We start from the raw sequence: 70684 nt of genomic DNA, 5'->3' as shown, positions 1-70684 counted from the left end.
GTCCCGGTTTTATCCTGTTCCTGTCAACTCACCTCCCACCCCTTGGGTAATCCGTTTAAAAAAATTCTTGTGGATCCTTCCATTGATTCTTAAACAAAATATAGCAAATAATAATAATTATTCTTTTTTCTCTCTCTTCTGAAAAAATAAAGTAAGAATATCTACTCTTCTAGACCTTGCTTATTTAGCAATATAGTCTCAGTACTTTCTAGAAAGTACTCTGTGATCTTATACTTTCTTTCTTACTAGTGCATAGTATTCCATTGTATGGATGCATTTTTATAAACAAGGCCACAATGAATGGGCTTTGCATATATCATTTCATAGGAGTACAAAAGTATCCATAAGCTTAATTAAAAAAAAAAAAAGACTACCCAATTGAAAAGCTGGACAAATATTTGAACAGACATTTCTCTGAAGAAGATAAACAAATGGCTGATAAGCAAATGAAAAGATTCTCACTATCACTAGTTGTTATGGAAATGCAAATCAACCACAATGAGATACCACTTCAAACCCACTTGGAGAAATATGATCAAAAAGACAGTGTCAATGTCTTCGCCTCCTCAGGCTGCTATAACGAAATACCACAGACTGGGTTGCTTAAACAATAGACATTTATTGCTCACAGTTCTCTAGGCTATGAGTCCTAGTTCAAGGTGCTGACTGATATGCTTTCTGGTGAGGGCTCTCTTCCTGGCTTGTAGACATGCGCATTTCATGAAGAACTCAGATGACCTCTTCTTTATTTGCTGGAGAGAGAGAACTTATGTTTATTTCTTTCTCCTTTTCTTCTTCTTTTTAAAATCATTCTAATTTAATTATATGAAAAATTTTAGGAATATGGAAAAGTAAAGACAAATATAATTGACCTCCATATAACCCATTCATTTGATTTAACAAAGGTGTAAATTTTGCCAACTTTATTTCATTGTAGGAAATAAAATACTAAAAGCACAGCTGAAGCCTAGTACCCTCATCCCTTCCCACTTCCTCTCCTTGGGTTAACCACTAACCTGAAATTGCATGTTTTTATAATTTTATTACACATATGAATGTGAGTATAAAAATTGTTTTCCAATTTTTTATTATTTTTTCCAAATATTTTATTGTGGTAAATACAACATAAAATTTACCATCAAAACCACTTTAAGCATATAGTTCAGTGGAATTAAATACAGTCATAATGTTGTGTAACCATCATTGATATCCATCTCCATAATTCTTTTATCTTGTAAAATGGAAACTCTGTACCTATTAAACAATAACTCCTCATTCCCTTCTTTCCCCAAGTCCTGACAACCACCATCTATGTTTTGTCTTTATAATTTTGACTACTCTAAGAACTTCACATGAGTAGAGTCATACATTGTCTTTCGCGACTATCTTATTTCACTTAGCACAGTGTCCTCAAGATTCATGCATATTACAACATGTGACAAGATTTCCTTTCTTTTTAAGGTTGAATAATGTCCTATCATAAGTATATATACCACAGTTTTATCTATTCATCTGTCAATTGACATTGGAATGCATGTTTTAGCTATCATGAATAAGGACCTTTATCACTTTTTCTCAAGCCCAGTCTCTAAACATAGTTACATAGAGCTTCAATGTATGAATTTTGAAGGGACAAAAACATTTAGCAAATAACAATTCAGTGAGAATGTGGAGAGATTAGAACTCTAATATATCGCTAGTGGGAATGTAAAATGGTGGTGGCAGCCAATTTGGAAAATATTTGGAAATTCTTCAAAATGTTAAATGTGAATTTTCATTTGGTCCAGAAATTCTGCTCATAGGTGTATATGTAAAAGAAACAAAAATAGATCCACATAAAAATGTATATCTGAATGTACAGAGCAACATTATTCATAATAGCCAAGAAATAGAAATAATCCAAATGTTATCAACTGATGAAAGGGAAATATGTAGCACTGTCATAAAAAAGACTGTTATTCAGCCCTCCAAAGTGATGAAGTACTGACACATGGTACAATATAGATGAACTTAGAAAGCATCTTGCTAGATAAAAGGCATATGGTGCAATTTCATTTATATGAAATGTCCAGAATAAGCAAATCTATACAGAGAGTAGATCAGTGCTTGTCTAGTGCTGAGGAAATTGATAGAAAATGATAGTGATTCTAATGAATATGGAATCGGGGGGGGGGGGAATAAAAATATTTAAAAATAGATTACGATAAAAGTTGCACAACTCTGAGAATAAATTAAAAGTTGTTAAGTTGTACACTTTAACTAGTGAATTGTGTGGCATGAGAACAACTATGCCTCCAAATAGTTGTTAAAGAACAAAGGGCATGTTGTAGGTAGGATAAAATTTCAGAACTGGAACTGTTGGATCAAAGGGGAAATGCATTTAAAATTTTGACAAAATGGACAAATTGGGGGTCCATAGAGTTTTTAGCATTTTTGCCCCTATCAGAAATGTATGAAAGTACAAGGCAGATTTTTTTAATCTCTATTTTATGTGTAAGAAAACTGAGGCATAGAAAATACAAGATCACACAGTTGATAACATCCAAGCTGTAAGTGAAACCAGGACCAGTGGTTTTGTAAAACCTGTACTCCAAATTAGACAAATGAAAGAAATTAAAGGGATATGGATAGGAAAAGAAGAACTCAAATTAACACTATTTGCCCATGATATGATTTTATACATAGAAGACTCAAAAAATTCCACCATGGGCTGGGGATGTGGCTCAAGCGGTAGCGTGCTCGCCTGGCATGCATGCAGCCCAGGTTCGATCCTCAACACCACATACAAACAAAGATGTTGTGCCCACCAAAAACTAAAAAATAAATATTAAAATTCTCTCTCTCTCTCTCTCTATTAAAAAAAAATTTCCACCAGAAAACTTCTAGAACTAGTGAATGAATTTGGCAAGGGAGCAGGATATAAAATCAACACCCATAAATCAAAGGCATTTCTATGTATCAGTGACAAATCCTCTGAAAGGGAAACAAGAAAAACTATCCCATTTACAATAGCCTCAAAAAACAAAAACAACAACAACAACAAAAAAAAAACTTGGGAATCAACTTAACGAAAGAAGTGAAATACCTGTACAGTGAAAACTACAGAATGCTAAAGAAAGAAATTAAAGAAGACCTTAGAAGATGGAAAGATCTCCCTTGTTCTTGGATAGGCAGAATTAATGTTATCAAAAAGACCATGCTACCAAAAGCACCATAGCGGGGAGGAAGAGGAAAAGGCAGATTTAATGCAATTCCAATCAAAATCCCAATGACATTCCTCATAGAAATAGAAAAAGAAGTCATGAAGTTTATCTGGAAAAATAAGAGACCTAGAATAGCTAAAGCAATCCTTAGTAAGAAGAATGAAGCAGGTGGCATCATTATACAAGACCTTAAACTATACTACAGAGCTATAGTAACAAAAACAGCCTGGTATTGGTACCAAAATAGACTTGTAGACCAGAATAGAGGACACAGAGACAAATCCACGTAAGTACAGTTAACTTACATTAGACAAAGATGCCAAAAACATATATTGGAGAAAAGATAGCCTCTTCAACAGATGATGCTGGGGAAACTGGAAATCCATATACAACAAAATGAAATTAAACCCCTATCTCTCACCATGTACAAAACTTAACTCAAAGTGGATCAAGGACCTAGGAATTAAACTAGAGACACTGCACCTAATAAAAGAAAAAGTAGGCCCAAATCTCCATCATGTTGGATTAGGCCCTGACTTCCTTAATAAGACTCCTATAGCACAAGAATTAAAATCAAGAATCAATAAATGGGATGGATTCAAACTAAATAGCTTCTTCTCAGCAAAAGAAACAATCAGTGAGGTTAATAGAGAGCCTACAGAATGGGAGTAAATTTTTACCACATGCACATCAGATAGAACATTAATCTCTAGGATACATAAAGAATTCAAAAATCTTAACACACACACACACACACACACACAAAAAAAAAAAACCCAAACAAACAAATAATCCAAACAATAAATGGGCCAAGGAACTGAACAGATACTTCTCAGAAGATGATATACAATCAATCAACAAATATATGAAAAAATGTTCAACATTTCTAGCAATTAGAGAAATGCAAATCAAAACTACTCTAAAATTTCATCTCACTCCAGTCAGAATGGCAGCTATCAAGAACACAAACAACAATGAATGTTGACGAAGATGTGGGGAAAAGGGCACACTCTTACATTGCTGGTGGGACTGCAAATTGATGCAACGTATTTGGAAAGCAGTATGGAGATTCCTTGGAAAACTGGGACTGGAACCACCATTTGACCCAGCTATCCCACTCCTCCTTATAACCCAAAGGACTTAAAAACAGTATACTACGGGGACACAACCACATCGATATTTATAGCAGCACAATTCACAATAGCTAAATTGTGGATCCAACCTAGATACCCTTCAGTAGACGAATGGATAAAGAAAATGTGGTATATATACACCATGGAATATTACTCAGCATTAAAAGAGAATAAAATCATGGCATTTGCAGGTAAATGGATGTAGTTGGAGAATACCATGCTAAGTGAAGTTAGCCAATCCCAAAAACCAAATGCCAAATGTCTTCTCTAATATAAGGATGTTCATTGATAATGGGGATGCGGCAGGGTGGTCATGTTGATGAATGGATGAACTTTAGATGGGGCAAAGGGGGAATGGGGAAGGAAGGGGGAATGGGGATAGGAAAGATGATGGAATGCAGACAGACATCATTACTCTAAGTACATGTATAAAAACAAGAATGGTGTGACTCTACTTTGTGTTCAACCAGAGACATGAAAAATTGTGCTCTATTTGAGTAATATGAATTGAATTGCATTCTGCTGTCATATATAACTAATTAGAATAAGCAAAATTTAAAAAATTTTAAAAACCTGTTCTCCACTGATTTAGTGTGTTTCTTACGGTCACTTTGATCTTTAAAAAAGCACATAGAGTTTGGTTGCATTGACTTATTTTCCTGTTTCTCTTTCATGTGTTCCTGCCCTGATCTATATTGTTTCTTTTTTCTGCTCATTTGGGTTTTATTTACTCTCCTTTTTCTCTTTCTTAGGGTAAAATCTGAGAACACTATCTGAAACCTTTCTTCTTTTCTAACATAGTGTTTAGTCCTTTTAAATTCCCCCTAAGCTCTGCTTTAGGGGCATCCAACAAATTTCAATGTATGGCACTTTCACTTCACGTCAGTTCAAAATAATTTCTCATGTCCCTTTTCTTTTCTTTTTTGACCCTTGAGTATTTCAAAGTGTCTTATTAGTTTCCACATATTTTGGGGATTTTCCAGATATCTTTTTGTTACTGATTTATAATTTAATTCCATGTGGTCAGAGCAAATACTTTGACTAATTTTAAATATATTAAAATTTGTTTTATACTTGGACTATAACCTTAGTAAATTCTTATGCACATATAAAATATGTCTATTCTACTGTTATCTGGTTGAGTGTTTTATAAATGTCAGTTAAGTCAAGGAGTTGATAGTGGTGCTCAAGATTGTTATATATCCTTGCTGATTTTGTGCCTTCTTGTTCTATTGATTATGAGGAGGAATATTGAAATATCTCCAATTATATTTGAGAATTTGTCCTATTATCCTTTCAGTTCTATCAGTTATCCATATATATATTCCACATATATATATTGTTTTTGTTTTTTCACAGATTGAACCCAAGGATACTTCGCCACTGAGCTACATTCCCTGCCCTTTTAGTTTTTATTTTGAGACAAAGTTGCCAAGGCTGGCCTTGAACTTTCGATTCTCCTGCCCCAGACTTCCCAATCTCAAGGATTACAGGTTATATGCCACTAACTATGTTTGTTTAATGTATTTTTAAAGAACTACTATTAAGTATATAAATGTTTGGAATTATTATGACTTTTTGATAAATTGACCCCTTTATCATGAAATCGCACTTTTTATCACTGGTAATATTCTTTACTTGAAATATATTTTATCTTATGCAAACATGGTCCTCTCAGCTTTCTGTTGATTGCTGTTAGTATGATATACTTTTATTCGTCATTTTAATTTTAACCTATCTTTTTTGTTATGTTTAAAGTGAGTTTATTACAGGCAATACAGTTGGATCTTGCTCTGTATAAACAATCCAACTATCTTGATCTTTTAGCTGTGGTATTTAGACCATTTACATTTAATGTGCTTATGACTGGGTTTAAATCTATCTTTGTGCTATTTATTTTCTATTTATTCCATGTATTATCTGCTCCTTTTTCCTTCTTTTTCTGCCTTTTAAAAATTGGGTATTTTTATGACTTTATTTTATTTCTTTTCTGGACTTAAATAGGTGTAAAACAATTTTTTTTTAGTGAACACTTTTGGATTAATACTGTATCTTTTTAATTCATTCAATTCTATCTTCAAATAATTTTATACTAATTCACATATAGAATAAAAAACTTTTCAACAGAGTGCTTCCATTTCCTCCTTCCCAACCTTTGATGTTGTTGATGTTTTACTTCTGTAAGATGAATACTCATCATTATTTTTACTTTAACCAATAAATTATATTTTAGACATATTTTAAAGATAATGAAAAATTTTGTTATTTTCCCACATCGTTATGTGGATCCACGTTTCCATCTGATGTCATTTTTCCTTCTTTCTCACGGATTTCCTTTAATCTTTCTTTTAGAGCAGGTCTGCCAGTGATCGATTCTTTCAGCTTTTTTATTTTGCAAAAAGTCTTTATTTTACCTCTGATTTGAAATGTATTTATATTGGGAATAGTAGTCTAGCTTGGTGGATATTTTGTTTTTTTCATTTTATACTTTAAAAATGTAATTTCAACTGTCTTCTGCCTTGAAATATTTCCAACAAGAAGTCTGCTATCATTCTTTTATTTCTTGGTATATTATGTATGCCTTTTTCTCTACAGCTTTTTTGATTTTTTGTCTTTATTACTTGTTTTAAGCAGTTTTATTATTATGTGCCTTAGTGAAATCTTATTCATACTTATTGTGCTTGATTTTCACTGCGTTTTTTAAATATCTATTTATTTTTTAGTTGTGGTTGCATACAATACCTCTATTTATACGTGGTGCTGAGGATCGAACCCAGGGCCTTGCACAGGCTAGGCAAGCACTCTACCACTGAGCCACACCCTAGCCCCCCCCACCCTCCTTTTTTTTTTTTTTTTTTTTTTAATTCATGCTTTCTAGTTTTTCCAAACTTGGGAGATTTTTGGTTATTTCTTTGAATATTTACATGTTCTCCTTCTCTGTTAGGGATGGTAATTGCACATACGTTAAACTACTTCAAAGTTTACCATAGCTTTTTAATGACCTGTTTATTTTTTAAAAATATTTTCCCTATACTTCATTTTGGATAGTTTCTAACGCCATGTCTTCAAATCTACTAACCTTTTCTTCTGTGTTGTCAAACCCAGCTAGCATGTCTGTGTCCATACAAGACATTATATTTTTTCATATCTAAAAGTTTGATTTGGGTCTTTTATTTTTCCTTTCTCTATGCTTAGCATGATCAATCATTACTCTGTCTTTCTGAGCATATAGAATATCATCATTATAATTGTTTTAATGACTTGTATACTAATTCTACCTTCTGTGCTATTTTGGGGTCAATTTCTTTTGAATAGTTGATCTTCTCATATGGGTTATATTTTCCTATTTCTTTGCATGCCTGATAGTTTCTGGTTGAATGTGAGACATGGTGAATTTTACCTTGGTGTGTGCTGATCATTTTAGTATTCTTATAAATCTTCTCGAGCTTTGATCTGGGATGCAGCTAAGGTTACTTGAAAAGAGGTTTCTTCCTTTAGGTCTGTTTTGCAGTTTTGTTAGGTAGAACCACTACTCCTCACCCCCCACTATCAAAGAAATAGCCTTCTAAGGAATCTACTTAATGTACCATGATCTGTGAGGTTTCCCACTCTGACATGTACACAAAGTTTTCCAGGTCTGTGTAAACTTCGGAAGTTGTTTTTTGCTCAATTTTGGGAAAATCTTTCTTTAGACCTGGGTGGTTTCCTCACCCCCCAGTCCTGCTTGACATTCAACTTAAATCCTGAGGGGACCCCTGAAGATCTTTGAAGCTCCTTCTCTCTCTAGGAAGCTTTCTTCTCTCCAGTTCTCTGATCATGAACTCTAGTTACACTAGGCTCTCAGACTCCCTGTTCTGTCTCCTCAATTTAGGGAGGTAGCTGGGATCTGCTCCTTGAGCTGCAACCTAGAAACTGTCCCCAGGTGGAAGCTGGCATCTGCAGGGCTCACCTCATTAGTTTCTCCTCTCTCAGGGATTGCTGCTTTGTGCTGCCTGGGGTTCAGGGTCTGAAAACTGTTGCTTCATGTATTTTATTCAAGGTTTTCAGTTGCTTTAGGGCAGAGGGTAAATTGACTCCATATTTCATCTTTCCAAAAACCTTATAACTCCAATCGTACACTTACTTATACAATAATCTTGAATATTAAGTATGATCATCCCCATTTTACAGATAAACAAAATTGTGAGATTAAGTGGTAGTAGAGTAGGTAAAAAGGTGGGTTGTGCAACCAAAAAAATCTGGGTTTGATTCTCTGATCCCCCATTTATTAACTCTGTGACCCTGGGAACATTTCTTGACCTCTGTACCTCAGTTTGCCCTCTTATAAGAATTGGAATGATAACAATAGAAATGAACTTATAGGATTGTTGGGAGGAATTGAATAAGTTAACATATAACTGGCATGTAGTTACCACCTAACTATTATCAGAGTAGAGTAGTTGAAAATCTAGAGTTGGGTGACAGGCATCCCCATGTTGAATTCCAGCTCCGACACTAACTCACTGTGCAAACTTTGCCATTTCTATTAATCAAGGTTCAATTAGAGAAGCAGAACCACTAGGAGATTCTAATGTGAGCATACAGGAAAGGGGATCCCGAGAGCTATAGTTCAGCTGAGCCTGGTTGACACATTACAGTGCCACCACCCCACACTACTCACTGCTCTGAGAGTCTATTTCCTCATCTCTGAGATGGGATAATAATGCCCCTCATTGGATTAAGTGGCATCATGCACATGAAGCTTTGCACATTGTCTGGCACGGGGTAAAGTTCCATAAGTGGTTTTTACCATAGCTTCCCAGGATCCCACAGATAATAGCTGCCAGAGGAGTGATCTGAACCCACCGCTGCTGTCCCCAAATCCTGTTGCTCTTTCCATTGCACCATGCTGCCCGCCTGTGCTGGGCCTGGGAGCCTGGAAATGAGTAAAATAGTCCCTGCCCACAGGATCCCACTGTTTCCCAGTGGGTTAGCCAGGGACACAAATAAATATAATATAGGTTAGGAAAACGAAGGCAGTCTCCATTACCCGGAGCCTTCTGGAGACTGGCTCTTGCTGCAGACATACTCTGTGCCTGGCACAGGGTGGGCAGCTTTTGTGGTGACCACAGTTAGTCCTCCCGATTAAAGAATGAGCTACGTATTAATCCCATCCCTGCAATCCAGATAAGGGACCCCAGAGAGATTAAGTCACTTGACCTAGGTCACAGAGTGCGCAAATGACAGACCACCCAGGTCCCAGGACATGGCTAAAATGGCAGTGGACACTGCACTTGGGATCTGTCCAAGGGTCGCTTCTGAACAGGAGGACACCCTGAGCATGGAAGCCAGGGCCGACTCAGGAGCTCCTCCCAGGTCCCCCTGCACCTGAGTCTGCCTGGGGGCGGCGGGCGCAGCGGTGGCTGCAGTGCCTTGGTGGTGGTGGCAGCAGCGGCAGCAGGGAGACAGTCACACCTCGCTGTTTTGTAAACTGTTTCTCACAGCTTGTTTGTTCCGGGTTAGGGCTGGAGCGGCACCGTATGGAAGTGTGACTCATTGTTTAATGTGGCAGCTCATTAGCAGAGCTTGTTGCTGCCTCTCATTTCTCTGCTCTTGCTAATTGGAGAGCCCAGTGGGGCCCTGGCTTCCCGGGAAGAACCAGCCCAACCCCCCCCCCCCCCAGGGCTCCAGCTGGCCCTTGCCCCTCCTGGCTCCCTAGGGAGACCACTCCAAGCCTGTGGACACTGGTGTCTGTCAGACTGTGTTCAAATCCCAGCTCATCCTGGCTGTGTAACCTCAGACAAGGCATCCCTCCCCTCTGAGCCTCAGTTTCTTTATCCACTTAATGGGGAAATGGTATCCACCTTATCAAGGTAGGTGAGAGGCACAGAATTCATGTGTGACGTCCCCTGGTATGTAGTAGATACTCAATAAGCAGTGTTTCCTAGTGTTGCTATCATTAGGCTGAAGCCGCAGAGAGCCCCCTCAGTCCTGACCTACCTGTGCTAGTCACCCAGCCCCAAGGTGCTCCAGAAGGTCAAGGGACAAGGACAGTTTCCATTTTGTTAACCTAACAACCTTTCTTCCTTTCATGCTTAATCCCTCCTGAGGCAGATACACTCAGAAGAGACTCCATTGCTCTCTGTGTCCCCAGGAGAAGCAGCGCAGCCCAGCTTTGGACCTCCCTGCCCCCCTAGAATCCCTGTTCCCTCTGAGGCCACACAGAAGGGCCTGCTTGGTTGCCCCATGACTGGCCTTTTCTATTTGAAGGCAGTGATCACATCCTCTCTCCAAGTCTTCTGTCCAGGTGGGTCTTGTCCAATTCCATCAACTGTCCCTTATGTGACCTTCTTCCCGGGGTCACTGAATACAGCTCCCTGGACGGCGACACATTAGTGCTGTTAGTGCTGTGGCTTCATTCTGCATGTCTGACCCCACGTGGGACCTAGAATTCCATGCAGTCTCCTACAGAGTGGCAGAAAGTGGGGGGTAGACAGCCCCAGCTCCTCCTACCAGAGACCTGCACTTTCCAACTGTATGGGAACCACATGGGCAATTTAAAAATATTATTAGTCACCTTGATACGATTAAACAGAAATGGAGAGCATTGACTTAAAAATATTTCTATTTAAACTAAGATATCACTTCAGCATGTAGAAATCATTAATGAATTGAACACGGTGGCCGTGCCTGTAATCTCAGCTCCTCGAGAGGCTGAGGCAGGAGGATTATAAGTTTGAGGCCAGCCTTGGCAATTGAGTGAGACCCCAAAAGGGGCTGGGGGTGTAGCTCAGGGGCAGAGTGCTTGCCATGTGTGCATGTGACCCTGGGTTCAGTCCCCGGTACTGATACAACCAAAAAGTGTTAATCAGATCCTGCACAGTTTTTTGTCCATACAAAATTTTTCAGTTGCATGTTTTCTTCTTCTAGAACACCCCATTATGGACCAGCCATGTTTCAAGTACTTATAACCACTCAAGACTAGCAGCTGTGGAGTGGGATAGTGAAGCTCTAGACGGTGACTCTGGCCTTGACTTTGGGGCTGACACATCACTCTGACTCAGGAGGGAAGGATAGTCGCAAGCTTGAGGGTTGTTGGGGGCCTGTTTGGAGGTCTGGATCTCAAGGTTGGTTCTGTCACTAGTTCATGACATATAGGGCAGGCTTAGTTTCCTCATCTGACAAATACCAGGTGACAGGAAAAGAGCAGCCCCTGCTCCATGCCAAGGACTCTGTGGCACAGAGTGCTTATTGTGCTGATGTGGATCGGGAAAGCCCGTGTTGTAGGCTGAACCCCAAGAGTCACTCCAGGGCTTGGGGCTTCACATAGCTGGTGGAAGGGTGGCTTCTGTCTTCCTGGCCACCACAGGTACCAGTAGGGTTTGGTTTCAAGCACTTAGTCCCACCCCTGTCCTCTATCCTGTTGTGAATCCTCCCTAGTATCAGACAAAGCACAGGTGTTAGCAGCATTTGAGGGTTGGCAGGTGGTGATCTGCTAGGTGGAGACACCTCCCTCTGCCCAGGCATCCATCTGTCACTCTGGAGCTGTCTGGCCATGGTGGCAGAGGCCAGGTCTTGGTCCCTCCTTGTGCCATTCCTGCTGTGCTAGAGCCCAATAGAGAAAACCTGAGATATCCACTGCCCAAGGCTCCCTCCCGTCATGTGCGCCCTCCCCAACTCCTCTGGGGATGTCTCCTCCCTGACCACAGACTTCCTTCCTTTCCAAGGGCCACCTGCGTAGCTTTGAGCAAAACCTGTCACTTGACAGAATCTTAGTTTCCATGTCTGAGATAGGGAAGAATCCCACCTGTTCCCAAGGCTGGTGGGAGTGGGCGTGGTGGTATGTGAAGGCCCAGGCTCAGTATTTTGAGTCAAAATTAATTTTGATTAAATCTTTATGAATCATTTAAGAACAATTTAGCCTTGTTCTCTCACACCGGGACCTTGCTGGGCTCCTCTGCATGCTCCACGCGTCTCATTCCTAGTCCCCTACCATCCGGGTCCTCTTAACCTGGGTGGGTCTGGCCCCCCATGGACCCTGTTTGGGGAATTCATCCACAGATAACCATTTTCTCTAGGAAGAGCCACAGAATGGTGGGGCCAGAGGGGAGCTTGGGTACCACCTGGGGTACCCCATCACCAAGACCAGCCATGTTTGAAACAAGACAGAGTGACTAGCATCATGAATCTAAAGTATATTACACCCTTCCCTGTGTTTCCCAAGAGAGGCTAAGCCACCTGATTTTAACTTTTCCTGGAAGATTCGGGACCATTGTTCAGGACAGACATTTCCATGTGACAGTGGAGTGGAAAGAGCTGACCTTTGAATGCCCACTCAGTGCCGGGTGTCCAGTGAGGTTGTCCCAGCTTTACGCAACCCCGACATAAAGTCTGAATAGCATCTTCTTCACAGAGGAGGAAACTGAGACTCGGAGCTATTTAGACTTGCAGCGCTCTCATGCAGAAGGGCTCGGCCCTCCCCACCTCCACATTGCCCCCTCCAGGGTCTCCGGCTCCTACTTGAGTGTCCCTGGCCAACAAGATTTCTTAAATGACCTCCATGGGCTGGCCTCATCCTTGCCGGAGCTGGGAGGTCACACTGTGGGCAGCCGCTGCCTCACTCTGGTCTGCTGGGCTCTGAGGAAGCAGTTACTGCAACACATGCTTTGACTCCGTGCTTTCTTGACCTGTCCATGACATTTGCACTGGTCCTTGTGATTTCTTCTGTCACCACTCTGTCCTCTTGGCTTTCTTGGTGGCCCCTTTCCTAGCTCACCGCTGCTCCTCCCAGATAGCCTTTCCGGTCTACCCTGGCTCTGCTCCCCCGAACATTCTGGTGCCCTTCCACAGCCCCCTCTGGCTTTCTCTGCTTTTTCCCATCTTGCTCCAATATCAGTCTCAGGGTCTTCACTGCCCCCCCGCCCCCCCGCGCTGTGATTTCACCATCTCTGCACCAAGGACTCCCCAGTCTCATCTCCTGGGTAGTTTTCTTCCAGAGCCTCAGACTGTCTGCCCACGGCCTGCTGCATGGACCTCACCTCTGGCTGTCACACCAGCATCACAAATTCAGCTCCCCCGACAGACTCCATCCTCTTCCTCTGAAGCGTCTGCCTCTTCTCATGCTCTGCCCCAGGGGACGTCTCTCCCGCCACACCCACAGCTGATGAAGTAAAGCCTCTGTGCCAAGCGAGTCCAGGGCTCACTGGTTCCTCAGTCAACAGAGAGAGCTAGGGGTGACTTGTCATTCTCATTTCACAGATGAAGATAGGGGGACACCGTGCACAAGTTCCTGGTGCATGGTGAGCGCTTGGCAAGGGCTGCTTCTGTCTCTGGCTTTTGGTTTTTCAACAGTCTAAATTCATAAATTCAATCAGCTATGTTCAAGCTGAGCCAGAGCGGACAGCAGCTGTTCCCACCTGAGAACACCTACAGGTGTCCGGCCCACTCCGAGCCTCCAGCTTGGCAAACACATCACGCTGGCTGGTTTCTAGTTCCGAGATATCTCACTCTCAGCTCTCCCCCTCCCGAATTCCAGACTGCCTCAGCAGCCTGTCTAGTAGGAGGCTGTGCAGAGAGTTTTACCGGAGCCAAAGTGAGACCTGCAGCCCCCACACCTGCCTGTTTCCTGGAGTAACAGCCTAAGGACAGGCCATGGCAGTGTTTTGTGGTATCTAAGCAGGTGGCAGTGTGCTGGGCCTCCACCTCCAGATATGTGGCCTGTCACTCCAGAACTATCCCAACCTGGTTGCTAATTGTGAGTCCAGAAACTCGCCCCTCCTCTGTTATGTTTACCATCATTGTCATTATCACCCTTGCAACAACCGTGAAAAGTAGGTATTATCAATGCCGCCTTGCAGCTAAGAAAATTGGGGCTCAGAGAGGCAAAGCAACCTGCCCAAGGTCACAGAGCTCAAGCCAGTTTCTTTCCATGTCAAATTTCAGGGTGACCAGTTGGTTTGAAAGAGTAAAATTAAGTCATTCTTCAAATGACTTGTAAAGTGTAGGCATCAAAATAAAATAAAAGACTTGCAGAACGAGTCCCAGCAAACACCACCCAAAGACTTGCCTTCTGCCGACACCGGACCAGGTACCTTCGGCCCACTGTCTCCATTGTCTTCCCGCTGCTGTTTTAGTCAGCTATGTCACTGCTGTGACTAAAAGATCTGACAAGAACCACTGTAAATGGGGAAAGGTTTATTTGAGGGCTCATGGTTTCAGAAGTCTTCGTCCATAGAAGGCCGGCTCCATTCCCCTGGCTCAGGATCAGGCTGAACATTATGGAGTGGGGGGTGGCAGAGGGAAGCAGCTCACATCATGGTGATCAGGACAGGGAGAGAGAGGGAGAGAGAGAGAGAGGGAGGGGAGAGGGAGGGAGAGGGAGAGGGAGAGGGAGAGGGGAGAGGGAGGGAGAGGGAGAGGGAGAGAGGGAGGGGAGAGGGAGGGAGAGGGAGAGGGAGAGGGAGAGGGAGAGGGAGAGAGAGGGAGAGAGAGGGAGAGCAAGAGAGATCCAGTCTCCAGATACAAATATACCCCAAAGCCATGCCCCAATTCCCACCTCCTCCAGCTGCACCCTATCACTCTAGTCACCACTCTGTTAATCCCTACCAGGGGGTTAGATCCCTGATTGGATGGAATACTCTCCCAACCCAATCTCTCTCCTTCTTGCTCTGTCTCACACGTGAGTTTTTGGGGGAAATTCTCATATCCAAACCATAATACCCGCCAACCTTGCGTGTGAAGGGGATTTCCCCCTATCCCAGACATGACAATGGGGATTCTGTCAAGCACAGTCATTGCTTAAAGTCCCACAGGTGACAGGTGATGCCGTGGGATTGGAAGATGACTTTGAGACTTCAAACCCCGTGCTCAGTCCTCCTGTGAGACTGTGGTCAAGAATGAGGCCCTGGGTGGGATTCGGGGAGAGAAGCTTGGGCAATGTGACATCTGGAGTTTCACTCTACTGTGTTCTGGAAGAACAGGGACAGGCACAAAATCCATCTTACGGGGGGGTCAGAGCGGATAAGGACACTGAAGCTTTGAGAAGTAAAGTACCATGTCTGAACTTCCACAGTTGGAAAGTGGTGATGTGGTATTCCACTAGCATCTGTCTGATTCAGGCCTTTGTCCTCTGCACCAGTCCACACTGTGGTTGCCAAAGCCACACTCCCCCTCTTTCTGACAGTTTCTTCTCCAAGCCAGAGCCTGAGGTCCATTGAGAAATCTGGATCCTTTTCTCTCAGATGGAAAGTACTTGACCCCTCTGCTTTATACCCCCGCACAGTGTCAGGTACTGTCACTGTGATTTGCATGCAATACTCGCTTAATCCTCATAACAACCCTGGGAGGAAGGAGCAACTATTATCCCCATTTTTATGGCAAAAAATCTGAGGCCTCAAGAGGTCGCACAATTAGAACTGAGGGAACTGGGAACTGAAATTTGCATCAGAGACAGACTCCAGATGTAGATTCTTTTAAGTTGGTTTTTCTTTTTTTTTTTATTTTGGCCGTGCTGGGAATGGAACCCAGGGCCTTGCACAAGCTAGGCCTGTGCTCTTCCACTGAGCTAAGTGTGCAGCTTTGCCTGTGGATACTTTTTTTTTTGGTACTAGGGATTGAACCCAGGGGCTCTTAACCACTGAGTCACGTCCCCAGCCCTTTTTATATTTCTTATTTAGAGACAGGTTGCATTGAGTTCTTTGCTCACTAAGTTGCTGAGGCTGGCTTTGAATTCATGATCCTCCTGCCTCAGCCTCTGGAGCCACTGGGCATGCGCCACTGCACCCGGCAGGCTGTGGGTTCTTAACTGCTGCCCTCTTCCACTTTTTCTTGTCTGGATTTGATGTAGGTTTCTCCTCTGAGGTATATCATGCCATGAGCCCTAAAGATCAGTGTCTAAGTCTCTAGCTACCCTGTCCCTGTCCCTAAGTTCCCACTGTTTTTAAAGATACCACTTACATTCATCTAACACTATGGATTACGTCTTTCTGTCAGTTGGGGACTTCTTTGACCATTTTTGCACCTCACCTCCAATTGTCACAATTACCTTCATGGTAGGCATTATAAAGTCTCTATTTTCCTGAGGTGTCCATTGAGTCTCTAGGGTCTCAAAGGATGAGTATCAAGCTCCAAAACCAGCTCTGACTATCTCCAAGACCCATGGCCTCTCTCCCCACTGCACTCCTAACAGAAGGCCCTGATCCTGGAAAAGCTGCCATTTGAAAACTGATGTCCGTTCTCTGGCCAGCCTTGCCCACCTTGCCCAGGTGCTCACACCAGCTGAGACTCAGCTCTTGCTCACACAAGGGACAGAAAGGGAAGGTCTCAGTGATGCCTGAGGCTCTCTGGTGATCTGAGAACACAGGGAAGGCCACCCAGAGGGCAGGGCCCAGCTCCAGCAGAGGACCAGACACCTGAGCTTGGGGCTGATATGCATGCATCTCTGGCCACTGGTCACATGCTCCTCAGTGGAGACCTTACTGGCTACCTTCCCTAAGACCCTCCTGAGCACTTCCCAACCCCTGTGAACTCACCAGACTGAGCAGGGAGCATTCATATCACCAAGACACTGAGCTCTTCAGCTGGACTCCATCAGCACCCTTTCACTCATTCACCGAGAACTTTCTCGAGGACAGGCGTTCTAGCAGCTCTCTTTATTTGTCTTTCATTATTTTTAATTTGTTGTAAAAATATTCAACCATACAAAACTTACAAAGTAAAAGGGGAGCTTCCCATGACCCCTAATATCATTCTTGATTAGAACTAATTACTCTTCACAGTTTGGGGGAATTCTGGAAATTCTTATATATGTGTGTGTATAAATATTCTGCATGTGAATTTACGGAACCATACGACACACAGTGCCTGGCAGGTAGCAGCACTACTATTTTTCTGGCACCTCTTTTTTACTTGGTGTCGTCTGACTTCTTTGGGTTAGCACTTGGAAGTCTACCTGGTTTACTTTAAGAGTTGCTTGGTTTTCCTGGGTGTAATTATGCCATAACATGATCTCCTTCAATGAACTTCCCTCACTTCTTGAGGGCCTGTCATGTGCCTGTCACTGGAGCAGACTCTTTGCATACATATTTTTATGCATATGTCATTCTTATACTTACCTATCTCATGCTTGGCATGCTATAAGTGCTCAGAGAATTATTGGAAGATCCAACACGAATTCTTTACCTTTGCAAAGTCTCATATGTTCCATTCCTTACCTCTTGCCATTCTCCATTCAGGTCCTGAGCTGGGAAGAAATGAGTAAGACAAAGATTCTGTGCTTCAACAGGTAGGGAAACAAAATCACAGCAGAGAATGTGGAAAAGAAAAAACACACAAGGACCAGAGGAGGAATGACTGACAGGTCCTGATAGTTAATTTTTTTTTTAATATTTATTTTTCAGTTGTAGTTGGACATAATACCTTTATTTACTTATTTATTTTTTATGTGGTGCAGAGCCCAGGGTCCTGCACGTGGAAGGCAAGCGCTCTACCGCTGAGCCACAACCTCAGCCCCATGACAGTTAATTTAATGGGTTGACTTGACTGGGCCAGTGGGTGCCCAGATTAAATGTTATTTCTGTGTGTTTTTGTGAAGATGTGTCCAGATGAAGTCAGCATTTGAATCAGTGGATTCAGGGAAGGAGATTGTACTCCCAATATGGACAGGCACCATTCAAGTTGCTGAAGGTCTGAATGGAACAAAAAGTGGAGGAAGGGAGGATTTATCCTTTTCCTACCTGCCCACTGGGGATGGGACCTCCCTGCCCCTGGACAAGGATTTATACACCATGGGTTCCCCTGGTTCCTAGGTCACTGGGCTTGAACTGGAAGTACTGGATCTCCTGGGTTTCCAGCTTATAGCTGTGATGTGGAACTTGTCAATCTCCATAATTGCAGGAGCCAATTCCACATTATCTATCTATCTATCTATCTATCTATCTATCTATCTATCATCTATCTACCCATCTTCTATTGCTTCTCCTTCTCTGGAGAATTCTGACTAGTACAATACCCAGAGGGGTCCAGACGGCTCAGCTGAGTTTCAAAGGGTACGAAGAGTTCATCAGGCATACGGGGGACTGCGCTGGAGCTGTCTTCACCCTACATGTGATATACTTTCTGCATCTGGGATTTTCTCCCTCATTCATCATTCCCACCACACGTACTCCCTTAAAAGAGGATTTGGGTTAGATTATAATTTTTATAAAATGACACATACAATAACAATAAGAGCATTAAGTGAGGAAAAGGAGTAAGAGTTTTGTAATAAAACAGAAAAAGAGGATGAGCCATAAACCTAAACTGAGGATAGTTACTGCAGTTGAATACACGATTTAGCTCTATGCTTCCCAGTAGGCAGAAAGCGCCGTGGTTGTACCTACTGCAATTTATGGACGAAGGGGCCACCAGTAGAGCCCGGGCCCACTTACCCCTCTCTATTGGCCCTTGGTTTATTCACTTGTTCATGGCCCCTTTGTGTATTTGACTGGTTGTATAGTTTGGATTTTGAATGTCCCACAAAATCCCATGTGTTGAAAGCTTGGTCCCTAACCCACAGCACTGTTGGAGGTTGTGCCCTTTTAAGAGGTGGAGCCCAGTAGAAGGAAGTTAGATCATTTGGGGTGTGCACTGAAAAGAGACAGTAGGACCCTGGCCCCTCTTCTTCCTCTCTTTCACTGCCAGCATGAGGTAAGAAGCCTTCTCTGACACACACCCCCTGCCCTTCTGTGCTGCCTTACCACAGGCCAAAAGCCATGTAGGCCAAATGACCACTGATTGAAACCATGATACAAAATTAACCTTTCCTTCTTATAAGTTGACTTATCTCAGGTACTTTGTCACAGCAACAAAAAGCCTTCCAACACAACTGGTCAGCATTTTGGATTGATCTTGGATTGTTACTAAATTGGATGGTGAGGTCATGGAGACCACAGTTTGGAGCACCTACTGTGTGTCATCCCTTCACAACTGCCCCACTCTGTGACATGAACAGAGGATAAAATGAGCCTCAGAAGAGTAAAGCGAAACACTAGCCAGGTTGGCCTAGGGGCCCACATCTTCAGATCCCAGCACAGTCTCCTCTCCAGTTTGGTGGGGACAGAGCTTAGGGTCAGAGATCTCAGATCCAGGAACCAGCCTGTGTGATCAGTTTACCAAGCTGGAGCGAGCAGGACCCCTGCAGGTATCTCAGGTGAGAATAGCTGTTACCTTGGCTCAGCTGGAATGTAGCGGATTCATTTATTAATTCAGACTGTTGAAAAACCAAGTCATAGAGAAGCAGCCATTGTCAAGGGCCCTCTGTGTGCCAGGAACTTATATCATGTCTTCACCTGAAATGGGAATGACAATGAAGTTGTCCCCAGCTCTCCAGGTTGACTAGGTGTCCAACAAGCCATGGACTCACTTGGCATGGAGAGCATACTCTCTCAGCCCTTGAGAAATGTCACTGTTATCACCTTTATCGTTATCATTTTCATCTTCCTCACAACAGTCTCATGAGGTACGAATGGCCAGTGCTTCTCTATTGCTCAGGAGGGTGGCTCAGGGCCCTGAGTTACAGCCAGGTTTCTTATCAGGCTGGCTCAGTCCAATCCCGTGCTCTCTCCACTCTCAGTGGCAGAGGTCAGGACATAAAATGAAGGTTGAGGACAAGCAGGCAGAAGACAGCCAGGCTTGGGGTGAAGTGCATATGGTGTGAGGGTTCTTTACTGGGTGAAGGGCCTTTGAACGGCAATTGCAGAGGGAACTTGGACACACACGGTGGCTGCAGCTGAGGGTGTGGTCCTTGTGCTGGGGCCAGGCTCAGGTCACGCCCAGCACCTAGAGGAACAGAAGTGGCCACAGAGCAGGGAGGCTGGACCCAGTGCTCAGGACTCCAGGCAGGGTCGGCCCTCTGAGGGACCATCTCTCTGCACTTGGGTGTTGGGAACCCAGAAAGGGTAAGACAGCGTTGATGGACCACATTCATGACTCATCTTCATTCCGTTTAACTCCAGAGTTAAATTGCAATGAATCAAGGGTAGAAGTTGAGGGTGCCATCTGAGCACGTCTCATAAAGTGCTCAGAGGAGAAGACAGAGTGTCCCATCCCTGCTACCCTTTCAGCCACACCTGGCCTGGGCTGTCTATGCCGCCCTTCCCTGACATCACCATGTGTGTAGGCAGCAACCAGACGAGAGAGGCAGTTGCAATGGTGGAAGCACAGGTTCTGCGGTTGGAGCACCCTGCCTTAGAGCCTGGCTCCGTGACCTGCAGAAAGTGTGTTTACATCCCTGAGCCCCTGCTACCCCTTCTAAAACAATGCCAAGCTCTCAAGGTTAATTAAGGATCAAGTGAGAACGGTGGAACCATTTAGCGCACAGGCTGCACTTATAAGCATTTGATGAATATCATTGTCTTTGTCATTGTCTTACTTCATTTGGGCTGATATAATAAAAGCTCATAGACTCTGACTTTCAAAATCAAGGCGTTGGCAGATCCGGTGTCTGGTGAGGACCTACTTTCTGGTTCATAGACTTTGACTTCTCACTGTAACCTCACATGGCAAAAAGAAAAAAGAGGTCTCTGAGTCCTCTTTTTTAAATTTAACTTCTCTTTGTGTTAGAGCATTATGGTTACACATAGTAGTCGGGTTCATCTCGATAAAATCGTACCTGCATGGAATTCAAACATTTCAATTCACGTGCCCCCACTTTTCCTTTCCCTCCTTCCTCCCTTCATTCTCCTTCCCCTACTCTGCTAATCTTACTCAGCCATAAAGAAGAATGGATTATGGCATTTTCTGGTAAACAAATGGAAATGGAGAATATCATGCTAAGTGAAATGAGCCATTCTCAGAAATCAAGGATTGAATATTTTCCTCTCATTTATGGAAGTTAGAGCAAAATAGGGGAAAGAAGGAGGGGAAGATTGAATATCATAAAGGCACAGAAAGAAACAGTAGAGTAGAAGAAAAGGATCAAAAAAGAAGGAGAGGAGATGGGAAAGGGGATGAAATGTGGAACCAATTTTTAAAAATCATGCTATGTGCATATATAGATATACCACAGGGAATTTCACCTTTATGTATAAGTAGAACCAATCAAAAATAAATATTTGAGTAAAAGGGAAACTCCATTGTGTATATATACCACAATTTACTAAACCATTCATCTGTTGACAGGCATCTGAGTTGCTTCCATAATTTGACTGTTGTGAATTGTGCTACTATAAACGTTGAGGTGGCTATATCGCTGTAACATGGTAATTTTAGTTGTTTTGGATAAATACCGAGGAATGGGATAGCTGGGTCATAGGGTGGTTCCATTCCTAGTTTTTTGAGGAGTTTCTATACTGCTTTCCAGAGTGGCTGTACCAGTCTGCAATCCCAACAATGTCAGAGTGAGTGTACCTTTTCCCCCCACAACCTTGCTGGTATTTATTATCATTCATCTTCTTGGTGACCGCCATTCTGTCAGTCCTCTTTTGTAAGGGCCCTAATCCTATTCATGAGGGCTTCATTCCAGTGACTTAATCATCTCCCACAGGCCTCATCTTTTAATATCAATCATTGCGGGGGTGAGCGTTTCAACCTAGGGATTCTAGGGAGACTTAAACATTCAGGCCATAGCTGTCATTATCATCATCATCATCTCATCCTTACCACAGCACTGTGAGCTTTCCTCATGAGACGTCCTTAGTTTCCCCATCTGCAAAATGGGAATGGTGCCAACTACTGCAGAGTGTGGCTTTCAGGATTCAGTGAGAGGACCCAGTAGTGCCGTGCTTGGCACAGAACAGGCTTTCCCTCCTCCTCCTCCTGTCAGCCACCTGCATTGGGCTGGTTGTTCCAATGACCTAATTCACTGGAGCCCACAGCCTTTCTGGAGGATTCCCCAGACCAGAAGGTCCTGAGACCCAGAGTCAGGCTGAGGAGGCGTTGATACTTTCCATGCACCTCGGGAAGGAGTGTAAGGTCAAGTTGTCAGCCAGAGAGAGAAATAACAGGTCACACAGCTCTCTGTGCCACAGGATCTCCCTCTCACTCTGTACCCACTCTGAAGGCACAGATGGTTTGATTTCCACTTTGCAGATGGGGAAAGTGACGTAAGTGACCAGTCTAGGTCACACAGCACGTCTCTCATGGGCTTGGTACTTCCTGCCTCCTTCCATAGCTGCCTATCATCCGGTGCTGGATGGTGATGAGGCAGTGGAGGGAGGGGGAACAATCAGTCCACCCGGGTACCATGGATGGACATCTGGAGGCTCCCCACACACAGAGGCTCACTGGTTTGAGAAAGTCTGCTATGTCCACGGTCTGGTGGGCCTGGGGGCCTGGAGAGAAGCAGGCAGTGAAGAGCCAACCTTCTCGAAACCTCAGGTTGTTTCCAATGCCTCCTTCTGCTCACAGTCAGGATTGGCTCTTGAGAGTTCCAAACTACTTTAGTATTTTGCAAGTCAGTCTCAGGGCTCTGTGAACATAGGCTTAGATGGGAGCTTTGAGAGGATCTGTTTCAGGCCACCCACCCATTCCATGGAGCCCCAGAAAGAAGTGACTTAGCCAAGGAGGTTGCAGCCAGTGTTCTGATAGCTGCATTGGACCATGGAGATGAGAAGTCTGGGGTCAGGATCACCCAGAGCAGAGGTCACATGAACAGGACAGGGTAGGAAATGACAGGGCAGTGAGGCTGTGGGGACACGCTAATTCTTATCCTGCTGGCACAGTCAGCAAGCTTTCACGTTGTATTTTCCCTGCAACCACCCTAAGAAGTTGAGGAGACATAAGTCGCAGAGAGGCCCAAAGTCAAGCAGCTTCTTAGTGAAAGAGGCAGAATTCAAATTTGGACCTGAATTCAAACTTGGATCTCTGGTACTGGTACTGGATTCAGCAGCATCCCCTCAAAATTTGCGCTCTTCCTAGAACCTCACCATGTGACCCTTACTTAGAAATGGTCTTTGCAGATGTAATCAGCTAAGTTAATATGAGGACATCCTGGGGTAGGGTGAGCTCCTGATCTGACATGGCTGGTGTCACTATAGGAAGAGGAGAGACACCAGGAGACAGGTGTATGAAGACACGGGCAAGGAAGGCCAGCGACCGACCGGCAGGAGCTGGGAGGGGCGAGGAAGCGCTCTCCTCCAGAGCTTTCAGAGGCAGCATGGCCCTGTGGACACCTTGATTTCAGAGTTCCAGCCTCCAGAGCTGTGAGACAATAAATTCCTGTTGTTTTAAGCCACCCACTTCGCGGCACTTTGTTACCGCAGCCTCAGCAAATGAATACATCTCCTTTCCTAGGTATAGGAGGAGGAAGGATTTATGGGCATCATGGATCCCAGGTGAGGTCCTGCCAAAATCTAGACTTTGAGGGCAAACTGAAGGCAGAGGTGAAGGCTGAAGGGAATACCCACTTCCTTTTCGTGGGCTCTGCGGGACACCTTACCTGCGGGATCTTGATTACCCATTCTTCCATTTCAGAAATGAGGACATTGAGGTTCAGAGAAGGGAAGTCATTTCCCCCAAGTTTATTTTCCCCTGCCCCTGGGTACTCTACAAGGAGCAAATCCACACCCCAGCTGTAGTCTCAGGGACACAGTTTACTCTCTTCCCTTCTCCGAGCCTCACTTCCTTCATCCAGAAAATGAGGATAACAGTATCTGCTTTGCCGGTGGTTGTGAGGATGAAATGAGTTCATTCCTTCATTCAACGCCTATTCACGGAAGGCCTCCTCTGTGCCAGACCCTCCTAAACACACAGCAGTGAACAGCATGGACCAAGGTCTTGCTTCCAAGGAGTCAGAGTCTCCATCAGGTGCTCGGCAGTGCCAATATTTGGTAAGTGCTCAGTGGCGCCAAGTAGGATAAGAACCTAGGAATGAGCAGGATGATGCATGGAATAGGTTTGTCCTTTAAGAAGGACACCACATCTCTATCCCTGTCAGTGGTGGGGCAGCCCCTGGCCAAGGAAGGCAAAAAGTCCTTTGGGCCTGGGCCCTACGGTCTTGGGCACCCAGCAATAGCTGCTCCCAGCTGTCTCCACAAAGCCAGCCGAACTCTCTTCCCTAGGCACATCTGTGGAAGCAGCTGGAGGGGCCTCGGATCTTCTCATGGGGCCCTCCTGGCTACACTGTCCCTTCAGCTCTGCCTCCCCAGCTCAGCCCCACCCGCTTCCTGACACTGTCCCTGCCTGGGCCAGGCCTGGGCCAGGCCTGAGCCACCCTGGAGACACTCCCAGCTGTCCTGATATCCCCTCTGGCTTCTGCAGACACTTTCGGTCCCAGAGGCTTCCTCTGGGGCACCAGCCCCTCCCTGCCTTCCAGAGGTGTCCCCAGACATCACCCCTGTGCTATTCTTTTTACCCTGACAACTGTGGCAGCAAATGTCAACCAAAGTCTGCTCAGCACAGGCAGGACGGGGTCCTTGACAACTGTGTGGTTTGGGGGTGTCTTCCGGAGCCCCCCAAGAGGGCCTGGGAGTGACTGGGTTGGAGAGGTCTGGCTCTGCCCCAGCAAAGCTCTTCTTACCGAACCTTGGCTTCTCTGAGCCGATGGAAGGGAGGCAACTCTCTGCTTTCCCTGGGTGGGGGGGTGAGGATCAGGGAACACCTCCAAATCTTGTGCAGGTGGTAGCAGCCAACCCTGAGCATTAACTGTCTTCCAGGTGGGTTACGGAAGTGGGTGGTAGGGTCCACAGCAGCTCCACCCTCAGGCCTCAGAGAAACCTGTCTTCCTGTCCTCACTTGCCCTGGATGAGCTGGGAGAGCTGGCATTGAGCACTGGGGACACGGGCTCTGGCGGGCCCTGACAGCTCAGCAGTGGCAACAACAGTGGTGGCAGGGTCTATTCTGGGAGATGGGAGGGGCCAGGAACTGAAATGGGAGGAGGAAAAAGAGCTTGGAGGAAACAGTCCTTGAGGGCAAGGGGAGAGGCCCTGTGGCCAGGGTGGGGGTGTCTGCCAAGGCCTGCATTAGGAGGAGTCCAGCTTCTGGGCTTCTCATGGGTGGGGGTGGACCTGAGGCTAGGATTGCGCTAGGCCAGTTTGGGGGGAGGTGTAAAGCTTTGCAATGTGAGTGAGTCAAGTGGGTCAGGCACACAAAACAAGTGTGCTGAGCGAGTGTGCTGGCACTGGAATGCATGTTTAAGTACTCCAGAAGGTGTGGAAGCAAGCGTGCCTGCGTGTGGAAAGAGGAGGGATGAAAGGGTAAGCAAGTGGGGACTTGTTGGTGACCAGGAATGAATGTGGGAGTGAGTGACAGGGAGGCTACCCGGGAGCTGGAGAGCACCCGTGGGGGAAGGGAGTGGGGGCAGGGGGTCCAGAAAAACTTGGGAAGGTGTGGGGTGAGGCTATGGAACTGCACCTGAGTGCAGGACACGTGATAAGTGTGGAAGTGAGTGTGAGTGAGTGTGAGTGGATAAGAGTGTGCATGGTAAGAGCAGGTGGGAGTGTGTGAGTTGAGAAGCAGGAGGGGAGATACGAACAACGACAGTAAGAAAAACAACTAGCACTTATTGAGAGCTTGGGGCTGATAATAGACATCTTATTTCATTTTTCAAATACCCTGTGAAGGTAGCTCTATTGTGACACCCACTGATAGAGTAGAAAACGGTGGCTTGGAGCAGTTCGGCAACTTGCCCATACTTCTAATCACTATTAGACTCGTTCAAGATGATTTGTGAGCAGAGGCCAAATTGTGATTGCACACCAGTGGGTGTATTGAGTGTGTGTGTATGAGAGAGACAGAGAGAGATGAGTGTGTCAGACATGGCCCCAGAGGAGAGGCCAGGCAACAGCTGTGGACACTGGGCAAGGCAGGGCCCAACAAAGCCTGAGTCAGCCACCAGGACATCTCTGCCAACCTGGCTTCCTAGCACCGCAGTGGCAGCCTATGCCAGGGCCCCCAGCTAAGATTCCTCCCAACCCTGGTATGGCCCCAAGCAAGCTCCCATCTCATGCTTAAAGCTGGGCCAGGGCTGAAGGCTGGCAGGAGGCTTGCCTGGCCTCCAGGTTACCGAAGGGACAGCCCCTATTGTGGCCCCCCCTAGGCAGGGAGGGTACATGAGAGCTGTGGAAGGGGGTCCAGCAGTGATTTCAGTCCCTTGTGGCCTTAAACAGAACCACCTGGAGGGTGTGTGTGTATATAGGGGGGCAGCCAACAGTTCCCATGCCCACCCTTGCCTTTGGGATGTGACTCAGGCAGATGCCATGCCAGGCATCTGCAAGCTGGGCCTGCTCCCACCCTGGGAGGTGAGGAGGAGCCCCTTCAGCCCCACCCACATCCTCATCCTTAGCCCTACTCTCTGGGCCCTAAACTGCAAGAAAGGAATTCTCCAGAGGACTGTCTGCTATGATTGAGGCACAGCCCTTCTACGCCCAGAGAACTCTGCACTTTCTGCCCCTTCAGAAATCAGGTATTGGCTAGAGAGATTAAGAGCTTGGGATTCTAGACCTGGTCATTCTCTCTGGGAAAGTCATCTTCCCGTTTGGCCTTAGTTTCCTGGTTGGCAAAACAGGAATATTGTGCTGAAGGGATCCAGGCATTGCTAACAGAGCGGCAAGCCATCTGGGCAAGCAGGCAACAGAGACATGAGAGTTGGGGTTAGAGAAGTGTCAGGGTTAAGTTGATGTTTGAACTGAGTTTTGAAGAATGGGAGGGAGGCTTTCTGATGAGAGTCTTGAGAAGGGGAAAGGATTTTTCTAAGCAGAGGGCATACCCCAAGAGAAGGCTGGTAGGTGGAGTGGTGGCTAGAAACCTAGCCTATCACCCTATGGGATGAGGTCATGGACTGCCCAGCCTCTCAGCTAGCCTCTCCCTTCTGAGGTCACAGTGATGATCTGATTAACATCTGACTCCTCCACTCATCTGTGTAGTATGGACCTCATTTGTGTCAGTGATTTCTTTTGCTATAGTGCCCTGGACATAACCAGGGGCATCAAAAGTGCTCAATAAGTATAGGTTAAACAAATGAGAAGCTTTTCCCCAAATACTCTGAACTTTGGGGTTAGCTTGTTTCAACAGGCCTTGTGAGAACTTCCCACAGACTCTAAGACAATGGTTTCCAAAGTGTGATCCCTGGTGCATCATCTGAAAGCTTATTAGAAATGCAGTCTCTGCTCAACCCAGATCTGCAGAAACAGAAACTCAGGGGCTGGGGTCTAGCCATCTGTTTTAACAAGCTTTCCAGGATGATTCTGCTTCACGTTGAACTTTGAGAACCAGAGTTCTAAAACTACCCACAGGCACCATAAGCATCCATGAGAACCCATTTGCAGATGGAGAAGCTAGCATGTGGCAAAAGCTGGCCTAGAACCCGGGTATTCTTGAACAATTCCTTTCCCCCAGTCCAGTTCAAGGCACAAAGAAAAGGACAGGGGCCAAGGTTCTTGGAACCAAGACTTGGAAACATCAAGGGTCTAGATACAGAGGGCGGGGCATTCCTTGTCGGGGGGGGGCGGGGCCAGGGCTCTGAGTCCCGCCCCAATCCCGTTGCCCTGGGAAACCCCGGGTTGTAACAATAACCCGCTGACGCGCTTCGGGGAGGGATCCTGTCGAGTCCGTGGGCGGGGCAGTCCTTCCGCGGACCAATGGGCTCAGTCAGGTCCCGCCCCCGCACCACCTCCCGGAGCTCTGAGCAGGGGGCGGGGTCGGACTTGCCTCTTCTCCCCTGCTCCGTAGGCGGCGCTGTGGCGTGCAGGGGCTACGACGGGGTCGCCCTGAGCTGGGAGCTCCGCGCGCCCGCCCCAGCCCGCAGGCGGGGCACCCGGGCAGGCCGAGGATTCCGCGGCCGCGGGCGAATACGCCCCGCCCCCTCCCTCGCCGGGCCCGCCCCAACCCCGTCCCCCGCCCGTCCCGAGGTGCAGCCGGCGCTGAGCGCGGCAGGCGCGGGAGCTGGCGCTGGAGCCGGAGCGGCGGCGGCGGCATTCACGGGGCGGCGGCGGCGCGGGCTCCGGCACGGGCTCGGGCTCCGGCATGGTGCAATCCAGCCTCGTCCCGGGAGAGCGGGGCCCGTGCGCGGGGCCGGCGCCCGGAGAGTGGCGGCAGCGGAGGTGGCGGTGGTGGCTGCAGGCGCAGGCAGGCGGCAGGTGCTAGAAGCGGGGCTGGGCGAGGTGTGTACCCGCTGGGCTCCCGGGCCGCCGCCCCCTCACTGTCCGGGTTTGTCGTTCTTTTCGTGCTCCCCAGTGTGTCCAGCCCCCTGCCTCCGCGTCCCGGCCCATGGCGCCCCGCGGTTGAGCCGGCGCCGCCAGGGACCCCTCCCGTGGGCCTCCCCGGGGCGCGCAGATCCCGGAGCCGCCCGCCCACCCTCCGCGGAGCCTCCCTCCCCTCTTCGCCCGAGTCGGGCGGGACCATGGCCGCGAAGCTGCGAGCGCATCAGGTGGACGTGGACCCGGACTTCGCGCCGCAGAGCCGGCCGCGCTCCTGTACCTGGCCCCTGCCGCAGCCCGACTTGGCCGGCGACGAGGACAGAGCTCTGGGCGCAGGGGTGGCCGAGGGCGCTGAGGACTGCGGGCCGGAGCGCCGGGCTACGGCCCCGGCAATGGCCCCAGCGCCGCCGCTGGGCGCGGAGGTCGGACCGCTGCGGAAAGCAAAGAGCTCCCGGCGGAACGCGTGGGGGAACCTGTCCTATGCCGACCTCATCACCAAAGCCATCGAGAGCGCCCCGGACAAGCGGCTCACGCTCTCGCAGATCTACGACTGGATGGTCCGCTACGTGCCCTACTTCAAGGATAAAGGCGACAGCAACAGCTCGGCAGGCTGGAAGGTGGGGGCGTCCGGCTGGGGAGGGGGCTGGGGATGCCGATTGGGGCTTCAGTAGGCTGCTAGGTGGGTCTGGTCTCCAGGTGGCCGTCAGGAGGGGGCTCTCGGGCACCCCCAGGGGTCACGGAGTGTGTGCCCAGGGCGTGGGGCTGGCCAGCGGACAGGCAGGGGCGTGCTGGGAGCAGCTGTGTGTATGCTCCCTCTCGGGGAGGGATGCGGGGTGGGAGGTCTGGTAGGGTGACAAGGGACTGTAGCTTTGAGGCATCCCTGAGGAACATCCCCACCCCATCCTTGGGGGCATAGCAGAAGAGCGGATTCCCAGGCTACGGACATTGGGGACTTCCCTTTGCTTCCCTGAGTTTGCTTTGTACTCTTGTTTTACCCTCTCCACTAGGGCACCCTTTTTAAAGAGCTAAAATAATGACTTGGGGCCAGTGGCTGCTTTCCCTCCCAAATCTCTCCACTGCCCTTCCTGGAGCCAGTCCTAGGGTGAAGAGTGCAGACCATGGGCCCACAGTTCTGTCTGGCACCAGGAGTTCACCCTGGGGCACAAACCAGCCTGGGATGAGGAGCTTGGCAGGTGACCCGAGGTGTGAGTTCTCCATGGGGCAAATGCTGTGTGCCCTTTACCTGGGTCAGCATGGGGGACTGGTGGTGACCCCTGCTGGTGCCAGGGTAGGGTGTTGAGGGCCAGGGATCTGCCCCTGTCCACCCCAGGCAGCCTGTCTTCCACCTCCCTGGCTCTCTGAGTCCAGATCATTTAGGGACTGGGGAAGGGTCTAGGGTACCCCAGGGAGGCCTCTGTGCTAGAGTGGAAAGGGGGGAGCCATCTTGGGAGAGGACAGGGTCGGGGCTTGATTGAATTGTGACTGCAGACCCAGCTCTCCTCTGGCCATCTTGTCTGTGCCTTTGGGTCAAAGGGGTTGGAGGGGGGTTGTGCCTAAGAAGTGAGCTGTCAGACTCTCAGTGGGAGAGGGGCCTTTGTGAGAAGGCATGTCCACATCCAGGCAGGGGGCTGTACTCTGTAGTGGCTGCCAGCAGAGTCCAAGGAAGGAGGTATGTTAGTGGACCTGGGCAGTTTTAGGTGCCCATAGCAGTATTGTAGTGATCAGGGTGTCCTGACCTGGGAGCTCATGGCTCTCAGGCTTTATACAGGCAGCTTCTCTGCATCTTGCTAGCCACTATGGGGCAGGGACATGGGCCAGAGGAATAGACCTGAATCTCCTTCCCCATCCCTCTCTGAAACCCTTAAATTCAATCCCCACCAGAATACATCCTCCCAAGTGCGCCCTGCCCTTCAGCTTTGCTCTACTTCCCTCCCTGCTCCCCAAGCCTTTGCTCACCTTCCACTCATCCCTGTACTGATTGATATTCACTATCCTTAAGGCAGAGTTCAGATGCCTCCTCCAGGAAGTCCTCCCTAACTCTTTTTAGCCAACTTGGGACTCCCTCTCCATGCTTGCATTAGGCATTAGTCATTTGTGTTCTGTCTCATTTCCCTTTCCTATCTCACCTTTGGAAGTCAGTGGCAGTATCAGCCATTCTGTGCCGACAGCACCCAGCATAGAGCCTGGCACCAAGAAGCCATTAATGATGTGCAATGAAAAAGTGAAGAGAGAAGTGGATGGTGCAGAGGATGTGTAGTTGGAGTCAGTGGAGAGTCAGGTGGGCCAGAGTAGGCCAGGGGGGCTTCCTGCAGGAGGTGGAGCTCCAGCTGGGCTTGATGGATGAGGGAGGATGGGGAAAGATGGGCAGAAGGGGACCTGAGGCTGGAAGCCAGGAGAGAGCTGCAGTTCATGGAATGTCTTGGGGCCAAGCTCTGTGCCGCCACTGCATACATCTTTAATGTTCTCAGCAGTCCCTGAGGTGGGTTGTACTCTGACCATTATCAGAGGAGCACTCTTAGACCCAGAGTGGAGGAGTTAACTGTATAAGGTCACAGGCTTAGAAGATGGAAAAGCTGGACTGCAACCCAGGTGTATCTCCTTCCAGGGCCCCACAGAGCCTCTGGAACATTGTCTGCTGGCAGCCTGGGGTGAGGATGGGGGAGGTGCTGAAGGCTTTTGAGCAGGGACTAGTATAAATCCTAAAATGAGGTGGCAGTGTGCTTGAAGATAGTTTAGTCCTGTAAGTTCATTTCTCAGATGGTGAGACTGAGGCCTTGAAAGGGCATAGGACTCTCCTGAGGAGTTCAGTGAGTGGCAGACCGTGGACCAGAGTCCGGGTCTCCCTCCTGCCCATTGGATGTGGTTTCCACCGCACCACACTGCTGGGGGCACACTGGCTTTCCCTGTGCCTGGCTCCTGGGTTGGAGTCCTGGCAGGTCCTGGGTCCTGGGCTGGAGAAGGAGCCTCAGGCTTGGACCCTTGTTCTAGGCCCTGGCGGATACCACCTAAGTACTGAAGGGGACCTGCCTCATACTGTTCCTTCAGTGGCTGTCCCCTTCTGCCCCCGCTGCTCCTCAGGAGGCCTCCTTTCCCTCCCATTCTTGGAGCTTTTTGCCCCTGTGCCTCTTCTCCCATTCCCAGTAAATTCCTCCAGAGGACTGATGGAGGAGCTATCCCCAAGTTTCAGCTACTCCCACATTAACAGAGGCTGCAGTACACTTCAGGTGCCCAGATTGGGGCCTAGGCCCATTATTCCTTCCTCCCTTCCCCATCCCAACAAAAGCATTGAACTTGAATCCCTAGGGTGTACCAAACCCTGCATTCCATAGAGTGAGGAAATCTTCAGGGTGCATTAGGCTCAGCCAGTTCCACACCCAGGCCCTGAGTTTTACAGACAGGAAAGGCTGGGGGTGGGGCAGGGGCTCCTGGAAGGTGGGTTAGATATCCTAGGGAGCCAGGCAGGTCCTCACAGAGGAGGTAGCACTTGATCTGAGCTTCCTTCACTGGGGAAGGAAGAATTTGAGTGATAGTCTTTGGTGGTGGGGGGGGGGTGTTGAGTATACTCAAAGGCAGGGAAGTAGGATTGTACATGTTGGATTTAGGGAACATTTTAGGTGTACCAGGCTGGAACCTAGGGGGTCCCCTAGGCATGGCAGGGAGGTAGCATGGTAAAGGTGTGTGTGTGGGGGGGTGGGAGTCAGCTCAGGAAAGGCCCATGTGCTAAGCCTTCACCCTATATGATGTGGAGAGGTAGTCAAGTGTGCTGAGGACAGCAACTGGAGGAGGCAAGACCAGTAGCAGGTTCAGAACACCCAGATTAGGCTGAAGCCTAGAGAAAGGCGGTGCTCAGTGCTGGGAATCTCACCCACGGGGCTGGTTAAGTTTCCCTTGGGTTGAAGGGTCTTAGGCCTAGGATCTGGGATTGAACAGGATGTCCCCCTCTTTCCTAGGTGCCCCAAGAATGTGACTATCCAGATAGAGCTTGGCTATCCCTCCCTCTTGGCTCCTCCAGTCGCACTTTTCCTTAATTCTTGACTCCTCCGGGAAGCCTTCCAGGCTGTTCTGAGTTCTGGAGCTCCTTTTACTTAGAGCTCCTGAGTTGTTCTGTCTCCTTTTGTGTTTCCTGGCTGCCAGCTCCTTTGGGAGCTCCCAGGCCAGGCCTGGGCACCTCCCATTCCTGTCCCCAGGCCCAGTGGGGAGGAGCACAGTGGATGGGGACTTCCCCTCTCCTTCAGGGAATAGAGCAGCCTGTCTGCTGAGGGGTGGGTTCAGAAGAGCTGGTGCTACCCCAGTCTGGCCCAGCCCTGCCCAGTAAGTTCCAGGTGGGGAAGGGAGGGGACTGATCTGAGGGTCCAGGTACAGGGTCCTGCTACAGGCTCTGAGCAGTGGTTGTGAATGTAGGGCGCCCCCTTCCCTCTCCCCTCAAGCCGGCTCCAGCAGGGCTCCCTCCTCCTTTGTCCTCCGGGGATCCCCATCCCCAAGGGCTGGTGGGGGTGCAGGAGGAGGCGGTGTGAGCCCCGATTGGGGGGGTGTCCTCACCCCCCTCGCTGCACGAGCGAGGGGCTGGCAGCTGCCCGCCTCCTGGGCACGGGCCCGTGCCAGCCGCTCCTGGCACAGTTGTTGGCACGCCCGGCAGACTCCCACGGCCACCTGCTCACACCCACCCACGAGCGCTGGCGCGCTGCGGGCCCTTCCGGCTTCCCGGGCCTCCCGGAGCCCCTCCCCCGCCGCCGGGCCGAGCCGCCACCCCAGTCCCCAGCTCCCCGCAGACCCCTCGCTCGCCGCCCGCCGGGTGGCCCCCCGCCTTCGCCCCCACCGCGCAACTTGGGGAGCTCGGGAGGCGGGGCTGCTGGGGCCTCCGGGGTAGCCGCGCCGCGGGGGAAGGGGACCGGGAGGCAGGCAGACAGACCGACAGACAGGGTGAGGGCCCCGCCTGCCACCTGGCGCCGCTCCAGCGGGACGATGGCGGGCAGCGCCGTGCCAGGCGGTAATTGCAGACAGACTAATTTAAAGAGATGAGACGGTTATTTTTAACTCGCGTTAAGGTAATGAACAGCGCGGGGGGTTTGCGGGTTCGAAAGTTCAGCGCCCCCAACCCCCACTTTGTGCAGATCGAGGGGCCCCTTCTCTGCACGCCCTGAGGTCTCCAGGCTCGGAACTGACTCGGGATAGGTGGGGAGGGAGACTGAGAGCAGGAGAAGCCCTCCTGCCAGAGGGCCAGAGGGCCGGAGGGCCAGACGGCCGGGACGCGGCATCCACTAGCCAAGAGCTGCACTATCAGATCCTCCACACCTTGCTTCCAGGTGGGAAATGACTTACCCTGAGGTCACACACCCAGGAAGTGGCAGACCTGGGAACTGAACCCCATTCCAACAACCCTCAAACTAGAGCTTTTTCTGTGCCGATGAGTAGGACTGGGGATGGGTGGGGGCTGGAGAGGAGGGCTTGGGTTTGGACTTTGAAAGGATTGAGGACTTTTTCCATGTAGCCTACCTTCCCCTGTCATTGAGTGGCAACCAGTGATGGCTACCACCTGGGGTCCTGGGGTCTGTGTCCTGTGAGGGCTGAGGGGGGTGGTCATGGACTGTGGCTGCAAGCCTCTGGGATGGGGCGTGCTTCAGCTGTAGGGGAGCCCCTCCTAGCCTTTCTGCTTCCATGACCTCCCAGCGGATCCTCAGGTCCTCCCCACTCCAGCTGTGGGCTGCCTCCCACTTCTAGGCAGGGTACCTGGGGATCAAGGAGGGTGGGGCATGCTAACCCTCCACCTCCAGAAGGGGCTTTGGGTATCTGAAGAGGTGTGTGTGTTGTGGGGGTGTGGCATGGAACCCACCGTGCCTTCTTCTCCAGTTCAGCCCCTTCCAGTGTGCTCCTGGTGACTGGGAACTCTTTGCCCCACTGCTGCCCATTCTGTTACTCAAGAGTGTCTTAAAGCTAAAAGAAGAAGCTTCTTCTGCACAGCAATGGCCCATCTCCTAGAGCATCACTCAGGGTGTCCTGGTGCAACACTTTGGGGTCTCTTGGAGTCATCTGTGGGACCAGGGCAGGTGAGAGTAAACAGAAGCCCTGTGGGGCAACCCAGGCCAGTGTTGGGCTGAAGTGAAGCTCTCTTTCCCGTTCAGGTCCTCAGTGTTGTCCTCATCTATGTCCAAAGGGCCTTAATTCAGCCTCTGGGTCTTTCAGTGCTGTGACTTATAAACCCTCTGGTTCTAGGAGCCATGAGAGTTCACTGAGCAGAGGGGACATAGTACTGAAAGAACTTCTCATGGTAGACATATGTGAGTATAGGCATGGACGATCTTGAACTTGGGACTTCTGCTTAGAGATGCCTGCCCTATCCATGACACGTACCCTGGTGGTAAGCATTCTCCCCCAATGAAGGGAATGTTCATGGCAGTCCCGGCTGGCCCCCAAATCGGGCAGATGGGGGCGGTTCAGAGTGTTGGGTGAGTATTAGCTCAGGCTTTGGGGCCTGGGTAGGGTGCTCAGGGGGACAGCTGGATCTGGAGTGCCCCCCCTTCTTCTGGCACCCTGGTTACCATGGAGACCAACTCCTGTTTAGGAGGGTTTGGCTGTTTGCTGCCTCTCCCCACCCCCCAACCCATATGTGGAGGTGGGAGGGGGTCCAGGTGGCGTGTGGGGGAGGGGCCTCCCACACCCTCCCCCTAGGGCCTCCCTTTTTGCAGACAGAAACCTTTCTGGTCTCTAAGGGGGGGTGCCTCTTGTGGGAAGGGGAATGAAATTAAGAGATTAATGTCTGGGTGCTAGGCAGTCAGTTGAACACTTTGTATACATACATTCTCCCGCTACCACCAAACTGCCAGGTATCCTTAATAGCCCCATTTCACAGTTGAAGAAATTGAGGCAGGAAGAGCCTGGATTTAGATGCAGGCAGATCTTTCTGTTTCTGCTACATTTCTCCACCTCCTAGTGCCAGAGCTGTCTCAGCCCCACACACCAGCCAGCCTCCTGCCTCAGGGTCTTTTCCTCCTCTAGCACCTTCCAGGGCTCCTCAGTGACCCTAGGAGCCAACCAAGCCCAAACTTCTCAGTTTGGACCCCTGGGCCCTCTCCTGGCCTGTCCAGCCCTGGCCTCCTTTCCACTTTCCCTCTGCCTCTGATGCAGGTACCCTGGATTTGCCACCTTCATACCTAACATTGGAGTTCTCATTCCATACCCACTGCCATATGCTCACTGCAGCAGCTCTCCTTGGCTGATCCCTTGGGACACCCCTCAGAAAATAAGTGGGGTGCTTGGGTGGTTTGATTGAAGACCCACCCTCCTGATGATTCTGGAGCCCAACATGTCTCCTTGGAAGTTTCTGCTTTAAATCCTTACTAGTTCACCAACCTGGCTGATAATCAGAGTTGCCTAAAAGCTTTTTAACAACACAAGCTTCCTTCTGGTCCCCATCTCAAACCCTCTATGTCAGACTCTTAGTGGCTGGGCTCTAGAATCTATATTTTAATAAGCATGTCTGGTGACAGTTCATTCAGAAATGGTGCCTTAGATGGTGGCTTCCCAGCCTCCTGCTTGTCCCCCCTTTTCCTTATTTCCTTGTGCATGAGCTTCTTCTCTAAGTAGCCTACACAGGTTGAGCCTGCTCCTCTCCTCACTCCTTTTGGGTCCTCTAAAGATTTGAACACCATGCAGTCAGTTTCAAGGGACTGAGTCACCATCCCAGCATCTGAGCCCACCCCCATGTCCTAGAAGTCATGTTGTATAGGACAGGGATGGAAAGAATGGAGGCTTTGCCAGAGCCGGGAGGGGAAAAGTGCTAGTAAATACTCAGCAAGCTGCTTTTGGGACTGGAGTGGCAAAGAAACTGATGGTCACAACCTCTATCCTGCTGTCACTAAGTTGTTGAAGGAGAGAAAAGGAGCTGACACGCAGCCCCAGAGCTGCCCCAGACCTCAGGTCTTGTGTGAGTCCTCAGGCCTAGCCCCTAGCCCCATCAAGCCTTCCAGTTACCTTTCTGTCTTCTGATCCTTGCTTTAACCACACTGTACTGTCCCAGCTCAGGATTCAGCCTGCCATGTGCTGTCACAGACTTTCTTTCATTTCATTTTCACAGCTAAACTGGGCATAATGCACATTCCTGTAACCCCAGGAACTCAGAAGGCTGAGGCAGGAGGATCACAAGTTTGAAGCTGGCCAATGCAGTGAGATCCTGTCTCAAAGTAAAAAGACATGGGATGTAGCTCAGTGATAGAGCACTCCTGAGTTCAATCCCCAGTACCAAAAAGATAAAATAAAGTCACAGTCACTCTTTGATGCTGGTATTGTTACTGTCCTCACTTTGTAGATGAGGAATTCATCAGAAAGAGGCTTTAACTGCATCCTACCATGTAGCAGAAGTGGAACTCCCCACGGCTAGTTCTACCCTAGCCCAGTGCCCTGGCCAGCCCATTCTAAGCTCACTTTCCTCTCTTCTGCCTCCTTCCCCACCCCATCATTTTCTCTTTTGTCTTGGGGAATGGTCCTGGGTCCCCAGCTTCCTTTCCCAGAGAGTTCTCTAGGGGGAGGGACAGTCCAACCCGATGTTCACGGGATCTGCCTGCCCAGGGCTGACAGCAGTTCCTCCATTCACAGGGATCTAAGGCTCCACCCAGTGGGCACCTGTTGTGTGGTGCTGCCTGGAGGGAACTAAACCCTGATCTTGCAGGGCCTGCAGGTCAAGCTGGGGGGATAAGATGAGGACATTGACTCTGATTCAGAATAAAACTTTCTCAGGGTCAGAATACAAGGTCAGAAAGTCAGCTGTGGGTGCTTGGAGGTGGGGGAGGGGAGCCAGACAAAGGAGATCAAACCCTAAGAACTCCTGGAGGAGCCCAGCAGGAGTCAGGAGAAGCAAGTGGGTTGCCTTTGATGGCTAGCCAAGGAGCCCACTCCAGGCTATGAGGATAGGGATGACGGGGGCAGAACACTCAACTCAAGGGCCATATGCAGAGAGGACAAGCGGAAGGGAGTCTGGTCACCTGGTGTGAGCCTGGTATTGGGATGCAATGGAGAAGATGAGCCTGAGACAAGGTGGAGGCCAGGAGAGGCCAAAATGCCAACCTGAGACCTCTGCAGCACCTTTTTGGTACTTGAGACTCTCAGGTGAGACAGAACTGGATGGTTAGGAACCTGGGAGGCAAATGGCAAAAGCAGAGCCTAGTTCTACTTACCCTCTGTAGAGCCTGGGGCAGCTGAGCCTCAACTTCCTCCTCTACAGATTGGATAATAATAGGACCCTGTTCAAGCTTTGTTGTGGGGATTACAGGAAAAATACATGTCAAGTCCCTAAGAAGTCTAACCAGATGTCATTACTACTTGCTTCAGGAAAGAAAAGGAACCATCTCCCCGTGTGCTGTGTAGGATAGCCCTCCCTGGGCTCTGACCCTGAGACACACTGCAGTCTGTGTGTGCGCATGCATGTGTGGGAGGAATCCCCTCTCTAACACCCCACTTTCTGGTCCCTGAGCCAGGGATTAGGGATGGCCAAGCTCCCTTCTGCTCTTTGATTCACTGATTTGGAGCCTCCAGAGCCTTCCCTGCAGCTCAGGGAGGCAAGCAGAGCAGGTTTTAGGTTCCCCATTTTTACAGATGAAAAAATGATTCGTTCAAGGTCACCCTTGAGCCTATGGCTGCCTGTCCCTGGAATTTTGGCTCGTCTTTGCCCCACTGGCAGGCTGTGTGACCTTGGGCACAGCCCTTCCCTCTCTGGCGCCCAGTTCCCCTCCCCCAACACTCTAGGAAGCTGTGAGGCCTCCTCCTACTCCCTCTGTGCCCTCCCCTGTCCTCAGCTGGCCTTGCCACCTCCTCCTTTTGTAACCTGAGCTGGGCTGTGGGGGAAGGGGCTTGCCCTCGGCCAGAGGCACCTGCCAGCTGAGCAGATGTGAGGGGATGGAGGCCCCAGGAGGAAAGAGAGAGCGCCTAGTCTGCGAGGCCAAGGCCAGGCTGGGCAGGCTACATGCAGCACACCCAGCCCTGGCCGCTGGCCTCTGCCCCTGAGCTGGCCCTGAGTACTTGTCCATTTTCAGCAGACCATCATGGCACGCCAACATGTCCTGAAGGACCTCCGAGTCTCCAGAAGAAGACAGATGGCAGATGAGGCTGGTGCTGTGGTCTGGGTGGGCTGCCCTGGGTTCCAGGAGCCCCCCTGGAATGGGGACAGAGGGCCATGGGCCGCTCCTGGGGGCAAGGCCAGTGTCTGTGCGGGTGGCCGTGCCCCTGGGAGAGCAGATGGTTCTTTTGGCACTGTGCCTACTCCTCCTCTTTCCCCTAGGAGCCAGCCTGCAGGGCTGGGACACAGCTGCTGGGCCCTCCCCAGAGCCAGGCCTAAGGCAGGGATGGGTGAGGTCAGCGCAGCTGCTCCCAGGGCCTGGGGCAGGGGAGGGAGGTTCTGCAGGAAGGGTGGGGCTGTGCTTGAGAGGAGCACCTGGGAGAGGTCTAAAAGTTTTGGCTTTGCCTTTAGGGGTTCTGGTTTAACCCTGGGTTAAATGGTGAAAGGTCTGTAGAGCAGTGCTGAGCCAGTGTGGGCAGTCCCTGCCCCTGGAGTTCCACAGGTCTCTCACTAGAGGTGTCTCAACATGGGAAGATGAGCAAGGGTCCTGGGTACGATTTTGCAAATTCTTGCACCACCACTCACACTATGTGACGTCGGTTTCTCACCTGTAAAGTGGGGATAATAAACCAATTCAGAGGGTTATTACTCAGTAAGATGGTGATTGTTGGGTGCCAGTGCAAGATCCATGATAAAGCTTCAATAAATGGTAGTCCTTTCTCCCTTCACCTTGCTGCGGAAAGATAGCGAGGCCCAGGGGAAACTAGGAGACAGGAGGTTCAGGTAGGACCCTGGGGCGTGGGGGGGGGGCAGCGGTGGGCAGGGCCTGGAACACTGACCTGAAATTTCCTGAACAGAACCTGCACAGAAATGCCAGGCCTGAGTGGTTCACAGCTGCTGAGGGCTCCATCCTGTTGACTGCCTATGAGCCAAGGGTTGCCCCATGAAGTTCAAGCAGGCAGGCCAACTCTTACACAGACTCTGGCTACCAGTTAGATCTGCAGTAGCACACCCTGGGAACAGGGTGTGCAGAAGCACAGAGGGATGGACATCTAGGGTGGCTAGGACCCAGATGGACCTGAAGGTTTAGGGGTGACAGGGCTGGAGGGCACCAGTGAACTCTGGAGTGTCTATCTGGAGTTGGAACCAAGGCCAGGAATAACAAGGGACCTTGGGCTTTGAGAAGGGGCAAGCTTGAACTCCTGTTGCTGGCTTGCTTGCTGCCCAGGCTAGGTGTTAAGTTTCTGCCCTCGCTGGGGAAGGGGGATTCGCCACAGCATTACCCTTGACCTAATGCCTGCCTTCAACATTGAGTTCCTCATGGACCTGGCTGCCCCCCTGTGTTCTGCTGCTGATCCTCAGCCCACTCCCTTGTAGGCACCATGGCCGAATGCCTCCATCTGCCCTTTACCCCTCTTCCACTACAGACCCTTGTGCCAAGGATTTGCACATGGCCTCAGGACCCTGAGGTCATCCATGTTACCCTTTCTGCTGGAAGTCTGTCTGGACTGAGCAGCTTCACCCAGGCAGCAGGACAAGGGACATTCAGGGACTTGTGACATTGACACAGATGTATGTTCCTGGACCAGGCTGGATTCCCAGAGTGGGATGAAGGGCAAGGAGTGGGATGGATAAGATTCTTGACATGTGAGATTCCCCTGTGGCTACTGGGGTTGTTGTCTCCTATACAGGGGAGGCCCAAGGTCACATAGGTGAAGTTGGGATTTCTGCCCCCCACCTTTGACCTCTTTTTTTGAAAATATTTTTTTTCATTGTACTTGGACACAATACCTATCTTCCTTCCTTCCTTCCTTCCTTCCTTCCTTCCTTCCTTCCTTCCTTCCTTCCTTCATCTATCTATGTATTTTTATGTGGTGCTGAGGATAGAACCCAGCTCCTCGCACATGCTAGGGGAGTGCTCTACTGCTGAAACACAACCCCAGCCCCTCACCTCTCTTCATGCAGGGAAGGAGGGAAGGAGAGAGAAAGAAGATGGGCATCCTGGAGGGAGCCAGACTTCTCTCACTAGCCCCACGGTGTTTGTATTCTGGGGGAAGCACTAAAGAGAGGAGCTGAGTCACGGTCCCCATCGGGCAGGCAGAGTTAGCATCCTGAGGGAGGGGCTGGGCAGAGACTTTCTGATTGAACATGGAGAGGCATCCGTACCTGACCTCTCATACTTGGGTGTTTGGATACAAGACTTAGGTCTGAACTTGGGAGGACCCTAGAAGCCCCCGGGTCCCAGGGAGGCAAGGAGGTAGCACCAGGCATGGTGGTGAGTAGGGACATAATGCTTGTATCTGATAAAAGCCAAGAGAGCTTGGGCTCCAGAGCCAAGGCAGAGATGGCCACTGGGGTGGGCAGCAGAGCAGAGTGCCCCCTGCCACATTGGGAGATGGGGTGGGAAGAGCCCTGGCTTTGGCACTCAGCAGCAGCCCAGAGATCCAAAGTTGGCTCTGTCACTTTCCAGCTTGAAAGCCTCAGGAGTCATCTGACCCACCCAAACCTCAGTTTCCCCCTTGTAAAATATCAGTCCCTGCTCGCAGGACGGTTACCAGGATAAAAGAAGCTGGCCTATGTCTGGCATGTGGCAGGTGGTGCCTTTCTACAGCCTCAGTATTGGAAGCACATGCCAGTGGTGTGCCGGAGCTGGCTCACACTGCCTCATGGAGCTGATCGGGCACAGTTCTTCCTGGTTCCACACTTGGCGACATCATGCTGGCAGCTTCCAATGGGCAAAGATAGTGGTATCTACATCACAGAAATCAGCAAAAGCTACAAATCACATCAGGTGGGTTCCCCCCTGCCCATGGAGAGCTGTTGTTATATATTTGCCAGCATATTGATAAATGTGCACCCCGGCCCAGGATCACAGACTCAAAAGATAGCACGGAGTGCATGGGAGTGCATGGGAGTCCATGTCCCAGAATTCTTCCTGTGGGCCCTCTTTAGTTCAACTGGAGACAAAACAGGAGATGAGGCAGGAGTGGGGGCTCTGGCTAGGCTAAGCAACCTAGAACACAATCTATGGTTCCTTCTGGGCCCGGAAAAGTTGGATACAGTGATAGCACCAGACAGCTCCCTACAGGCAGGCAGGGGACAGAGAATGGGGACCTCTTTTCTCTCCACAGCTCCTCCCACCCCCAGAGATCTGGCAAGCCCTGGCTGGAGAAGTGAGATTGGATGAGGTTGAGCTGTCAGAGAATGAAGCTGTGCTGGGAGGAGAAATGAGGCTGTACTGGAAGATAAACGAGGTTGTACTGTGAGGGGCTGAGGTGGTACTTGGAGGCAAGGTGAGGCTGCATTATGAGATAAATGAGGCTGTACTGTCAGGGGATGAAGTGTACTTGTTGGAGAGATGATGTCCTGCTGGATCAGTCGGGTTGCACCATCAGAGAACACAGCCACACCACAGGAGGAAGGCGCACGTGTGACTTCCAGGATAAATGAGGGTGTCCTGCTGGATAAATGAGGGGGCCCGTCAGGTGAATGGAGTGCTGTTAGCAAATGAGGTTGTACTTGCTGGATAAATGGGACTGGTGTGCTGGATAAATGGGGCTGTGCTGTCAGATGAATGCATTACTGCTCGTGGGCGAAGGGTGTCCTGGGAATAGATGAGGGTGTCCTGCCGGATAGATGAGCTGCTGCCATCAAATGGATCAGACCCTGTCCATGAGAGAAGTACTGTGGGCAAGGTCAATGTGGTTCTGTCTCTGCTGGGGCTCCTGGGTGCCTTCTGGCGCATGTAGAGACCTTGGTGTGAGCACACCTGGGTCAGCATGGGGAGCGGGGTGGGGGCTGGGGAGGGCAGCTGCCTGCGCACCGCTAGCCCCTCTAGAGCTCTTCTGCCCAAGGCTCCTTTGGTACTATAGTTCATGTCCTGCTCCACCTCCCTGCTTGCTCCTCATTCTGTCCTATATTCTCTTCTCAGCCCAGTTTGAAAAAGCCCTACTATGCGCCTGCCAAGGCAGTCTCATTTAATTCCCCTTACAACACAGTGTTCTCTCTCTCTCTCTCTCTCTCTCTCTCTCTCTCTCTCTCTCTCTCATCCATGCATGCATTCATTCCACAAACATTTAAGTGCTTAAAGTATGTGCCAAACATATGGGGTACAGTTTTTTTTCTTTTTAAAAAAGGACAAAAACAGTACCCTCATGAAAGTTATATTCCAATATAAGGACAACCAGACAGCTGTCCTTGATTGAAAGAAGATAAATAAATTATGTATAGGTTGAGTATCCCTTATCTGAAACGGTTGGGACCCAAAGTGTTTCAGACTTCAGAGTTTTTCAGCTTTGGGAATATTTACATAGACTTTACCAGTTGAGTATCCTTAATCCAAAAATCTGAAAGCCAAAAGGCTCCAAAATCTGAAACTTTTTGAGTGCCATGAAACTTGAAAAGTTTCAGAATTTGGAGCACTTCAGATTTAGGATATTTGGATTAGCAATGTTCAACCAAATATTTAGATAGTGATAATTGCTTTAGAAAAATTCAGAGTAGGGTAAGGGCGCCAAGAAATGGCAGGGGAGTGGAACAGTAGAGGAATAGGAGAGGCCTCATTTTGGAAGGTGCCATCTGAACTTGAAGGAAATGAGAGATCTCTGCGTACATCTGTGGAAAGGAGGTGGGACCCTGTCTGGCCAGCTCAAGGGACAGGAGGAGTGATGGAGCAAGACACTTGAGAAGTCATGGAGGATCTGTGGGTCTGAATAAGATGGAGACTGTGGGAGGGATCTGGGGAGGACTGGACATGATCTCAGTTATGGAAAGGACCATTCCAGCTGCTGTAGGGCAGTGAATGCAGAAGCAGGTGGCTGCTGGAGAGATTGGAGCATCAGAGCATCTTGCCCCTGGGTTGCACTGTTCATGGGTGTTGGAGCTGAAACTGGTATCCAGATCTGACACCAGATCTTATGCACTTTGCCCTGTACCAGCTTCACAAGCCACCACTGGTGGGTGAGGCTCCTGGGGGCTATTCTTCCTGGCCCAGGTTCTGAAGGAGAATGGGGTATGCATGGGATATCATCCACTGTCCCTTTCCCTCTGCCCCCAGCTGACCTCCCTGGGTCCTTGAATGAGGGAGATCCTATCTCCCATCAGAGTATGGACCAGATCTGGACGTAGGTGTGGGAGATATGAGGCCCCAGAAGCTGGGCCCAGCTCTGGGCACCAGGGGAGCCCGGGCATGCCAGGGCTGTGGCTGTGGTGGTGGGTTGCTAGGCAACTCCAAGAGGGAGCCCTGGTTACTGCTGCCTGGCAGAGGCATCTTCCTCCTCTACCTCCCTCACCTCCTCCATGGCCTCTGGCCTCCCAGGAGGCCTTGTGTGAAAGCCAGAGTTGTGATCAGTGCTTGCCACTGCATCTTGGCTGGGAGCTCTGGTTGGTACCAGGTAGCTGGGCCCTGAGGAGCCACACTGGGATGCAGGGCCCTGGCTTCTCTCATGGGGGCACAACCCTAGGGCAAAGCCCAGCTCAGCAGTCAGAGGTCTAGATCCTTAACTCACCTCTGAAGCACCTCCCTGCATGACCCTGGTCAGTACAAGCACCCCTCTAGGCTTCAGCTGCTCCATCCATCTGGGCTGCAGGAACCCTCCCCAAGGGCCTCATTTTCTGAGAGAGAGGGTGCTGAGTGGGCAAGGCTCCAGGCTAACCCTCCCACCCGCATTGACTTGAGTATGTAACACTTAAGTTTTGCATTAAATTTCACTTACGAAAGAATTCCTTTGCTCTAAGAAAAATGCTTGAAAACCTCTGGACTGGATGATACCAAGGATTTTTGGTGTCAAACTGAAATCCCCAGAAAGGTGCCCAGAGTACCAGTGGCCTGTATCATCATGGTATAGGTAGGAAAACTGAATCCTGGATGGGGGGAGAAATTTGCCCTACGTCAGCTTGAAGGAGGGGGAGGAGCACTGAGGTGGGGGTCAGGCTCACGTCCTTATTCCCACAACAGGTCCTGGGCCACTTTGGGCAAGTCCTTTCTTTTCCCTGGGTTGGACCAGCCATGGTGTCGGGCTTGGGCTTGACCTGTCAGGTACTTGGCTGGGTAGGGGACCAAGGGGAGAAGGATACAAATCTTTGTAGGCTTGGAGCATGTTTTGAATAATCTGAAACATTTTGATTCTACAGAAAATGGAGGTCTGGGAAATAGCTCAGGGGTAGAGCGCTTGTCTAGCATTTGTGAGACTCGAGGTTTGAACCCCAGCACTGAGAGAGACAGAGGAACAATAACATGTAGATCTACTGTCCCATACCCCCTGCACTGTTAGGCCCACAGACATGTAGGGATAGTTTACATGGAAAGTTTGAGGAGCACTGGATACGAGCTTCCTAAGATTCTTTAGGAATTCCCTGACACCACTTCCCTGTCCCGTGTACAATGTTCTATCCTTTAGACTCAGTAATACCAAAATGAAATCAAAATCTGGCCTGTGCTTACCAAGCTGTGTGACTTTGGCCGTCACTCAGAGTCTCTGAGCCTAGTCTTCTCATGTTGGGCTAGGGATCCCAATCCATGATTCTGGAGTCTTACACAATAAAGTGAGATAAGTACTCAGAGTGCCTGGGCTGAACAGGCTGGTCCTGCCCATGTGCTGGTACCTGATGGTGTCCTTCCTCTCCCCACCCCCCAGTGTTCTGAGCTGGGCTGGCAAATAATGACATTGATAAAGAGGTGTTACCTGATGGACCTCCAGCTGGAGAAGTGGAGAGGTGGGAGGTGGAGCCTCCAGCAAGCTGACAGTTCTTTGGGGAAAAGAACTGAGGCCTCCTGAGGACCCTGAACACAGGTGTGGGGGAGGGACCTGGGAGCCAGGTGTGGGGGCGGGGCGGGGAGGGGGTATCTACTTGAGGGAACAGGGATCCCTGGGGTCCAGTTCCCCTCCTCTCCAAGCCCCAGGAGAAACCAGGCAGGGCAAGCCTGGCAAGCCCCAGCTGTGGTCTCCCAACCCCAAAGTGCTAGAGACAGGGAACCTGGGGCCCTGAAGAGTCAGTCAGGACCTGGAGCTGGGGGAGCAGCGGGTGGAAGGTGCCCTGGCAGCAGGAAGGACCTGGAGACCCCTGGAGAGGAGGCAGGAGGGAGTGCCCTCCCAGAGCAGTGGCTGGGAGTGTGACTGGGCAGATTAAAGGATTTCAAGCAAGTCTGCGACCTGGGTAGAGTCGGGGTACCCAGCATCACTGCCTAGCTGTGGTATTATGGGCAAGTTGATCGTGCCTCTGGGCCTCTGTTGCCTGATAGATGAAATGGGGGAATGTCAGCTTTCTAAGAGTGGTTGGTTCCTGGAACAGCTTCGCTCAGGACAGGATGTGAAGGAGATGGAAACAGAGCAGGTCTGTTGAGTGGTCTAAGAGGTCAGATCTTCTGGCCAGAGTGAAAGATTTAATCAACATCTATGAGTACCTGGAGTGTTCACCCAACACTGAACCCCAGATTAGTTCATGTAATGATCTAACAGCCTTATGAGGTTGTTATGACTGTGGCCCATTTTTTTTAGAGTGGCTCAGAGATTGATACATAGCTATGGTCACACAGCTAGGTGGTCAAAAACCTGGCTTCCTGCCCCGCCCTCTGATAGCCAAGGTCATGCTGTTTCCAAAGCAGTGGCCAAACCCAGGTGGGAGGCCCATGCTACTCCAGATTCCTGTGGGAGCCAGGCCAGTGGAGCTCTGGACTCCACCATCCCAGGACAGGTCTGGCCAAAGCAGGCAGGGTACCTGGGGAGCACTGTAGACTGGCACAGCAGCAATGAAGAAGAGGATAAGGTCAAGGGCAACAAAGGTGAAGCCACAGAGGTACCCAGGGACGGCAGAAAGGGCTTTGGAGCCTTTAAGTCACTTCACTTCTCTGAGCCCAGGTCTTCTTGACTATAAATGGGGAGTATGTAGGCATGGTGCCTACAAGCGGCCCTGAGAGCAGAGCTGAGGCAGGTGGATCAAGAGGGGTGGGCAGGCAAGTGAACTGGGGTGACCTGAAGAAAGGCACTGAGCAGGAGTAGGGCCTGAGGCTTCCATGGCCAAACGTTGTCCTTTGTAGGACCCAGTCTCTTTGGAGTTCAGAGGAGCTGGGGGAAATCTCTGAAAAGTCTTAGGCCTACATCCTGGTTGGGGACCCCCAGCTATTCTGCTTTGGCTGGCCAGGCCGTCCCAGCAGTCCCAGCAAAGGGTTAACAGTCTTCTCTACCTGCAGTTGCATTTTAAAGACACGAAATTAAAGCAGGTAATTTATTCTCCCCACACACGAAAGAGCAATTAGTTCTAAACAGGGCTTAATCAGTCACCGCGAGATTGATTTCTGGAGCCCTGGGTTTTCGGGCTCCTGGCACCATGCCAGACTTGGGAGGGAGGGGGGCGGACAAATGAGCCGCGGCGGCATGAGCCCTTACATAATCTGCTGGAGGTTGGGGTGGGGGGACTGACAGCTTGACTAGCCCCACGAGGGGCTTGGCTGTGTTGGGGAAGAGGGGGATTCCGCAAGCACCCAGTAACCCTCAGCTCCAGGAAAAGGCTAGGCCCAGAGCTCCAGCCCCACCCTCTGGGCAGTGTCTGGGGGTGGAAGGGTGTGATTAAGGGTAGAGGCTGGGTATTCTGGGTTTGTCCGACCTGGTACTTACACCTGCACCCCTTCTTCTCCCAACCCCTGCACCCCATTATTTCCCTTCCTCTCCCTACTTCTCCATTCTCTGTTTTCGACGCCCCATTCCCTCCTTTTCCCACGGCCTCCTCGCTTCCCATTTCCCTACCCATGCCCTTGTCTCTGGCCACAGAACTCCATCCGGCACAACCTGTCGCTGCACACCCGTTTCATCCGCGTGCAGAACGAGGGCACTGGCAAAAGTTCCTGGTGGATGCTGAATCCTGAGGGTGGAAAGACGGGAAAGACCCCGCGGCGCAGGGCTGTGTCCATGGACAACGGGGCCAAGTTCCTTCGCATCAAGGGCAAGGCAAGCAAGAAGAAGCAGCTGCAGGCGCCCGAGCGAAGCCCCGACGACAGCCCTCCGGGCGCGCCTGTCCCTGGGCCTGTGCCTGTCGCGGCCAAGTGGGCCGCCAGCCCGGCCTCGCACGCCAGCGACGACTACGAGGCGTGGGCCGACTTCCGCGGCAGCGGGAGACCCCTGCTTGGGGAGGCTGCCGAGCTGGAGGACGACGAGGCCCTGGAGGCCCTGGCGCCGTCATCGCCGCTCATGTACCCGAGCCCTGCGAGCGCGCTCTCGCCGGCGTTGGGTGCGCGCTGCCCGGGGGAGCTGCCACGCCTGGCGGAGCTGGGAGGCCCGTTAGGCCTGCACGGCGGCGGCGGCGGCGCGGGGCTGCCGGAGGCCCTGCTGGACGGCGCGCAGGACGCGTTCGGGCCGCGGGCCCGCGCCGGGACGCCTGCCTACTTCGGCGGCTGCAAAGGCGGTGCCTATGGCGGGGGAGGGGGCTACGGGCCGCCAGCGCTGGGCGCGCTGCGGCGCCTGCCGATGCAGACCATCCAGGAGAACAAGCAGGCCAGCTTCGCGCCGGCCGCCGCGCCCTTCCGTCCCGGAGCGCTGCCCACCCTGCTGCCGCCGCCGCCGCCGCCCGCGCCGAGGCCCAGCCCCGTGCTGGGCGCGCCCGGGGAGATGGCGCTGGCAGGTGCGGCAGCCGCCTACCCCGGCAAGGGGGCGGCCCCGTACGCGCCGCCGGCGCCCTCGCGCAGTGCCTTAGCCCACCCCATCAGCCTTATGACGCTGCCCGGAGACGCGGGCGCCACAGGCCTGGCACCACCTGGCCATGCCGCCGCCTTTGGGGGCCCGCCCGGTGGCCTTCTGCTGGACGCGCTGCCCGGGCCTTATGCGGCCGCAGCCGCCGGGCCGTTGGGTGCCGCGCCCGACCGATTCCCGGCGGACCTGGACCTCGACATGTTCAGCGGGAGTCTTGAGTGTGACGTCGAGTCCATCATCCTCAACGACTTCATGGACAGCGACGAAATGGACTTCAATTTTGATTCAGCTCTGCCTCCACCGCCGCCCGGCCTGGCCGGGGCCCCGCCTCCTAACCAGAGCTGGGTTCCGGGCTGAGGACCGCCTCCCGCATCCTGGGTGCCCGGGTCCCTTCCCCAGGGGGCCTCTGTCTTCCCATCCTGATCCCCGGGTCCCCAGCCCCAATCCAGCTCCACGGGGAGGATCCAGGAGGCAGCCCCAGCCCTGACCACAGAGAGAAGAGAGGGAGGGGCTGGGGCACCCCACCATTCCTGCCCCAGTTCCTGAGACCCGCTCCCCCTCCTCCCGGGGCAGAAAGCCTGGGAAAGGAGGCTGAAATCTGGGCCACGTGGGAGTGGGAAGGAACATGGTGGGCCACCTAGTTTGGAAGCTGGTGGAAGAGGCCAACTAGGAGATGTGGCAGGGAGCGATTCCGAATCTTCAGTTTCATTTGTGGAGCCCTTGAGGTGACGTGATGCATAGCGCACCCCACACTCTAGTTTGATTCTCAATTGTCACTTTTCCCTACTGGTCTTAGCCTCACCACTGGAAGCCAGCAACCCTCTCTTGAAAACTCACTCACACCCACCTATTGCCCCCACCCCAGCAGTCCTAGGTTGCCCTCCGTAGACCCCCATCCCCATGGTTCAGCCGCTCCCCCACATTCTAGCCGCCCCCATTCCCACCCTAACCCAATGGCAGTCTGTCCCTCTCTTCAACCCCCACATCCCCAGTACTGGTCTCAGTCTCTTCAGCAGGCCTCAGCTCTGGATCCACCACCCCACCCCATCTACCACCCCTTTCTCCGTGCCAGTCCTGGCCCCTCTCCCATATTTATAAGTGTCCCGTCGGGGCGGGCGGTGGGGGCGGCGTCCCCGGCGCGTATCGTAGGCAGTGTACTGTGGCCGTGCCGTCAGCGTGTGCGTGTGCGTGTGTGCCGTGTCCAGGCCGTGTAGAGTGCATTGTACAGCATATTTTCATGAATAAAATTGTTTTAAATATTTCCCGCGCCTTGGCTAGCAGAAGGGGCGACGGTGGTGAAGGATAATTGTAAAGGATTGTGGGGGTAGGGGCGATGAGGGTCCCTGTGCCAGCCCCTACCATGGCTTTGGTCTGGGAGCACATCAGCATTCTCAGGTGCTGGTCTGCTCAGCACACGTTGATTAAGCGCCTACTGAGTTCCTGATGCTGGCGATATGCCTTATGATATGCCTTATTCTGCACCTGTTTCTGAGAACAGGTAGGGGAAGTTTCAGACCTGGGGAGATTACCCTGAATTAAGCCTTTGAGGTTGGGACAGAGGGCACAGGTATTTACTGAGAACCTGTTCTGCCAGGCCCTGTATTGGGTGCAATTTTTGTTCTCATAGATGAGAAAACAAGGTCAGAGAGGGCAAATAACTTGGGAAGATGGGAAGAGAATCCTTCGAAGGTGCAAACTTCTGTTGAAGTCCTCTGGGATACCAGCTGTGTCACCTTGGGCACAGTGTCAACCTCTGAAGCCTTGTTTTTGTCATTTAAATCATAGCATTCATAGTAGTCCTCATCTCAAGTAAATAAGAAAGGTATATAAAGTACTCAGTGCAGGTCTTGCACTCAAAAATTCCTTCAGTGATAGTGAGGTCCTATTAAGTGCCATTTCTTATTTCAGGCATAGGGACTGCCACAGACAGCAGCATGGGCACAGCTCTGCCTTGAGGAACTTAGAGGCTTGTGGAGGACATGGGTAGGTGGACAACTATGGATGGTAGCTATGATGAATGGAAGAGTAGGGTCTGCTGTAGGGGGCAGTGATGAGCTGACCCTGGAGCAGGAGCTGTCTCAGCTGAGCCTTGAAGGAAGAGTTGGTTTAGGGAAGGGAAGGGATTCAGACAGAGGGGAAAAGCTGGAATGGAGAAAGCACGTGGGGCAAAAACAGTTGAGTGTGGCTAAAGCTCAGAGGTGGAAAAATTGCTGGTGCAGGGAGGCAAGCAGGCTAGAATGGGCAGCAGTGAGAGAGGCAAGGGGTGCCAATGGTGGATCGAACCAGGAGATGGGCAAGAGCAGTGGGGATGGGCGGGAAATGATGAGTTCACATGTATTTTGGATGTAGACTCATGGGAATTGGTGGTGATTGGTCCAGGGGAGGTCAAGGAGAGGAGGCCATGTGGTAGAGTACTTGAGCAGACAAGGCCATCCCTGACATGGGGAACATCAAGGAAGAGAGAGCCCCCCTGGGATATGGCCTGCTCATCAGCCACAGACATCCTCAATTTAAGTTACATGCTATGGGATTCCTCAGGATTTGGGAGGGAGAATGGGGGCTCAGGGACATTTCTACTGTGCAAATGGAATTCTCTGACATTGGGCAACAAGTTGGCCTAGAGATGTCCACCTGGTTAGCAGGGACAGAGCCCAGGAAGGCATCTGGACTGGAGAGGGAAGTCAGAGAATCGGGAGTACAGAGGTTGTTATGGGGGTGTTGGGAGTGGAGCATTGCAGAGTGAGGTGAGCAAGGAACCAGCTCTGCTCTGATGAATGCCTTAGGACCCCTTGGCACAGGAAGGAGAACCCATCAGCTGAGAAAGAGGACCCGGGGGAGACGAGAAGGAAAACAGGACACAGTGGGTCCTAGAATTTGTGAAAAGAAAATGGTCCTAGATAGGGTGCCCAGTACTTTTGCCTCCAAGAGCCTCGCTTTCTTGGTCTGCAAGATGAGGCAGCAGCACTTGTCTTGAAGATTTGTTCAAGGAGCAAATAGAATTGGAATCATTGTCTGAGGTCAATGGGGGCAAGGGGCAGGCCAGGGCCCTGGCCCTGACTGTATACCTCCAATGCCCAGGTTCTCCTGGGGCGCCTGTGCCCCAAGCAGAGGCTGTAGGCAGGGAGCTGGACCTGCACAGGTTGAAGATCAGATCTGGCCTGAGACCTCAATGGTGTGCTATGTGGGTGTCCTTGCTGGGTGGGGAGCACACAGAGACCGACAGGCCCTCGCCTGGGACAGATGCCCCAGCTCCACCCCATAACCAGACTCTGAGATGGCCCAGTTGGGTCTGGACTCCATATGGGCTGTAAAGCTGCCCCCGCCCTAGGCTGATGGAGGGTGGGCTGCTGTGTGCTTGTGCAGGTCTGTGTGTGTCCGTGTGGCCCCATATGCAGCTGTCTGTGTGGGCTCGTGTTTGTGTGTGTGTGTGTGTGTGTCTGTGTATGTGAGAATGATGGTGTGTCCATCTCTGAGTGTGTCCACACATGTGTCTGGGGATATGCAGGCCAGGCCTGTGCTAGTGCTCTCCTGATTTCCACATGTGTACCGTGTGGCTTCCTCTGTGGGTGTGCCTGCCTGTCTTGGCACACAGCTCTCTCAGGAGATGGTGTTCCCCTGCTAGGAGTGTCCTCTATGTTGTTTGTTGGAGGGGAGGGGAGGGGAGGAAAGCAGAGGGACTGTCCAGGCCCTGGGATCCAGCCCAGCTCATGTGTAGGAAGCAAGAGACCCCCTCAGAGTCATGACTGAGCTCTGCCTGACTCAGGTCAGTGATAATTCCAGAGACAGTTTCTGTCCTGCTGGGCCCCAACGGGAGAAAGGGGGCAACACCCCTACAGCTGGGGGTCTGCCACTGGCCCTTTGCCGCCAGCCTTGGAGCCCAGCAGACGCGCCCCCCTCTATGCCCACTCCCTGGGAGGCGTCTGACACATGATTTATTCATAAAAAGCCATTATTTGTGCCAAAGAAGAACTGAGCTGCTCGCTTTTTAAGTGCTGATAATGCTCTCAGCCTCCCTGCTCCCCTCCCCTCCTCTCTCACTTCCTTCAGACTTCCTATCCTTTCTCCTCCTCCCATCTCTTCCCCATCCCCTCCCTTTCCCCTCTCTTTCTTTATTGTTCTCTCCACATCCCCTCTTTCCCTTCATCCTCCTTCCTTCTCTCCCTGCTCAACTACTCCCAAATCCCCTCTGCAATCAGGGCAAGCGAGGGAGTGAGGCAGGGTCTAGGGAGGCTCAGAACCAATTGTCTGTCCCTGATTGCGAGAAGGCCTGCACCAGGCAGGAGCCCCACGGACACCATCCCTCAGCCTTCCTCTCTGCAGTATCATGGGAAGGCTGGGAGGAAGGAGGACAGACCGAGAAGGCGGGATGGTCTTGGAGGCTGTCCTAACCAGCTCCCCTATGCTAAGAGGTGTGACTTCAGCTTCTCATTCAGTCTTTCAGGATCCCAAATGAACATTCAATCTAGGTAAAAAGAGGGCACTTGCATAGCAGATTCAAAGCAAGCTCTCTAGGACCACGTTCCTGGCCAAGAATGCCTCCAAGCTCCCCCAGTGGGCATTCTAGAGCCACCATGATTCAAGTGGTGCTAAGAGAGGCTGGCATCAAGGGAGGCACCTGGGTTCCGTCACAGAGACAGGAGGCAGCAGAAAATGCTCACAGATGGCAGTTCGGACATAGACACATGCCAGGTTCTTAGAAGCAGACATCACAGATCCACGTGTGTGTGCTCTCATGCTCACATGTCTGCATGTGCTCACATGTGCACGTGCGTGCGCGCGCGCACACACACACACACACACACACAGAGGCATGTGCCCAGCCACCGCCTACTCAGGCAGATGGAGAACCCTTCCTCACCCCTTTCTGGAGTGCCCCTCCCCTGAGCACCTGCAGCGGGGGCTGCAGCTCTTTCCCCATTCAGACACCTGTTCATTCATTCCTGCATTCATTCATTCACTCCATAAACTTAACTTTTGCACCTCATCCACACCAGCCCTTGCTGGGGTGGCAAAGATGGATGTGATTGGCCCCAGAGAGCGGGACTGGAGCAGAGCGTGTACTGACGACCCTCCCTTGCAGCCGTGGGCCGGGGGTTGGGGGCCCAGCAGGCGAGGGGTTAAGTCATTTGGCATCCAGAGCTGGAGCCATTAGGCCTCCTAATTATGAAATTATCGAGGTCCTCAGGTGACTGCTAATTTCACACACACTGTTCCTCTCACGGCTAATGAACGCCTGCAGAACCCACGCCTTGTCTTTCCTGCTGAACAGTGACCTGCAGTTAATGAGCTCAGGAAGGCAGACAGGCCGCCGGCTGGGTGGGTGGGGCACCAGGCCTGAGGAGGGGGCTGCTCATCCCTCCTGCCCCTCCCGGCTGCCCTTGCTGGCTGCCAGTCCCAGTGAAGATTTCTGGACCAAAGCCCAGCCCAGAGTTTCTGCAGGACAGGCTAGGCCCAGGGATCTTTGGAGCAAGGGAAGGGTACAGATTTGGATGGTTTTAGGATCCTGGAATATCATGGAGCAGGGTGAGACTGGGGGACAGAAATTAAATGTCGATGGTGGAAGACCATTTCTGCTTGATTCTGGGGCCATGTGAGAGACATGTATGGAGGATGGGGAGAGGGGAGCACATTAGCTTGAGGGTTGGGAGTTGGGCGGGGGTTGGAGTACAGTCATACCCTGTTGCTGGGGAGGGGGATGACTTTGGGGCCGGTGGTGCTAATGAGTAATGGGAATGTCAGCTGTGATGTGGTAATGCTATTGCTGCTGATTGTAATTTTTAAAGTCTTATTTTTTAAAATTGGTTTTTAGTTGTAGATGGACACAATATCTTTATTTATTTATTTTTAGGTGGTGCTGAGGATCAAACCCAGTGCGCACACGTGTGAGGCAAGTGCTCTGCCACTGAGCTATAGCCCCAGAAATTAACAAGTAACACACACAAAAAAATTGCCCTCCAAATTTTTAAAGAAAAAAATTAAAAAGACACACTGGTTTCCATCTTGAGTGGGGCAATGCAATCTAGGACTAAAGGCCACATGTTCCCAAATGGCCACACAGCGGACTCTCTGAGTAGACCACCAGGAGGGCTTGAAGGCCCTGCGACCTGCCCTAACCATGACTCACTCACCATCCAGGCCGATACCGACTGAGGGCCAGTGGGGTGAATGAGGTGGGGCAAGAGGGTGGGAACCGTGTTCTGGGGCACAAGGGACCTCTACTGTTGCTTTTTCCTGACCTGTGAACTTGAGTAACCCATTTCCTTCTCTGGGCCCGTTTCTGGGTGTGTATGTGATAGGGTTAAACCAGAGCTGTGTCTTCACCCTGTGTTGGCAGAAGGGGCAGGGTAGAGGGGTGGCCCACGCAGCCTGAGGCCAGGGCCTGGAGAAGGAGCCCTCTGCTCCAAGCCTGGGTGGAGTACTTGAAGGTACACATGGCTTGACCCTCTTGAAGCCACCTCAGGGGTCAGAGGGGTGGCTTGGTTCCCCACCAGCTCGGTTACAGGCTATGTCCTCTGACAGCAAATTCCCGCTCTCTCACCAGCTGGCACCTCCTTCTATACCTCAGTTTCCCGCCTGTCAAGGGCAGGAGATAAAAATGTGAGCTCACTTTGGATATGACTCAGAGGTTACAACTGTCACCTTGTGACCCCAGTCCAACCAGACCTTTCCCAGGATTTCTCTGGTTCTCTCCCCAGGTGCCCACAAGGTCTCTTTCAGGCAGCCAGCTATGTGGTGAGGCTGGGGAAAGGCGTCTGGGTGTTCCGGGGTCAGGGGGGAGCGAGTTGGCCCCGTCTGTGTCCTGCTAGCCCTTCTTATGTGTTTTCCCTCCTCCCCACATGACAACATGGGGCACATGCCCTTGTTACTTCCACTTTACAGATGAGAAAACAGAAGATTAGACAGGTTAGGTGATGAGCCCAAAGTCACAGAGCAATGGCAAAGCCAGGCCTCAAACCCACAGCCTGAGGGCCCTTGTTATGCCTGTCCCCTGCATGTCATGCATAAGCCCATGTGCACACACGCCTCTGCACACACATACACACCTAGGTACACACACGTACGGAGACTCACTTGTCTCCACACTGATGCACATCCATGGACTCCTGGTGCCGAGACACACAAACCCGCACACCCATGGATGCAGCTGGACATGAACATGAGCCTCCTAAGCACGCCTGTGAACGTTCTCACGTAGAGGCCCATAGGCAGACATGCGGAACACAGATGCATGTCTAAACACACAAGCACTGTTATCTGCACACACAAATCTATCTACCCAGGAAAGTGTGCGCGCTCACACGTTCACATCCCTGTGTGCTCGGCCGCTAGCATTCACCGCGCACATGCACTGACACACGAACACAGAAGTACACAGGGGATTCCTTTAGAGGAGCAGCTATGCACACGCATGTGCATAGGCGTGCACACGCATGTGCCTAGGCATGCACATGCTTGTGCACGTGCACAGGGGCACCCGGGCCTGGGAACCCTGGTGCAGCAAGGTGAGCAGCTTCCCTGTACTCTGGGTCTGATAGATGGCCACGTCCTAAATGACTATCAAAGTGTCGTAGCGTGTGAGGCGCAAACACCAATTAGTGGGGCCTTTGAAAGCATCGGCTCGTTAGAGGGGAAGCAGAAGAGGCTGAAATTGGCATAAAACACGGCGCTATTTAACTCTCCCGGGGCGGGGGTGTGCACTGTGGAAAGGCCTCTGGGCAGAACTCCCCCTCCACTCTACACTTGTTACTGGAGAAGGACCCTCACGAGGGGCCTTGGCAAGCGGCTTTGATGCTCCTTGAAAGTTGGGGGTGGGGGACAGCCTCCTGCCAGCGCTAGGCTGGCACTGAGCGAGCGGGGGCCGCGCCAACTGGCGATCAATTTCATGCACATCGTAAACCTAAGTGCTTTCTGGAGAGTCGGGCAGATTGCACATAAAGTCCCCCTTCTGTCCCTAGCACACGGGTGGGCGGGTGAGGCAGAGGCTCACCCTGGCAGACAGACCTCCACCAGGCTGCAGGAGACCTAGGTAACCTGGTTCCCAGTAGGAGGTATCCTTGGGGACCTGGGAAATTCTTTCAAGAGGGCTGGCACTTCTGGGGGTGGCTGGAGAGGTGAACAGTGCATGAACCTGGGGTCCTCCAGACCCTGTTACTTACTGGCAGAATGACCTTGGGCAATTAGCTTCTCTGACCCCTGGTTTCTTCATCTGTAAAGTAGGTTGCTGTGAGAATTAATTGAGCTCTCTTACCTTTGCTGTGAGGTGCATGAAGCTGAGGTCCCTATGTGCACAAGTGAGGTCACATTTACATTTATTGTTATGTGCCGGTGATCCGGTGATCCGGGGTCAGTTCCCATGCGCTCCCTGCAGAGCCTTGGACTCCGCTGCACAGCATGCTCCCTTCTGGCCAGGCTCTGGGCACTGGGTAGGGTATCTCACAGGGACTCACATTACAGGAGCCCACCCAGTCTTCTGTCCTGTTCCACCCAAGCTCCTGTTTTTACATATCTGCTCTCCTTGAGCCTGTTTGGAGAAGCCTCCACACCCATCTCTCCCACCATGATGCACCCATGACAGACTAAAGCGGTCGCCTCTGGGTGTTCTCCAAGCCCCCTGTTTGGATGTCAGAGCAATTTTGGAGTCTGAATCAAGACCAAGGGGCAGGAGTTGGGAGGGTAGAGGGTAGAAAGAAGGACCTGTGTCGATGCTTGACTCTGTGCCTCCATCACCCGGGGCCCTTCCACAGGGCTAAGCTTGTGATCATCTCTCAAACACTCCTATAAAATGAGTTTCTTCATCTTCTGCCCTCACCCTAAGCCTGGGGGCTCAGGTGCTGGAGAAACCCTGAGCTGCCCTTGCTCTAGGAATCCAGATGGTGGACAGTTTCAGAGCAGCTCTGAAGTCGGACTGCCTGAATCCAAATCCCAGCTTTGCTACTTACAAATCACATGATGTTGGGTAACTTAACCTTATTCCTGCCTTGACTTCCTCATCTGTAAGATGGGACGATTGTGGCTACCATGAGGTTATCATTGTAAGAAATAAATGAGTAAATCTAGGTAATGTGCTTGGAGCAGTATTTGGCAGACAGCAGCACTATGTGAATGTAATGGTTATGACACTAATATTAGGCTATTATGACCATTGTTCCTGCTTCTCCAATGCCCTTTTCAGAGGCTCAATTCTTCTTCATCTAGGGATGCAACCTGAATCTCTACATAGGGCTACTAAAATTCACAGCTCTAGGGAAATGACTGCCACACTTTGCCAGTGCCTAGAATTGTTCAGTGCCCAACTTGAACAGCTGGGTCTCCTTTTCTCCTTTTGAAACCCTGCCTAGTTAGAACATCTCATAGTCAGGTATCTTACAATGGGTTTGGCATGTAGCAGGCACTCAGGAACTGAGTGTTGGATCTTTACATTATGAAGCTTCACAACCAACCTGTGAAGTGCTAATGATTATTCTTAGACCACAGATGGGAAAAGTAGTCTCAGAGAGGACTGCATTAGTTAGGATAAGAGAGGCTCTGCTGTGGTAACAAACAACCCCCAAATCTCAATAAATGCACACAACAAAAATTTGTTATTTGTTTATGCCAAGTTTATGCTGTAGATCCAGGCATCTCTCCAGAGTTGGTGTCCTTCATGGGGTGACTCAGCTTTCTATGTTGCTTTGATCTTGAGGATCCATCATCTCAAAAGAAGCTTTCATGGTTGCTGCAGCAGCCAGAAAACCATGTACCAGTTCTTCTGTGGTTTGACCAAGAAGGAACCAAGCCACTTCTGTTTATAGCTCATTGGTCAGGAACAGTCACATGGACCAAAAGGAGTCTGGGACATGGAGGAGATCGCGTTAACGGGAGGAAGGTGGAGGTGACTCTGCCAAGTACCCAGGCATGGACCAGAAAAGAAGGACCTAGGAACTTAGGGTGAGAGGAGGGCAGGGAAGGGAGGTTGGCTTTGAAAAGGGGGAGGGCAAAATGGATTTGGACAGACAAGAGGAGGAAGAGGGCATTCCATGTGAGGACAAAGGGTAAATAAATTCCTGAAGGTAGACAGTATACATTTCTCCAGGGCACAGCATCCTGGCCTGAGCAGGTCTGTCTAGGACGAATGATGAGCAGGGAGCTCAAGGTCTTTAGAGAAAAAGAAACATCCCAGAGGTAGACTAATTGCAGCCCCTAGACACCCTCATGTGGAGGTGGTAGGAGAAGGGGCTCTGATGTGGCATCCGGGCTCTGGCTCCAGAGACTTGAGAGGTGGCAAGTCCAACCATCATGCTGAGGAACCCGGGAGGAGAGGTTGCGTGTGGGGTCAGAGGGAAGGCCTGGGGGTTTAACGTTGTCATGGAACTTGCAGGCCCACCTAGGAGGCGGAGAACAGGCATGTCTCAAGCTCAGGAGGAAGTGCTGGGCTGGAACGGAAGGTGGGAGGCCTTGGGCACACCGGTGGCTCCAGAAGGCTTGAGCAGGGAGGAAGTCACTCCAGGGGAAGCAGAGAAGAGGGCCTGGGACAGAGCTCTAGAGCAGCCCTGCGCGGCAAGGGCAGGGGAGGAGTCCAGAAAGGTCCCAACCAGAGGAGTGGAGACAGAGCCAAGAGGAAAGGCCAGGTCAGCTGCCCAAAGCTGTCCTGTCATCCAGATGAGGCATGGCCAAGGACAGAGTGACAAGAGGGCTGCTGGTGACCTTGGTGAGGATGGTTTCTAGGGCATGGTGGGTGTAGAAGCCAGACGTGAGTGGGCCAAGGAGCAGTGTCCAGCCAGAGTGCAGAGCTCTCCGGAAGCTTCTCTAGAGGGCAAGGAAGGAGCGGGGGTGGGTGGAAGAGGTTGGGCTGTCCAGAGAGCATTTTTAAAAATTATCTTATTTTTATTGTTTTTAACAAGGGAGAGCCTTGGAGGTGCTGACAGCTGATTGGAAGGAGACAGGAGGAGGGAGACCGAGGTTTAGGTGGAAAGCTGTGGCTGATTCAGGGGGGATGTGGGCAGTAGGGGGCAGCAGGGAGGGGACGAGGAGGGTGGGTCCAGCAGAGCAGGGTTGGCCACCCCATGGACAGTGGCAGTCATGGAGGAGGATATGGGGGTCTTGGGGAAGCAGCTGAGGCCACGGGGCCCCTGGAGACAGCGCAGGGGTGGGAGGTGCAGGTGCAGGACAGGAAGAGGCGGCTGGCAGCAGGCATGATGGGGAGAGGGAAGACGTGCACCTAGGTCATCAGAGACACCAGAGAGAGGCAGAGACAGGAGAAGGGTTAAAAGGCCAAGATGAGGCTCGGGATTTGGGCTCCCAGGGAGCCGTCATGGGCAGGGCCAGGGAGGGACTGTAAAGAATGTGATTTTCTCAGGGGACCCTGGCTGGGTTCCAGAATTGGGATCCTCCCCAAACTCAGCCGGTGCCCAGCCCACGCAGTTTTCTGGTCTCTGCTTTCTGTGGCTTGGCTGGAGGCAGGAGGGGTCTGTGAGGTCCCTCCTCTATTGTGGGGGCTCCAGACTCCTCCTTCAAAGCAGGGTCCTGGGCAGAGGGGAGCCTGGTTTTCACTGGGCAGTTCGGACCTCGGGTTACCCCTAGGCAGGGGACCTCTGAGAGTGGACAGGTCCAGAGAGAGGCCAGGATTGCAGCAAGGCCCCTGATTCCCACCCTTCACAACCCCAGAGTCAGGCCTGGTCGCCCCTGTGGGGCCCAGGCCACCCTGACATTCACCTAATTGTCTTCCCGCTTTGATGAGTGGCTCCGCAGAGGCGCCGCTGCGGATCAAATTAAATGTGAGCCAGGCAGGCGGCCGATGATGAGAAGGAAATACCACATTTACATAGCCCAGGGCGGGGTGGGGAGGGAGACCCGGGCCCAGAGAGGAGCGACCCGGGACCCAAGGAGAGACATGGGAGAAAGGCAGAGAGATGAGGTGGGAGAAAGAAAGAGACAGCATCGAGGGTTGGGGGGCGGGGGAGCTGCAGGGACGTCACCCACAGCGTCCCTGTCACTTGATGAAGGGCAACTGGCAGAGGAATCACTACAGGCAAAGGCGCTTATCACCTCCAGGTAGGTGACCTCCTTCCTGCCAAGACCAGCCAGGTGACCTCAGAGGCAGGAGGGTGGTCTAAAGCCCAAGATGCAGCGGAGCCCAGCGCCTGCCCGACTCCCAGCTGGGGCTCCAAGCAGAGCCCCTCACCCCACCCCAGTCCCACAGCTGGGCTGCAGCTGCCTCCCTAGCACAGCCCCAGTGGGTGTGGCCATGAGCTTCCCCTAGGTTCACTTGGGGACACCCTGGCTGCCCCTTCTGGGGTGTGGGAGGGGGCTGGCCCAGGAGTGTGTGTGAGTGTGAGTGTGAGCGTGTGTGAACAGATGTGGCAGTGAGTCATCACGGGTGGTACCTGTATGACACCTGTGTGCAGGTGGGTGGGCTGTGACCAGGCTGGGCCCTTGGGAGGACACCTGAGAGCTAGGGTCTGGTGCAGTGCTGGTGTCCCAATCAGAGGGACTACGCCAACAGCCCCGCGCCCTAACGCCACACTGCCCAGTGAAGAGCATCGTCACAGCTGTAAACTACTCCAGGAGGTAGCCACTCTTCCTCTCCCCGCGGCCAGAGTGGAGAAGTGAAAGTGGCCTGGTTGGCTAGAAATGGCACAGCCCAGGCAGGGACCTAGGCTTGTCCTGCGCAAGCCCTGCCCTGTGAGTCCTTTTCATGTTGTCTTCTGAGTGTTTGGGGCCCCTGATGGAGGTTGAGCCCTTGTGCTTACCAGGGATTGATAAACACATTCTTATCTCTTCCTTCACCTTCTTTAACGTATACCCTCCAGAAGGCCCCTGCCTTCCATCTTTAGCCTTGAAGGCCAACGGCTGAACATCTTCGACAGTATTTTCCTGAACATATGCTGAGGGCTGGGTCCAAACCATGCCCTTTACACAGGTGCCATTGTACCCCTGCTTCAGGCACCATGACAGCCTCCTTTGAAGGGTCTGGAAACTGAGGCTCACGTGCAGGAGGGAGAGGCCTCTCAGTAAGAGTTAGGCTCTGTACCCAGACTATTTGGGTTCCATCTGCCTGCCACAGACCTCGGCATCCAGGGAGGAAGAGGGGTGAAGAAGGAGGTGTGTGTGTGTGTGTGTGAGAGAGAGAGAGAGGAGAGTAAGCTCACACCTCATGCAGGCATGTGTGAGTGTGTGCTCTGTGGCCTGAGCTTGGGACCAGGGACCCAGGTGGGAGCCCAGCAGGACACCTGGCCTTTGCCAGTCTCTGTGACCACTTTGCCTCATTGATTCCTCACAACTCTACCCGCTGGGAATTACTGGCTCCCACTTTCAGAATGAGCAAACTGAGGGTTAAAAATGGAAGGTGACAGCAAGTCATGTCAAGGCTGGTCCTGGAACCCAGGCCTCCAGAAAGATCCAGGCTCAGCAAGGTGGGCCCTTTCCTTGCCCCTCCTGGTGGTGCTGAGGTCTGGGCTGGGGCTTGCTTTCCACCAACAAATACTTGCCCCCCCACCCCCACCCCAGCTGCAGGGAACTAGGCCCACAAAGCACCTGCTGGCTCCACTGAGAAGCCCTTCCCCCCTCACCCACAGGGTCCAGGGTGGCTTTTACTGGGAAAATAATTAGAAATCTAATTCTTATTTCTCCCACTCCGCTAATTGTCTGTGGACAATTTGATTGTAATAGTCGTCACTGAAGCAGAAAACCCACCTTATTTCTGCCAGACAGCTTCCCTGCAATTAACACCAGCAGCAGCCTCTCCTCACCTGCAGACCCAGGGCCCCGGTGCCCTCACCTTGCTGCCTCCCAGCTCTGGCAAGGGCACATCTGGACACCAGGCCTGGCCACAGGGGATAGAGCAGAGACAGGGGTGGGAGCCCAGAGCCCAAAAGGCCAAGGCAGGAAGAGAGAAGATGAATGCTATGAAGAGTTGAGCATTTGGATAAAAGAAAGAGAGGGAGATGGAGACCCAGGTTTAGAGAGAGACAAGGGCGTTGGCTAGACCCTGGAAAGAGACAATCGGGGAGAGACAGTGAGGGAGGGTAGAAAGTGCTCCATGGGGTCAGGCTGAGGAGAGAGGATCCAGGGTCCCCAACCTAAGTGTCCCATGCCAAGGCAGGGGACACACCTCTAAGACGAAAGCAGACGGTGTGTTTAAGAGCCTGCTGGTGAGAGGTCCCCTGAGAACCCAGCCTCCGGTGGGAGGTGGCTGGTTATGAAAGGAAGGAGCAGGAGGAAGGGATGGAGTCTGAGGGGCGTGGAGGGATGGGTAGGGTGACAGATCCAGGGACCGGCCAGCAGTGCTATGGCCAGGAGCCTGAGAACAAAGTAGCAGGAGCCCCGCAGGCTCCGCAGGACTGACCTGTTGCTCAGAGCTGTGAAGCTCTACTCTTCCTTCCCTGTGGGCACAGACCTGGGGTGGGGGCACCCTGCTCTGTTGCCCTAGTAACCCCACTTGTGTATCTTCAGAGGCCCCACCCCAGGCCCCTCGCTGCTCTAGGCAGGGCTCTGGTGGCGGGTGGAAGTGGGAGCTCCAGTCCACCCAGGCCCAGCCCTGCCAGTGGGGGTGCAGGCTGCAGAGCACACAGAAGGCGCCTGGGGCTGGGCTGAAGTCTAGTGCTCGGGCAGAGGCCCCCTGCCTTGGGCGCACTGCCCTCCCACACGGTCTCAGGGTGAGGGGTGGCTTGCTGGTGTTCCATGTAGGGGCAGTGCAGACATCCCAGCCTTGGGAGGACCCTGAGTGGCCTCCAGGGCTCTGTTCTGGCCTGGCTTCTTCTCCCTCAGCACAGAGCCTAGGCTGCAGAGTGGTGGGGCCAGTGAAGGGGCGTGAGGGTGAGAGGAAGGGGAGCTTCCTCCCAGAGCCTCCTCCTCGGCTTCCCTGTGCTGCTTCTCAGCCCCCCTGCTCCCCCCTCCTAGGCTGTCAGGGGAGGATGGGAGACGGGGCTCCTGTCAGTCTCAAGCTGGAGAGCTCCCCGGGCTTCATTAACATGCAAATTAGCAAGTTCTGACTGGCTGTGGCAGCTACGGGCAGCCACCCCTCCCTGCCCCAAGTGTGTGTGTGTGTGTGTGTGTGTGTGTGTGTGTGTGTCTGCAGCAGGACTGGAAGAGGGGGGAGCAGTTCTCATTGCCCTGTCTCACACACACACACACACACACTCAGACACGCATGCCTACAGAAAGACATACTCACCGGGAGTACACAGCCATATACAACCACCTAGCATACAGTCCTAGGAGACACACACACGCACAAATTTCACTCAGTGGTCATATCACACCCGGAATTCTCTCAAACAGGCGTACCCAGCCCCAATCCCTTCCAAATTCACACCGTTTCACACCCTTGCACACAATCCTGCCCAGGAACAAACCCACAAACAGCCGCACACGAACACCCACAACCCCAGCCGATCCCACGTCGCACACAGGCACCTAGTCCAGGGAGAGGCGGGTGGCTGAGGCTTCACACTCAGCCTGAGTAAGGCCGCCACCACCTGGATGCCCTCCATGCCCATCCCTTCCAAGTGCCCCCCACCAGAACAGCCCTTATGCCCGCCCACAGCCCTGCCACTGGCTCTCCAGGTCAAGTTTCCCGATTTGTCTGGTCCCCCTGCTGGGCCCTCCACACTTCACCCAGCCCAGGCATGACTCCGCTGGGGACCTGCCTGGCTCTGTCTCTGGTGGGGGCCACTCTTCTGGCTGCACAAACCCAGACTTCCTGGGTGGAGCTGCGTTGCAATTGCCTGCTGATGGGTCTGCTCCACCAGGACGGGAGCTCAGGGAGGACAGGGACAGGGACGGCGTCATTCAGTCGTGTTTATTGCTCCGTCCCAGCACTCAGCTCACTCTGGCCTCGCCATGCCGTTTCCGCAACAGGATGGAGCCGGAGCCAGCGGCGTTAATAACATGAATGGCTAATAATCTCGGGGCGTTTGCTATGTGCCACACCACATACGCCGCCCTGTGAGGAGTTTCTGTCATTGTGGATCCCATTGTTTCAGACGAGGAAACCAAGGCACGGAGGGGTGAAGATGCCTGGGCAAGATCGCCCAGCCAGAACTTGGACCCGAACTCAGGCTGCCTGCTCTGAACAGCCATGCACGTGCCCTTCCTGGGACGTGGGGATGGGGCAGAGCAGCAGAAGGAAGAGAAGAGGGGGTGCCAGCACTCTGGCAGGAGGCTGTGCCCATGGGGTGAGCCAGGTGAGACAAGACTTCAGCCTGGCTGCCCCGCTCCTGCTGGGCCACTGGGGAATGGCCGACTGCAGTCACAGAGCAGTCCTCGTCCTCACATTGCCCAAGCCCTGGGCCTCTGTGCCCTGTTCACTGTACCCAGCATGGTGTCTGGCATAGAGGAGGCACTCATTGTCCACTTAGGAAATGAAGGAATGAACGGATGGCCACAGAGCTTGCTCACCTCTGTGGAGTGGCCTTGTCTTTGGGCACCCTTCATTCCTGTGTGGCTCCATTGGAGTTGTGGGCGGGGCTGGGCACGTGGGGCTCCCTGCAGTCCTGTCCTCTGTCTTCCCTCTTGCCACCCCATGCCTTTGGGGTCTTTTGTCCAGTCTAGGGTGTGGAGTGTGGGGATAGGTGACCCTTTCAATGCAAGCTGCACCCAACCTACCTTCCTTCCTTCCTCCCTTCATCTTAACTTAGAAGAGTATCTTTTGATCATACCATGCCAAACGTATATGCCTATTTTTCTCATCCAATGCAGGGGTGACCCCAGTGTCTCTGCCTATGGTGAAGCAGGCTATCAATGGTTCCCCCCCACCCACACCGAGGTGCAGAACGTAGTGGGCTCAAGAGTAAAGTCCAACGGCCAAGGCTGGGGAAAGACCCTGGACAAAGAGTAAAGCCGTTTGGTGAGAGTGAGTGGGACAGAGGGTGGCCTGTTGGTTAATAATTCAAAATATCATCAGGCCAGGTGTCAGCTGTTGAGTTGGGACTTGAACCCAGACCCCTCTGTTTGCCTTTTTGGGATTCTCCTGAGAGAATTCTTAGTGCTGACCATGTGTTTTCAAAGTGAGAGTTATCAGGGCTTTCTCAATGGGACTTGGTGCATCCTGCTCTGTCCCCTGGGATCCTACAAAGGTAGGATCTCAGAGTGGGTGCTAGGTGGGGCTTGGCTGTGACCCACCCTCCCAAGCTGAAGGTCACTTTTAGGTCTGTGCCTTCTGTTAGGGGGATTTTGAGTCAGGAGGGGGGTCTTAGGTCCCTGGGAGGAAAAAAAGGGCCAGATCTGCCTGGTGGGCCAGAGTCCCTGAATATCCACTGATCCTGGCCCCAGATTCTGTTGAGGTGGAACGAAGGTGCTCATGTGTGGCTCTGGCTTCTCAGCTTGGCAGCTGCGCCTGGCATCTGGCACAGAAAAGGCAGGAGTGTGGCGTCCAGCTGGGGTGGGTGCTCCAGGGGCCTGCACGCTAGGCCAGCCGGGCAGCCCTTCCCAGCCCTGGAAGCAAAGGGTTAACCTGTGGGGGAGGAGGGAGCAGCAGTCCTTTGGCTAAGGAGCCTTGTTAATTGATTCCCTCATTCCCATTTGTTCCTGCTAAAGAGAGACAGATGAGAGGGAGCCCGCCAGGCCCGTCTTGGCACCCGACAGCTTGGCTGGGCACAGCTGTGCTCATGGCTCTGGTGTCTCTGTGGGGGAGGGGCAGTGGCAGCAGAGGTGAGGAGGTGGGGCAGTCCTCTGGCAGGCCCAGTGCCCTCTGCTCACCCTAGGTACAGATGATCTGACAGCCCTTTCCAGAGGACAGATCTTTTATTTCACCTTGTGACACCTCTTTGATCTTTTGGCCTGCCCTGTCACCAGCCGTGGTCTGGAAGCTTAGTAGCAGACACCAGAGGCAGCTCTCTCAGTCCTGGCTCTGATGGGACGCTGCCAGCCTGAGGCCCAGACAAGGTTTCTGCCTGGAGGAAGGTCAGCTCTGGCCCTTCCATTAGAGTTCCATGCCTTCGTGAGGCAAGCTGAAGTGTACGTCTCCAAAACGGGCATCTTTGCATGGCTGTAGGCTCTGCCCCTGGTCCTCACCTGCCGCAGACTCAACTTTTGATTATTTCCCTGCCTTGTCTTCATCTCAGCCAAGCTCACTGGCAGCTGTTAGACTGGGCTGTTTTGGATTGTGCCAGACAGGGCCCTGCCGGTTTCCCCTGAGAGAATGGCATTGACTGTCACCGTGCAGTCAAGCATAAGATTTCCGAGTTCAAATCCTGACTCTGCCACTTACGAGCTGCATAATTTCGGCAAGACATGATTCCCTCTCTCGGGTTTTGATTTTTGCATATGTAAACCGGTAGGGATACCAGTACCTATCTGTGGTGGATGGCAAACATGACCACAATCCTCCACCTCTCCCTGACGTAGCTTTGTAGTTTCTCCCATCACTTGGAGTGTGGGATCACCTTGTGACTTACTTTGACCGACAGAATGTGGTGGAAGTGACAGGGCCAGCTCTGACCCCAAGCCTCTAGAGGCCTTGCATGCTTTCACTGATTCTCTTGGAACTCTGCCCAGTCGCAGTGTGAACAAGCCAGGGCTGTCCTGCTGGATGAAGAGAGACACACGGCTCGGTCACTCCCATCACTCTGATGACAGCCAGCCGACCCTCAGAAGCAGAGCCACTTAACTGACGGGCGGCTGACGGCTGATGTCTGAGCGAATTCAGCCGAGAACAGAACAGCCCAGCTGAATTTCCAAGCCACAGAATCATGCACTTAACAAGTAAGTGGTGGTTGGCTTGAGCCATAAACGTTGGGGTAACTTATTATGCAGCAAGAGCTAACTGATACACTATCTTGAATGAATCTTTGCTGTGCGGATTAAATGAGATAATGTAAGTTAAGTACCTAGCAGGGTGCCTAACACAGAGCAAGAAACCAAAAGGTAGAGCTTCTTTCACTGTTTCCCAGGGTGGAATCAGTGATCACAAATCAAAGCCTCTTGTATTCCAGACTCTTCTCTCACCAGTGCTCAAAAGTTAAGAGAACTCTCCTTGATCCACCCGCTCCACACACCTCCTTCTGCAGCAGTAATGAAATTGTCATTGTCGAGTGCTTCCTATGGGCTGGCTCTGTAGCAGGTATTCTACATGCTTTATCTCATCTCAACTGGACCTTATGAGAGAGGCCCTCTCATGTTTACTTTATTTCAGTTGATACTCTCATCATTTAAATCTGAGCAAGCCGAGGCTTGAAATTTGAAATCTAACTTGCCCAACTTCACACAGCTAGTGTCAAGAGACTCGCCAACTCTTCAGAAAGCAAGCGTGACTACCCTCCACGTGTATCTGCTTTTCCAAAGCAGCCCCAGTCTGCAGGCCCCGCTGCCCATCTCCAGGGATACAGAGTCTTCCTCAAACTTTGACTGGATGCTACTGTTGGACTCAATTAGATTCCCACCCAAGCTCTCGATAGCCTGGGCACTTCTCTCCTGGCCTCTTACATGAACCCTGAAGCCTCTTTTTTTTTTTTTTTTTTTTTAAATTGTCAGAATCAACTTTTTCAAAACACTGGACATTAACCAAAGGTATACAGAAATCCAGTGTTTCATTCATACAAGACAAGAGGCTGAATTTTTTTAAGAGCAGTGAGCATCCGGGAGCATTTTTTTTTTTTTTTAAGGGAGGGAGGGAGGGAGAGAGAGAGAGAGAGAGAGAGAGAGAGAGAGAGAGAGAGAGAGAGAGAGAATTTTTTAATATTTATTTTTTAGTTTTCGGCGGACACAACATCTTTGTTTGTATGTGGTGCTGAGGATCGAACCCGGGCCACACACATGCCAGGTGAGCGCACGACCGCTTGAGCCACATCCCCACCCCTGAAGCCTCTTCTTCCCTCTGTCAGGATGCAGGTTTTCATCCTCACCTCTCACTCGATACCTTTTGGGGCCACAGACTTTTCCCTGGCTGCCCCTCTTGGACCTATGAATCTCATTCTTTTGCAAACTTTTTCTTGACTTCCTGGCCCCCTCCTATCTCTGGGATCAACAATTTAGTCGACATACATGGTGTGGACGGGGCATTATCTGTTTAGAAACTTCTTTTGTCCCCAGCTCCCTCTGGTCCTGTGGCCATAGCTGAGCTGCCCTGTTCTTTCCAGACCGTCACTTCTGCCCTCAGCGGATTGGCCCAAGGGTGGTGCGTGATTGAAGCCCAGCCAGTCACGTGCTTCTCCGAGGTTTTGAACTGGGAATGCAAGAAAGTCCATCTTTCTTAGAAGTTAAAGGATATAAAAACTGAGAGGGTACTATTATGAATTTTTTCCTATTTCCTTTTTCCTGTTTCAAATTACTTTGATTGCTTTTGTATGTGAATAGTTTTCAGAATAGTTAATCTTTTTTTTTTCTTTTTTAAATATGTGTGCTTCTAGGGTAGTCTTTTTCCTCTTCACAAACTACATCATCGTGTGCCTTCATATTTTTAGACCCAAAGTGACCAAGTTAGCCTTATTAAAGAGAAAAAAAAAAAAATCAAAACCAAAATTCCGTCCTGCAGAAGGCTCAGTGGCAGGAAAGAGCCAGGTCTGCAGGGGGGACAGATGGGCTGGCGGGGGAAGGACTCTGGGTGGAGCCCCTCTCGGGGCCATTCCCGGGGGTGAGCACCTTGGATTCTTGAGCCAATAAATGCCTCTCCAGGCCTCTGGATGCTCCAGTGGTGCCCATGCCACTTACCACCCAGGGTTCTGACAGAGGTCCCACTCACGTGACCTCACCGAACCCTTCTTCCTGTGATGCCTGGGAAGCCCTTTGGGGCCTGGGGAAGAGAAGCTAAGGATGACTTAAGTCCCAAAGATCCAAGCCTCATCTTTACAGATGATTCACAGATCAGATTTCCTGATCTTAGAAATAGGCACCACCTGCCATGCTGTACTCAAGCTGAGCCTGGGGTGTCCCTCTCCCCATCTCTCCCCTTTCCCTCACCACCCATGTCTACACCATGAACAAGTCCTAGTAGTTCTGTCTCCCCAAATCATCTCAAATCTGAATAATTTCGGCTTCTCTCCATCTCTTTGGCGAGCCCCTGGGCTCACACCACCCTCGTGACTGCTTGGGACATCTGTAGCTGCCTTCCACCTGGACTGGACCCAGAGGTACATTCCACACACACACACACACACACACACACACACACACACACACACACACGCATGCACACGGGTCCTGCTTCTTTTCTTAAAGTGGCAAGACTCCCCACTTCCTGTGCATGGGGTCTAGGTCGCCAGTTCTCACACGCCTGTTTAAAGCCCCAGGCGTCCTCCTCCTGCATGTCAGAAGCTCCATCTCCTTCCCAGGGTCACCTGCCAAAGAGCCCACCTACTTCTCCTCTCTGAGGTTGCCACCGAGATGCCACCATCTCATCATCTGATCATCTTTCCTAGAACCAGCCCCCGCCCCAGGTACTCTGCGCCCCACTCCCTCCTTTGTGTTCCTCACAGTGTCTTCAAGAATTCTTCGGGTCCTCTGTGTCCTTGCGATGAGCACCCCCTCCCACTCCAACACCAACTCAGCAGAAACAGGGAGTGGGTCGCCTCACTCACTTTGTCTGTAGCACCTGACTCAGCGCTGGGTGCACGGATGGGTCTGGGCCTTTGTTATCGTGAGACTGGGTGGGATGTTGAATCCAGGGAAGGAGGCCCAGGTGGCCCCATTCTACAGGGTAGAGAATCGGGACTGAAGCCCGGTCTGGGCAAGGACAGGGCCTCTGCACCCCCCACAGCAGCCCTCTTCTTGTCATGCTTTAATTCACAAAGCGACTCCATGCCTGTTATTTTATTCCATCGTCCTCACCCAGTCCACCTTCCCAATGTTATAAATGAGGAGAGGGGGGCTTGGCGAGGCCTCCCGGGGCAGGTCTAAGGGGTGGGGCCTCTAGGGTCTCCCAGGGTTCTGGAGCGACTAAATCGGTCAGGGCTGGGGGATTCAGTGTGAGCTCCCCATGCCCAGCCAGGATCCCTGCCCACAGGGGCACCACCTCCTTCCACCCCAGTGCAGGCTGCCCGCCTGTGTCTGTCACATCAAGTTCAAGTGATTCATGTGGCAGCGGCTCCTGGTCTGCCTGTCGGCACGTCAGCTAGTCCTGGTTACCATGACAACAGGATGCAAGGCACCAGGGCATCAGTGGGCTGTGGCTCTCGGAGGGGCAGTGCCATAGGCAGAAGTGGCGGGGGGCGGGTAGGGGCTTGTTTCTTTTTCCTGTGGGAAGCTTGGCAAGGGCCAGCGCCGCTGGGGGTAGGGGGCCCCTCCCTGCCTCAGTGCCTTGGCATTTCCTTCCTGCCATCTGTGCTGGGAGCTGGGGGAGGGGCTGGAGCGCCGTCCCTGGTGGGAGGGCTTGGGAGCAGACGGGTAGGAAGAGCAGCCCTCCCCAGCTGAGCTTGCCTCCCCACTCACCCCACCCCGGCTCTACCACGGTCTTCCTCTTCTGGGCACAAATGGGAAGTTTGAGACACAGTTCAGCTAGAAAGTTGGTCTCTGGAATTGGGGTATAGCCCAGTGAGGGAGGGGTCCTGAGGGAACAAACCTGCTCTTTGTCAACACCTATCTTGGCCCTCGTCTCAGTTGTTCTTTCCAGATCCCTGCAGCC

General features: G+C 51.6%; 1 protein-coding gene and 1 long non-coding RNA gene across 2 annotated transcripts; both read left to right on the top strand.

Annotated features, from left to right (window-relative positions):
* Positions 1 to 28180: 28180 nt before the first annotated feature.
* Foxo6 (forkhead box O6) lies at positions 28181 to 49374 on the top strand. The gene is made up of 2 exons (XM_076860630.2): positions 28181 to 29042; positions 47236 to 49374. Exons 1-2 carry the CDS (start codon positions 28629 to 28631, stop codon positions 48505 to 48507), a joined length of 1686 nt encoding a protein of 561 aa, XP_076716745.1. The 5' UTR covers positions 28181 to 28628; the 3' UTR covers positions 48508 to 49374.
* Positions 32685 to 37900, top strand: LOC143403054 (uncharacterized). Its single transcript, XR_013091810.2, has 3 exons — positions 32685 to 32736; positions 34273 to 34469; positions 36497 to 37900. It is a non-coding gene; the product is annotated as an uncharacterized LOC143403054 (long non-coding RNA).
* Positions 49375 to 70684: the final 21310 nt, after the last annotated feature.

The sequence above is a fragment of the Callospermophilus lateralis genome, chromosome 7 (genome assembly GCF_048772815.1).
Source record: "Callospermophilus lateralis isolate mCalLat2 chromosome 7, mCalLat2.hap1, whole genome shotgun sequence".
NCBI lineage: Eukaryota > Metazoa > Chordata > Mammalia > Rodentia > Sciuridae > Callospermophilus > Callospermophilus lateralis.
This window is presented reverse-complemented; position numbering and strand designations above follow the sequence as displayed.

What these genes read in the sequence shown, in the direction of transcription:
- Foxo6 (XM_076860630.2), top strand. Translation starts at nt 28,629, where the DNA reads ATGGCCGCGAAGCTGCGAGCGCATCAGGTGGACGTGGACCCGGACTTC. An exon ending in ACAGCTCGGCAGGCTGGAAG is followed by an intron (nt 29,043 to 47,235) that starts GTGGGGGCGTCC and finishes CTCTGGCCACAG; the next exon opens with AACTCCATCCGGCACAACCT.